General features: G+C 35.3%; 3 protein-coding genes and 1 non-coding gene across 4 annotated transcripts; 1 reads left to right on the top strand and 3 right to left on the bottom strand.

Annotated features, from left to right (window-relative positions):
* Positions 1 to 30,226: 30,226 nt before the first annotated feature.
* Positions 30,227 to 30,333, top strand: LOC141694692 (small nucleolar RNA R71). The gene has a single exon (XR_012563978.1). It is a non-coding gene; the product is annotated as a small nucleolar RNA R71 (small nucleolar RNA).
* Positions 30,334 to 40,377: 10,044 nt separating this feature from the next.
* LOC141689401 (uncharacterized) lies at positions 40,378 to 42,824 on the bottom strand. Its single transcript, XM_074493679.1, has 3 exons — positions 42,361 to 42,824; positions 41,432 to 41,683; positions 40,378 to 40,891 (listed from the first exon to the last, which is right to left on the bottom strand). Exons 1-3 carry the CDS (start codon positions 42,718 to 42,720, stop codon positions 40,616 to 40,618), a joined length of 888 nt encoding a protein of 295 aa, XP_074349780.1. The 5' UTR covers positions 42,721 to 42,824; the 3' UTR covers positions 40,378 to 40,615.
* Positions 42,825 to 45,056: 2,232 nt separating this feature from the next.
* Positions 45,057 to 47,903, bottom strand: LOC141692864 (transcription factor SPEECHLESS-like). Its single transcript, XM_074497809.1, has 3 exons — positions 47,301 to 47,903; positions 46,453 to 46,995; positions 45,057 to 45,453 (listed from the first exon to the last, which is right to left on the bottom strand). Exons 1-3 carry the CDS (start codon positions 47,778 to 47,780, stop codon positions 45,388 to 45,390), a joined length of 1,089 nt encoding a protein of 362 aa, XP_074353910.1. The 5' UTR covers positions 47,781 to 47,903; the 3' UTR covers positions 45,057 to 45,387.
* Positions 47,904 to 51,175: 3,272 nt separating this feature from the next.
* Positions 51,176 to 51,694, bottom strand: LOC141691960 (uncharacterized). Its single transcript, XM_074496708.1, has one exon. It carries the CDS (start codon positions 51,692 to 51,694, stop codon positions 51,176 to 51,178), a length of 519 nt encoding a protein of 172 aa, XP_074352809.1.
* Between the last annotated feature and the right edge of the window lie 20,395 nt (positions 51,695 to 72,089).

Here is a 72,089-nt window from a genome sequence, read left to right on the forward strand (position 1 = left end):
ACTACATTCCTGTCCTCTTTCATTCTATCTCCTATAAAACATAACACAGTATTTGCATAATCAAAATGAGACTGGTTTAAGAGTGCATACCCAATTTGTTGTGTCAGAATAGGAATGGCATCAAAATTTGAGCACTTGTTGGCAAACGTCTTTGTGATGCAATCGAAGAAGAAGCTCCATTCCCTTCAAATATATGGGCATTTTAGTTGACCCATCTTAGCCAAACTCTTTTCATACCCTAGATTAGCCATCATTTGTTGTAGCAAGGGCTCCTCCACAGCAGAACTGAATTGACCATTTTCAGGTAGGTGTAGAGCTTTTCGAACTGTTGTCGGAGTAACAATATACTCAACCTCCTTTGCTGTAAACACGATGCTTGGAGTCCCATGCTTACCGCCATCATCATAAAGTCCTGTACACCAGAACGTCAGAACTTCAGTTCCAGATAAACTGGATGGTTGCGTCAATGTGAACCCAATTTCACTATGAGATAAGAAATCCTGAATAAAATGAAGTTCCGAAGGAGCTTCACTCTTAGTGAGAATGGCAGCGTAGTTGTTGGGGACGAACTTTGCTCCATTAAAGATTATATCATTGGGTGCCATTGAAAAAGAAGTGAGAAATAAGAATGCCTGAAAGGTGTTTGGTAAAATGCCTGTGTAAAAACCGTCAGAGAATATGAGAAAATAAGAAAAAATGAGAGAGTATAGAAAGAAATGTAAGTAAAAGATTTTAAAATCTTTTATCTCTTTTACTTATACGCTCCACTTGACAGCAGTTATTGAGAAGTGGAACAGACTTTACACCTGTCAGCCATGCAGTAGTTAAGACAGTAGTTAATGGGCACGGGAAATAAGTAATGATTACTATGCACATGCAGTTTTTCAAAAAAAAAACTGTTCCCACTAAACAAGTAATTATTACTGTCTTTATTTCACTTATACCAATATTCTGATAAAATATAATTGTTCAAGTATTGACCAAAAATAAATCAAGTAAATAAATACTGCCACGTAAGCATCAGAACTTGATTATTATCAGAATTTAAAGGTCATCAGAATATGGCTCCTATACTCAAAAAGTGAATGTTTATTTCTGTAATTCTTCACACAAATACTGATATGGTTTCTGCAGAACTTAATCATCAGAACTTCCATCAGAACTTGTCCTCAGAATTTATGCAACTGACACTTTCATCTAAAACAACATTGATCACCACCGTAATTTTCATCATTCATATGGAGTGTAAGTGTGTGTTGTAAGCTAAATATCAGACAAAGAGAAAAGTCTGATTCACTTCAGTAATCTTAGAAATAAGGCATAACTAAGAACTTTGCTCAAAATCTGTCATTAGTCTGAAACCTACTATAAAATGAGTTCATGCATGAGTCCACCTCAACTGTTTTGTGCTCATTTTATACATCTTTTGAAATTCCTTTTTACAGTGGCTTCTCAGTGTAAGTGAGTCACGACTGCTTATCAGATTTTATGATGTTATCAGAGTATTTCTCCAGTAATCAGAGAGTGTGAAAAGTCACCAAGAAAATTTTATTTTGCTTTTCTAATGCATATTACTTAATACCAGCAATGCACTTGGGTCTTTCCTTCCACATACATTTTTCTCTAGATCTCAAATGAGTACCTGATATTTATTTCTTTACTTTTTCTTTTGATAAGTGAGGCTTATCAGCACTTAGTACATCCATAAGATTTACCAACATCAGAACTTAACAGATAAGAAGCACTATTCTAGTTTTTGACTTAGTAATAAGATACACAAAGTAAACCTAACCAAGCTCAATATCAGAATTTGCTTGTGTTAAAAGATCTCCACATAAACAATTACTTCAAACATGGGATCTTTAGTATATTAGAGACTACTAGGTCTGCATCTAGCACAGTTATCCTCATTGGATTGAATAGTCACAGAAACATTCATATCACTATCAGAGTTTAGAAATTCACATCAGACAACAATCAGCACTTAGGTAAATTTCAATTTAAGCACAAATTACATAAAGATAGTAATATCTGTTAATACTGATCATAAAGTCTGATGTATCAGAACATAAACTAAACAGATTTAGAGAAAGAACCTGAAACCATTCCAAGTTCATTTACCAATCTTGTAGAAGTAGCTTCACACAGTGGTTTTGTGAAGATACCTGCTAGTTGTTGATCTGTTGGAACAAAATGCAATTCCATTGTACCTTCCATCACATGTTCCCTTATAAAGTGGTACCTAATGCTGATTTGCTTTGTCATTGAGTGCTGAACTAGATTACATATCATAGCAATAGCACTTTGATTATCACAATTAATAGGGATTTTAGAAAATTCTAACCCATAATCCAGTAACTGATTCTTCATCCAAAGAATTTATGCACAACAGCTTCCTGCAGCAATGTACTATGCCTCTGCAGTTGATGTGGAAATTGACTTTTGTTTCTTGCTAAACCAAAAAACTAATCTGCCTCCAAGAAATTGGCAGCTTCCACTTGTGCTTTTCCTGTCAATTTTGCACCCTGCAAAATCTGCATCTGAGTAACCTATTAGCTTAAAGTCCGATTCTCTAGGATACCATAATCCTAGATCAGCTGTACCCTTAAGGTACTTGAAAATTCTTTTCACAGCTGTTAAGTGAGGTTCTCTTGGATCTGCTTGAAATCTTGCACAAAGACAGGTAGCATACATAATATCAGGTCTACTTGCAGTTAGATAGAGTAGAGAGCCAATCATACCTCTATAATCAGTAATATTTACTGATGTACCAGTATCCTTATCCAATTTTGTCGCAGTGGCCATAGGAGTGAATGCACTTGAACAGTCTTGCATGCCAAATTTCTTCAACAAATTTCTGGTGTACTTAGATTGACAAATAAAAGTTCCTTCTTTATTCTGCTTGACTTGAAGGCCCAGAAAATAGCTAAGTTCTCCCATCATACTCATTTGATATCTTGACTGTATTAGCTTGGCAAACCTTTTACAAAGTCTGTCATTTGTAGAACCAAAAATGATATCATCAACTTATATCTGCACCAAAAGTAAGTCCTTTCCATGGTTGAGATAGAATAAGGTTTTGTCAATAGTCCCTCTGTTAAATCCACTTTCCAAAAGAAACCGAGCTAATGTCTCATACCATGCTCTTGGAGCTTGCTTAAGGCCATAAAGTGCTTTATCAAGTCTGTAGACATGATTAGGAAATTTTGAATCTACAAAACTTGGAGGTTGTTCAACATATACTTCTTCTTCCATTTTCCATTAAGAAAAGCACTTTTTACATCCATTTGAAAGACTTTAACTTTTTGTGAGCAGCATAAGCCAGAAATATCCTTATGGCTTCCAATCTAGCAACTGGTGCAAATGTTTCATCATAATCAATTCCCTCCTATTGAGAATATCCTTTTGCAACCAGTCTTGCTTTATTTCTTGTAATTATGCCATCACTATCAGTTTTATTTCTGAACACCCACTTTGTACCAACAACAGATCTATTCTTTGGTCTTGGCACTAGGGTCCAGACTTTATTTCTTTCAAATTCATTTAACTCTTCCTGTATTGCTTGCACCCAATCAGCATCTTGAAGAGCTTCTTCCACTTTCTTTGGTTCAGTCTGAGAAAGAAAAGATTGATAGAGACATTCATTTGATGTTGTTCTAGTTCTAATACCTGCTTCAGGATCTCCAATAATCAAGTCAGGTGTATGTGCTTTAGTCCACTTCCTTGCAGATGGAAGGTGATCTCTAGAACTGGATGCTCCCCCATGATCCATGCCGTCTTCATCAAAATTTTATGATGCTCCCCCTGAAATTATGCTCTCTGAGTTGGATTCTTCAGAATTTGAGTTTCCAGAATTATCAGAACTTGGCCCCTCAGAATTTGATGAATCAGAATTTGAGTTTCCAGAATTATCAGAACTTGGCCCATCAGAACTTGATGAATCAGAACTTGAAGAGCCTGTTCTAGGTTCTGATGCTTCCTGAGATGTGGTTGGTTCTTCAATATGCTCCCTCTGCACAGGTGCATTTTACTTTGGCGTAGTCACCACAGTTTCAATAACATCAGAGTTTAACACATCAGAGTTTGCAGCATCAGGATTTAGACTATCAGAATTTACAGAATCAAAATTTAAAACTTCATTCTCAAATCTCAGCTGATCATGATCATTGAAATCTTCAAGTCCGGTAATCTTCTTATCATCAAAAGAGACATTGATAGATTCCATGACAACCCTTGTTCTTAAATTATAGACTCTGAAGGCTTTTGTGGAAAGTGGATATCAAACAAAAATTCCTTCATCAGCTTTTAGATCAAATTTGGATAGTTGTTCAGGATGAGTCTTAAGAACAAAACACTGGTATCCAAATACATGAAAGTACTTCAGATTTGGCTTCTTTTTCTTCACCATCTCATATGGTGTCTTTCCATGCTTGTTGATAAGTGTTGCATTCTGAGTAAAACAAGCAGTCTGCACAGCTTCAGCCCAAAAGTAGGTTGGTAACTTTGCTCCATCAAGCATAGTTCTTGCAACTTCAATAAGAGTTCTATTCTTTCTTTCAACAACTCCATTTTGCTGTGGAGTTCCAGGAGCAGAGAATTCCTGCTTTATTCCATGGTCTTTGCAGAACTCTTCCATAATCATATTCTTGAACTCAGTGTCATTATCACTTCTTATGATTTTCACAGAGTCTTTGACCAATTTATCCAGTTGTTTGACATGATCAATCAAGATAGATGCAGTTTCACTTTTTGTGTGCAAGAAATACACCCATGTGTATATTGTAAAATCATCTACTATGACCATAGCATATTTCTTCTTTGTAATAGACATGACATTTACTGGACCAAATAGATCAACATGTAGTAGGTGATAAGGCTCAAGAATTGAAGATTCAGTCTTGCTCTTGAATGAAGATTTTCTTTGTTTTTCCTTTTGACATGAATCACAAAGGCCATCAGGAGCAAATACTGATTTTGGCAGTCCTCTCACAAGATCTTTCTTGACTAGTTCATTTATATTATTAAAATTTAAATGAGAGAGTTTCTTGTGCCAATCTCAGCTTTCTTCAATTGATGCTCTACTTAACAGACAGATTGCAGAACCATCAAAAATTGTTAAAAGCTTGGCTTTATAAATGTTACCATGCCTGTATCCCTTCAGAACAACTTTGCATGTAGATTTGCTTACAACTTCATAGTGTTCTTCAAAGAAATCCACATGATAACCTCTGTCACAGATTTGACTAACACTCAGTAGATTGTGTTTAAGTCCTGAGACTAGAGCTACTTTTTTAATGATGACATTCCCAAGATTGATATTTTCATATCCTAGAGTTTTTCTCATGTTGCCATCTCCATAAGAAACTCCTGGGCCGACTTCCTCCACAAAGTCTGATATCAGGGTTTTATTTCCAGTCATATGTCCTGAACATCCACTGTCCAGAACTAGGATGTTTATCTTGTTGCCCTGCAATCACAAAAACCACTAATGATTAGTTTTAAGGACCCAGACTTGCTTGGATCATTTGGCCTTATTAAGTTTGTTAGCATTTGCAGTGGATTTAACTTCAGAGTTTATGCTAACATTTTTCATATCAGATTTTACAGTATCAGACTTTGCATCAGAACTTACACTAGAAGGAATAATGCTAACTTCCTTTAAAGAAGGTTTTATTTGATAATAATCATAGTACAAACTATGATATTCCTTACAAGTATAAATGGAATTCCATAAACTACCACAATGAAAATAAGGATTTTGTGGTTTAAACCTAACAGACTGACTCTTAAATCCTGATTTAGGAGGTAAAGAGTTTATATCCTAATTCTTCCTGCAAAAAGAAGCAAGATGGTTAGAGTTTCCACATTTATAGCATTTCTTTCTAGGAGCATTAGGGACAGGCTTATAATTATTGCTTTTATTCACACCTTCCTTTCCATTCCTATTTTTCCTAGGTGGCTTGACCTTGTTTACATTCTTAATCTCTTTCAGCTTATACTTAAGATGCTTCTTAGTCATTAAGCCTATGTTAACTTCAATTGGTTTATCCTGTTTTAATTTGTCAGAAGTTGACTCTGCCTTAACTTCTGTATCAATATCTTTCATCTTTTTAGAATCAGACTTTACAGTTTTAGCTACAAACTTAACAGGATTTACCTTTGGCTTAGTAGTCTGTTTAACAATAATTGGATTAATTTGTTCAGTTCCTATTTCACTTTTATCATCTTCATAGCCTAAGCCCTCTTTCCAGTTTCCACTACTTAGCAAATTCTGAGTTGTTCTACCAGAGTTAGTCCAAGTCCTGATAATCTCTCTTTCCTTTTCTAACTCAGTTTTTAGAGATTGATTCAATTTTAACACTTCATCTCTAACATAAAAATCATCATCTCTTTCTTTCTGAGTTTGATGGAACATAACTAACTCTTTTTCTAAATAATCATTCCTTTTCTTAAAAGCCAGATTTTCAGAAGTTAACCTGTCACATGTTAAGGTCTGATCTCTATAGCTAATGAATATGGTTTTAAGATAAGATCTCAACTCAGTAATATCATCAATATGAAAAGTATAAGTTGTTTGAGGTACCTTTAACTCAGTAGCTTCAGAACTGCTATCAGCATTTGCATCAAGGCATAGTTCACCTCATCTTCAGAATCTGAAGTGTATGTCCAGCTTTTCTTCTTTGTGACAAGTGCCTTGCCTTTGTCACCTTTTCCTTTCTTGCAATCAGGAGATATGTGGCCTTTCTCACTACAATAATAGCATTTAACATTTGAGTAATCTCCTCTGTCAGACTTTCCTGCTTTGCCTTCAGATTTTCAGAAATTCTTCTTATCAGAACTTCCACTTTTCCTGAAAAACTTCTTTCCCCTTCTGAATTTCCTGTAGGCTTTCTTTGTGATACCATTCACCATAAGAGCACACAATCTCATCATCTCTTCATCAGCATCCATCTCAGATAGATTTTCAATTTCTGAATCCTCATCATCATCATCAGAACTTGATGAATCTGAATCAGACTTTATGATGAGAGCCTTTCCTTTGCCTTTCTTTGAGGCAGACACTTTGGGGGATTTCTCCTCAGCCTTAAGAGCAACTGTTCTTGACTTTCTCCCATGTCTCTTGCTTCTTTGATCCATCTCAAGTTCATGAGTTTTGAGCAAACCATAAATTTCATCAAGAGTAGTTTCATCAAGAGCATAGTTGTCTCTTATAGTAGTTGCCTTCAAATCCCAACTTTCAGGAAGAGCTAAAAGGAATTTAAGATTAGAATCTTCAAGATCATATTCCTTATCCACCAGTTACAGATCATTCAAGAGTTTGACAAATCTGTCATATAAACCTGTTAATGACTCATCAGGTTTTGAGTCAAAGTGCTCATACTCTTGAGTGAGTATAGTCCTCATGTTCTTCTTAATTGCATCAGTTCCCTGGCATCTTGTCTCCAAGGCATCCCATATCTCCTTTGTAGTCTTGCAGTTAATTACCCTGTTTGACATGACATTATCAATGGCACTATGCAGCAAATGCCTTACCTTTGCATCCTTGGCAATAGATGAGATATCTTCAGCTGTATATTCACTTTTCTCCTTTGGTACAGTCTTTGCTGGCTGATCTGCAACTACAACAGAGAGCTTGGTTGGCTTATGTGGTCCTTCATTAATTCTGTCAAGGTATTCTAGATCTGTAACTTCCAGAAACATAGTCATCCTCACTTTCCATATGGGATACTCAGAAGGTCTCAGTATGGGAACCCTAATAGTCTCATATCGACTATGGATTTGAGTATTTGGAGTTTTTTCAGTTTTGGTGGGCTTGGTTGGAGTTTGTTCTTCTTTAGACATGATTGTTTTGGATCTTTACTGTATATGTGTTAACAGATCGGCTTTGATACCACTTGTTAGGTCACACACACTGTAGAAGGGGGTTGAATACAGTGTATACTACAATCAAATCGAATTCAGAACACAAGTATGAAACACAGAATAATCTTATTAATAAAACAATATTGCAATGGAACTGTTCTCTCTCAGTGATGAACAAATATCACGAGAGCTGCTAGGGTTACAATGAATAATATTCTCGATTATGATAACGCTTCTAGTGTAAACCCTATGCTGTGTTTATATACCACACAGTTACAAGATAATCTTCTAATTGATATCGAATATAATTCTGTATCCTAAAATATATCAATTATTTATCTTTTCCTCCAAGTCTTATATTCTTCATAGAATTCTTCTCCATGCATATCTCTTCTTGTGTTAGTCTTAATCTTCTTTCCTTTCAATCAGCCACCTTCCGTATCTGAAAATCTTCTTAAGTCCTGATATTATCTCCTAATGAATATCTTCTGATATCTTAAGTTCTGATATCTTAAGTTCTGACTTCAGTATTAGTACTGATTTCCAGTTAAGTCCTGATTTGTCCTGTTAGTCAAGATCTGAAAACTAAACACAAATCATTATTAAACATGACATCACAAAAATATCTAACACAAATAAATACCCAGTTTATCCAAAAAGTGGACTGAATTAATTCTAACTTTTATTTGAATAAATTCAAAATAGAATTAGAATGAATTTTCCAAAAGTATTTTACCAAAATAATTTATTAAATTAAATTATTTCAGTTCTGAGTTATTGAAAAAAAATACACTTGTAGAGAACTCTGTGAATTAACACTACTAGAGAACTCTACAAAGACTTATCGATAAGTCATATTACGCCTATCGAGAAGCCACTCAAGAAGTCAGTAATTGACTTATCGAGGACTCACTCGAGAAGTCCTAAAATGACTTGTCGAGACGTCAATTTGACTTATCGAGAACTCAGTTCTCTATATACTTTTGGTTTTTGTAATTCTGCCTTATGTTAATTGTACATATTAAGAATGTAAATTAACAACTGAGCAGTTTACTTAGAATTTGAAAAATTCCAAGTTGAATTTGAATTTGAAGAACAAATATGCAGAGATTCTGAATTATTTATAATTCATATTTCAGTTAATTTCCAATTTAATCAAATTAATTTTGATTTACTGGAGATTAATTTGCTGCAAAACAATAGCTGAGTTCTTGCCTTAGGATGAAGAGATAAGCATTCCAATTTCACCTACAAGTCTAGTGAAAGTTGCTTCATCCAAAGGTTTAGTAAAAATTTCAGCTAATTGTTTATCTGTTGGTACAATATTCAGCTTCAACTGTAGAAGTTGATACAGATTATTGTTTCTTGCTATACCAGAATACAATTCTTTGTCCAAGAAATTGACATCTTCCACTAGTACTCTTTCTGTCAACCTTGCATCTAGCAAAATCTGCATCTATGTAACCAACAGCTTCAAAACCAGTTCCCTTATGTTGCCATAATCCCAAGTTTGGAGCTTCCTTTAAGTATCTGAAAATCTTCTTTCTCCCCCTGAGTTTGTGAAGTTAAATTCAGGTGTATGAGATGAGCTTCCATTTTCATGATTTTCATGTTGAGTAGTTTCTTCATTTTTCTTTTTAGACAGACTACACAAACTTCAACTTGAGCAAACTCCAGCTTAGGCATGTCTCTTATTGACTCCTTTTTGACAAGGTGTTAATTTCCTTGAAATTCAAGTGAGATAGATTTTTATGCCATAGCTTGTTTACTTCTTCGCATGCCTTATTGTAGAAGCAACAAACACCATCCTTATTTGTTGAGTAAGAATTTGCAACAAACAAGCTTCCTTTCCTTGCTCCTTTCAGAGCAACTTCACCAGTTTTCTTGCTGATAACAGTGTATTCTTCTTTGTTGAGTAAGACTTAAGGCCTTTGTCTGCAAATTTGCTAACTTTGAGAAGATTTACTTCAAGACCAGCTACCAGTGCTACATCATCAAGGATAATATTTTCAGAAACAATTTTGCCATATCCCATTGTGAATCCTTTGATGTTGTCTCCAAAGGTCACCAAAAGGCCAGCTTTCTCCTCAAACTGTGATAGCAGGGCCTTATTACCTGTCATATGCCTGGAACATCTACTGTCTATGATCCAGATGACTCTCTACACTATGCCCTACACACAATGAGTCTTAAGTGTGTTTGGAAAGCCGAGCAGTGTTGGGTAGTTTCTTCTTAGTAACTTGTTCAGCAGAAGTAGAATGAGTTGTTTTAGAAGAGATAGAATTCAGTGACTTTTGTGCACGTTTTCCTTCTAATGTGAACTCATTTCTTGTTTCTTTAAGGTCTACTCTCAGTTTGTGGCAACTCTTCATTACTTTCAAGTTGCAAGGAATGCAATCAAACTTGTCACATAATGAATATGGATCATTTGAATTTACTTCATTGTATTTGCAAGTTCCTTCAGTTGGCTTGCTAACAACCTTTTACAAAGGTGAGTTAGATGATTTGCAGAGCCAATTTTTCACACTTCTTTCTAGGAGCATTTACAACATAAGCAAAATTATTGCTTTTGTTTATCACTATTTTCCCATTTCTATTTTTCCTTTTCTTTCTTGCATCTTCAGTTTTGGTTTCTTTAACATGAGTCTTGGGACTTTATTTATTCATGAGCTTCTCTTCAATATTGGAAGACTGAACTGATTCTTCAGTTTTCTTCTCTTTATCTTCATCATCAATTTTTTGCTTGATAATCAATTCTTCTTCACTGAAATTGACCTCACATGCTTTGAATATAGTTGCATTAACCTCTTTCAAAAAGGTTGGAGCATTCTCAATTTTCTTTGCTTTCCATTTGTCACCTACAGTCTTCTTTTTGTCATTCATGGCATCATAGTCAAGGCCAATAGAAATGTTTGCACATGGCTTATTCTTCTCATGATACTGTCCGACCAGTTCAGATGCATTTCTGAAGGATTTCATCTTCACTTCATTCTTTTCCAGCTTCTCCATTAGCACTGCTTCAATTTCATTTACACACTTGAGCTTGTTCTTTAGATAAGCATTTGTTTGTTTTAAAGCTTCAAGCTCCACCAACAATAATTCAGTTTCTTGCTTCTCACTTTCAAGCTTCTCATTTATCTTTGTTAATCTGCTAACTTCTTCATTAGCAGCAACCATGCTTGTGTGAATGTGAAATATTTTTATGCTCATCTTTTCAACAATTTCCTTGTATTGATTCATATTTAAATCAGTAGTGGTAAGAGTTGGTGTCTGTGATGTAGATGAGGATGATTCACCTTGCTCCAGGGCCATGAGTTCATAATTACCAAATTCTTCATATTCATCATTCTCAGAGTCATCCTAACTTTTACCCTCTGCAATATAAGCTTTACTTTGTTGTTTCCTTAGAAGAGCTTCATATTTTGCTTCAAGTTTAAGATAAGCCTTGTCTTTCTTTGCTTTCTTGGGTTTCCTGCATTCTGTAACAAAGTGGCCTTGTTCATCACAATTGAAGCATCTTATATTAGATCTATCAACATATCCAGTTTTGTAGTCATTCTTGCTATCAGAATTGTACTTCCCTTTTTCCTTCCAGTTGTTGTCTTTGTTGAAGGACTGTCCTATATTCTTGAAGTATCTTGGCTTCTTTACTATAATATTAAAGAATTTCCTATCTAAATAGGCCATTGGCTGATCTAGCTCACCCAGTTCTTCAAGAGTATAAAACTCATCCTTTTCCAATTCCAGAATGACTTGCTCCTGTGAATTATTTGTTCTTTGCTCACTTGTTGAGGCAACTGGAGTTTGAGATCTTGGTTCATCATTAGATGTTTGGATTTTATTTACAATTAAAGCACTTGAGCCATCCACAATATGTCCTTGACCAGATCTCAATGATTGCCTTTGAATCATCTCTAGTTCATATGTTTTGAGAATTCCATATAGAACTTTCAAAGTTATTCTGCTCAAGTCTCTCCCTTCCCTGATTGCTGAGATTTTATGTTCCAAATGATCAGGGAGAATAAGCAAGAACTTCAAGTTCACTTCTTCAGCTTCATAATATTTGTCATGAAGCTGCAAATCATTTATCAGCTTGTTAAACCTTTCAAATACATCAGTAATACTTTCCTTTGGCTTTGCCATAAAACCCTCATACTCTGAAATCAGTATTCTTCTTTGGTTTGACCTAACTTCTTCAGTTCCTTCACAGAGTATCTCAATCTTTTCCCATATCTGCTTGGCAGTGTCACAGTTGACAATGTTGTTGTATATCACATTGTCAAGTGACTCAATCAATATTAATTACAAGCTACTATCTAGGGAGACTTTCTCCTTTTCAGGGTCAGAATACTCAGAAGGATCTTTGTTAGGGCGAAAACACGCGCTAATATTCACGCAAGTATACGCGTTCGCAAGTAGTATAAGATATAAATCAGATTCGTTCCCACAGAGACTGGTTTAGGTTAAGTTCAATTTATGCACCTATGCAACAATGTATGATTATCGCTCAATGCTAAGACAAATAACAAATTGGGTTTTTATTAAACTAAGAGATTATACTAAATAACATTAACTAAGAGAATTGAGGTTGAATTAATATATATGACAAACATGGGAATCTAACTTCATTAAATACTTCATTCAATAGCCTTATTGTTCTTAACCTTAGCATGTGACGGTGATGACACTAATCAGATAACACGAAACTGATAAACGCCAACTTTCGTTGCACGAGTACCATTCTACCAGAAATCCACAAAAGAGATAGAAGCTGAATATGCACCAATTATATTGAGACCCTATATGTATATAGAATTTAACAACATGACGGTTTAAGCACAAGTTATCCATAATGATTACATAGGGCAAGTAAAACGGTTAGAGTTACCTACTAATCATGCATACACATACATGAACCTATGTTAGCATGGCAAGTTCTAAACCTCTATATTCACTGTCACTTCAATAGAGATTAACACGCTATCTTATATGTTAGCTATGCACATAAGACGAATAAGCACAACCAATACTAGGATATCAATCAATCACCACACACCAAGATATCAAAACAAATTAATTATTGAAATCCATAAGTAAATCCGCTAGAATCCCATGATAACGATTAGCCCATAATTGAACTCATCGTCACCATGGGTTCCAATGAAAGCATGGTATAAAACAAGGTTTTAATAAACTGAATAATAATTAAAGTACGAATAAACAAGATCTAGGTTCAACAAGAACGAAAACGAGCATCCACAGTTACAACTAATTCAAAAAATCACAAGTTGAAAACAAGATCTTCTTTTTCAGAGTTGTTCTGTGCTTCTAAGTCTTCTCCTTGGTATCCCAATCTTCCCGGAAGATGAAAACCCTTTTTTTAAGTATATATACGCCCCTAGTGGACCTGGACCCTTAAAATCGTCAAATTCCACTCAAAAAAGGCTTTTTCAGCGAAATCAGCGACCAGTCGCGCCTTGGGCGGCCGCTCAGCCCTCTGGGCGGGCGCTCAGCTCTCCTGGGCGGCCGCTCAGCTCTTCTAGGCGGGCGCTCAGCTCCTGTCTGGAAAAATTTCTGATGAATCTTGTTTTGGCCATAACTTGAGTTCTACTCGTCAGAATTAGGCGATTCAACTGCCCACGCGAAGCTAACGAGATTCTCTACAACTTGACAATGGCATTGGCTTCCAAATCTGATCACTTTTTATCATATTTCCTTTAAAAGCTCATTTCTTCATTTAACTGATACCTGAAATGCACTAACATAAAAACACATAAAAAATACCAACAACTTGAGTCCAAAACACCAATTTAAGCTTGTAATAAAGCATTCCAAGTGGATATAAAATCCACTTATCACACCCCCAAACTTGAATCGATGCTTGTCCTCAAGCATAAACAAACTCAACACTATAAAACAAACATAATGCATGAATGCAACTAAATGATAATGCAATCGATCCCCTCAGAATAACCATAACCAAATGAATAAGCCAATGCCTCTAAGAATGCAATGACTTTAAATAGAGCTCGAATAAATCCCACAAACCAACTCACAAACCAGAAACGTGCGTGTGTGGATGCTTAACAAATATACTCTCGATACTAGATCAATAACCATAACTTATTTATCATCGAAACAATCAAAAGTTTATAAACAGAATAGACAATAAACGCATTATGACTCACAACACCTCCTTTCTACTAGAGTTATACAAGGATTCACACTATTATTGAACACATAGCAAAGATGCTTATTTGACCGTGCAATGAATGAGGTCCCAAAAGACTTATGCAATAATACCCATATAGCGAGCGTTAGGTTAGCAGATCCCAGACTATAAAAGCCTTAGGTCACTAGGCACAAAGTCCCCTAGAACTTAATGACTCGAGTATTAAAGAGCACACTCTTGATCGATTATGCATAAACACATACTATTTTTCTTTCTTTTTTTCTCTATTTTCTTTTTTTTTTCTTTTTTTTCCAACAATTTCTAAATGAGTGCGTTTCGCTCCATCTCATTCAACCCTAGACTACTCATAAAAATATGAGCCGGCTACTAGCCATTTGACGCCTAGCCTTACAACAACTAGCAATGAAATCCAAGTTTTTCTTCAGATAAAAAAATCAGTGTTTTTACGTCATTACGAGAATATCACAAATTCTAAATATAACCAAGTGATTAAATCTCAACAACAAACAAGTATGATCATGATCTAGATCAAAAGCAACTCTATAAGTGTTGTGAATATGTTGTGCACTTGATGATTACCTAAACAAAATATCTAAGTAGATTTTACTTGGTGAAATAATGTAGCACTCGACGGATAAGAATTATAGTCCCGACGGATAACTCAGTTTGAGTACCGACGGATGAGTAAGTTATTATCCATCGAGTGAGTAGCTTATATAATGATAAGTTTGTAGCACAGTGTTGTATGCACCTTTGTATAGAATCTGTAGTAGCATATAAGTCATGTTGACTTTGACTAGATATGCAGAATAGGTTGATTAACTGTACATAAGCAATGGCTTGTAATTCTGTATAAGTGAAATGAAGTCAAGTGCCAAAATAGCTATCAACGGATGCTTAACAAAGCTTCGACGGATGATCAAATGACTTTCAACGGATGTTCAAAATAGCAGTCGACGGATGATCAAGTAAGTCATCGATGGATGATCTGAAAGTCGACGGATGATAATATCAAGATTCAAACATCAGTTGAACAGTGAAAGCTGACACACAGCCGTCGAGATTGGATACAAACACTGTGGAAGCCTATTAACTGGGTAATAGAGGACGAAAAGCAGCAAAGATCAAGACTGTTAGATTTTATATTTATTCAGTTCTTTTGACTTTGTAATCTTGGTAATATATATAAACCAAGAGAGTAGCAAATATAAAACAACTAAGAGAGAAAACTAAGTGAGCTTAGAAACAAACACAGAGAAATCTTTGTAAGTACTATCTTTAGCATTTCCTGTGTTCTTAGTTGTTCTATCTTGTAAAAGCAGCTGTGAGCATTTCTGCACACAGAGTTCTCTCGATATATTAATATATATCTCTGGTGGAATTGTTTAAATCCACCAGAAAGTTTTTAAAGACTCTTGTTTTTAATTACTCTTGTTTTGATTCATTAGAGTTTATATTCCGCGTTGTGCTAATCAAAACAGATATATCTATAATCGAGTTGAACATTTTTATTTCAAGAAAAAGTTAAAGAATTCCATTCAACCCCCCCTTCTGTAATTCTTGCTATATTGTTAAGGGACTAACAATTGGTATCAGAGCAAGCTCTTAATCTACAAAGAGTTTAAAGATCAAAACAATTCAGCAAGATGAACAAGAAAGATGTTGGAATCAAGATTCCTTTTCTGGATAAAGATAATTACCATCATTGGAAGGTAAAGATGCATCTTCATATGTTTTCTCAAGATGAGGCCTATGTGGACTGCATAGAAAGAGGCCCTCATGTTCCAATGAGAGCTGCAACAGGAAATGAACCATCAGTTCCAAAGCCAAGGCATGAATGGTCTGATCCTGATCTTGAACAAGTCAGGAAAGATAAAAAGGCCATGAACATTCTGTTCAATGGTGTTGATGCAGATATGTTTGATAACATCATCAACTGCAAGACTGCCAAGGAAGTTTGGGACACAATACAGATAATCTGTGATGGTACTGAGCAAGTAAGAGAAAATAAAATGCAGCTTCTGATTCAGCAATATGAGCATTTTCACAATGAAGAAAGTGAGTCACTCGCTGACATTTTTAGTAGATTCCAAAAGCTACTAAATGCTCTTAAATTGCATGGGAGAGTCTATCAGACTAAAGACTCCAATCTGAAATTTCTCAGATCTCTTCCAAAGGAATGGAAACCAATGACAGTCTCATTGAGAAACTCACAAGATTATAAGGAGTTTACTTTGGAGAGACTGTATGGCATTCTGAAGACCTATGAGCTTGAAATAGAGCAGGATGAAAGAATGGAGAGAGGAAAGAAGAAAGGAGGATCCATTGCACTAGTTGCTGAACTGGAAAAGGAGAAGGAAGTGAAGATGGAAGCTGTGGAATCAACTTCAAAGGCCTGTGAAAGCAAGGGTAAAGGGCTAGCTGCAGAAAGTGAAGATTCTTTGAGTCAAGATGACATGGAGGACATTGATGAGCACCTAGCATTCCTTTCAAGAAGATTTGCCAAGCTCAAGTTCAAGAAGAACTTTGGAGCTGCCAAGCCAAATAGAAACATGGTGGATAAGTCAAAATTCAAGTGTTTCAAATGTGGCTTGGCAGGGCATTTTGCAATTGAGTGTAGAAAGTCAGATTCTAGTAAGAAGAGATTTAAGTCTGTGGATTATAAGCAAAAATACTTTGATCTACTCAAACAGAAGGAAAGGGCTTTTATTACACAAGAGAATGACTGGGTAGCTGATGGTTTGGATGAAGATGAGGAGATCAGCTATGTCAATCTAGCCCTTATGGCCAAGTCTGATGAAACAGAGACAAGTTCCTCAAGCAATCAGGTAATTACTACAAACCTTGCACATTTATCTAAAGCTGAGTGTAATGATGCAATAAATGACATGTCTACAGAATTGTATCATTTGCGTGTTACACTTAAGTCCCTCACTAAAGAAAATGCTAAAATCAAAGAAAACAACTTGTTTTTGAGTGAGAGGAATAATGTGCTTGAGTCTCAGTTTGTTGAGTTTGAGAAACTAAAAATTGAGTGTAGAATTGCTAAGGAGGAATTAACTGAGTCCTTGAAAAAGGAAGAAATTTTAAAGAAGCAGCTTGATCGTGAACAGGAGGTGATTAAAGCATGGAAAACATCCAGAGATGTTCATGCTCAAATCACCAAGGTTCAAGGAATTGAGTCCTTTTGTGATGAAGCCTGGAAAAAGAATAAGGAGAAACTAGAACCTATTTTGGTAGATGGATTGCTGACATATGTAGACTCGATGGATGATGAGGACTATCCGTCGGATAACAAAATGTGTTATCCGTCGAATGATAAAAATCCTCATCCGTCGGCTGTGAACAAACCCATTAGTAAAGCCAAATTAACCAAGCTAAATGAAAAGTATGGGTCTGTTTCCAAGAATTTTGTTTCAGGGGAGTCAAGGCAAGCCAAGAAAGGGAAGAAGGCTAATGTTGGTCACATGACTGTCAAACAGTTGAGTGACAGACTTGAGAAGATAGAGATAAAAACAGAAACTAAAAGGAAAAACAATAGGAATGGTAAAGTAGGGATTAACAAACATAACAACTACACACCTGACAAATATGCTCCTAGAAAAATCTGTGTCAAATGTGGTAGTGTAAATCATTTGTCTGTTAATTGCAAATCTGCCATGCCTACTCCCATATCTGTTCTGCCTCAATTCTCTAACATGAATGCCATGCCTCCTATGCCTGTTAATGCTATGCCTACACAGAACATGAATGCACAGTTTGCTAATATGCCATTTGCACCTAATCCATATTATGCTGCATACAATATGCCTCAAATGCCATTTAGCATGCCTTACTGGAATAACATGTTTGCACCAAACATGCCATTTCCTGTTAGCCATAACATGCATAATAATTCTGTAGCATCCGGTGGTTTCAAAGACCCAACCCAAATGACTAAGGAAGAATCTGAAATTCCTAAGTCAAATGAGTTAAAACCTAAGAAACAGAAGAAGAAAGCTAACAAGGCAGGACCCAAGGAAACTTGGGTACCAAAATCAACTTGATTTGATTTTGATGTGTGCAGGGAAACAGAAGGAATCTTTGGTACTTGGATAGTGGTTGTTCAAGACACATGACTGGTGATTCTACCCTGCTCACAGAGTTTGAAGAGAGAGCTGGCCCAAGTATCACTTTTGGAGATGACAGCAAAGGTTATACTGTGGGATATGGCTTGATTTCAAAGGAAAATATCATCATTGAAGAGGTTGCCTTAGTGGATGGTCTCAAACACAATCTGTTGAGTATCAGCCAACTTTGTGATAAAGGCAACTCAGTAACCTTCAACAAAGAAACCTGTGTTGTGATTAATAATCAAAACAACAAAGTGGTTCTCACTGGTGTGAGAAGAGGAAATGTGTATCTAGCTGACTTCAACTCAAATAAAGCAGAATCTGTAACTTGTCTTCTCAGTAAAGCAAGTCAAGATGAAAGTTGGCTATGGCACAAGAAGCTATCCCATTTGAACTTCAAGACCATGAATGAGCTGGTAAAGAAAGAGCTCGTTAGAGGCATTCCTCTGGTGGAGTTTACAAAGGATGGACTGTGTGATGACTGCCAAAAAGGGAAGCAAATTAAAGCATCATTCAGGAAGAAACTTGATTCAGCAATTGAAGAACCTCTGCAACTGCTTCACATGGATTTGTTTGGACCAGTCAATGTTTTGTCAATCTCAAAGAAAAGATTTTGCCTAGTAATTGTAGATGATTTCTCAAAGTTCTCTTGGACCTATTTCCTAAAGTCCAAAGATGAAGCTAGTGAAATCATCATCAATCACATAAGGCAAGTTAACAATCATCCTGATTTCAAAGTTAGAAGAATCAGGAGTGACAATGGAACTGAGTTCAAGAACTATGTCATGAGAGCATTCTGTGAGGAAAATGGGATCCTACATGAGTTTTCAGCAGCAAGGACTCCACAACAGAATGGAGTAGTGGAAAGAAAGAATAGATCTCTTATTGAAGCTGCAAGGACAATGCTTGAAGAATCAAAATTACCAACATATTTCTGGGCTGAAGCTGTCAACACTGCATGCTACACTCAGAACATCTCTCTGATTAATCAAGCAAAATGCAAGACACCTTATCAATTGTTCAAGAACAAGAAGCCAACTCTGAACTTTCTTCATGTCTTTGGCTGTAAATGCTATATTCTGAGAAATCAAACTGATCAAAATGGGAAGTTTGATGCTAAAGCAGATGAAGGAATTTTTGTTGGATATGCTGTTGGTAAAGCATATAGAATCTACAATCTAAGAACCAACATTGTTGTTGAATCTATACATGTTGTGTTTGATGATAAAAAGATTGAAGGACTAAAAGATGGAGATTACCATGAGAGCCTCAAATTCGACAATGTTGAGATGGTCAATGAAGAAAGTGATGATGAAAGTGATCAAGAAACAGTGTCTAAGGATAATGCAGACAAATTTACTACAAATGAAGCACAAAACTCAACATCCGTCGAGTTACATAATGCTTCATCCGTCGGAAGGCAATCTGTATTATCCGTCGGAAGACAACCTGCCTCATCCGTCGGTACTCAAAATTCACCATCCGTCGGGTTATCAAAAGGAGCAGGAAGTCAAGGCAGATCACCCATGGAAAGCACCCCAATTTCAAATCAAAGATCCACAAACTCAGGGGGAGTTTCTAGCAATCAAAACTCAATCACACATCAAGACAACATTGAGGTCTCTTCATCTAGGGCTAATCTACCTCAACCAAGAAAATGGACAAAAGATCACCCCTTTGAACTGATTATTGGTGATGTTTCTTCCAGAGTTCAAACTAGGAGAGCAACTCAAGAAGAATGTCTATACAGCAGCTTCCTGTCTAAGGAAGAACCAAAGAAGGTAGAAGAAGCCTTATTAGATCCTGATTGGATTTTAGCTATGCAGGAGGAGCTAAACCAATTTGAAAGGAATAAAGTATGGAAGCTGGTACCCAAGCCTAAAGGAAAGAATCCAATAGACACCAAATGGGTATTCAGAAACAAGATGGATGAAAATGGCATAGTAGTAAGGAACAAAGCAAGATTGGTTGCTAAAGGCTATTATCAGCAAGAAGGGATAGATTTTGATGAAACATTTGCTCCTGTTGCAAGACTTGAAGCCATCAGAATCTTCTTAGCCTATGCAGCCCATGCCAATTTCAAGGTCTATCAAATGGATGTCAAAAGTGCCTTTCTGAATGGAGATTTGGAGGAAGAAGTGTATGTAAGTCAACCTCCTGGCTTTGAAGATCCAAATTTCCCAGAGTATGTCTACTATCTATTGAAAGCACTTTATGGACTGAAGCAAGCACCTAGAGCCTGGTATGACACTTTATCAAAGTTCCTTTTGGAAAATCACTTCACAAGAGGTACTGTAGATAAAACTTTATTTTTCAGAAAAATGAATGGCTCTAGCATACTTGTTCAAATTTATGTAGATGATATTATTTTTGGCTCTACAGATGAAAAACTTTGTAAAAAGTTTGCCAAACTGATGCAAAGCAAGTATGAAATGAGTATGATGGGAGAACTAACTTACTTTCTTGGTTTACAAGTTAAGAAAGTTAGTGATGGAATATTCATTAGTCAAACGAAATATATTTTTGATCTTTTAAAGAAGTTTGATCTGATGGATTGCACATCTGCAAAAACTCTCATGGCTACTGCAACTAAGCTTGAACTAAACACTACTGAAAAGTCCGTGGATATTTCAAGTTATAGAGGCATGGTTGGCTCACTTCTGTACTTAACAGCCAGTAGGCCAGATATAATGTTTGCTACATGTTTGTGTGCTAGATTTCAGGCTGATCCTAGAGAGTCTCATTTGATAGCTATTAAAAGAATTTTCAGATATCTCAAAGGAACACCAAACCTTGGCATTTGGTATCCTAGAGATTCTGGTTTTGATCTAACTGGTTATTCAGATGCAGATTATGCAGGTTGCAGAATTGATAGAAAAAGCACAACAGGAACCTGTCAATTTCTAGGAGACAAGCTTGTGTCCTGGTTCAGTAAAAAGCAAAATTCAGTTTCTACTTCTACAGCTGAAGCTGAATATATTGCTGCTGGCAGTTGCTGTGCACAGATCTTATGGATGAAAAATCAATTGCTAGACTATGGTTTGCAAGTTGAAAGGATTCCTATTTTCTGTGACAACACAAGTGCAATTGCCATCACTGAAAATCCAGTGCAACATTCAAGGACAAAGCATATAGACATCAAGTACCATTTCATAAGGGAACATGTAATGAATGGTACTGTAGAGTTACATTTTGTTCCAAGTGAGAAGCAACTTGCAGATATTTTTACCAAGCCACTGGATGAATCCACCTTTTCTAGGTTGGTAAGTGAGTTAGGTATGCTTAATTACTCTTGAATTTATCTGAATTATTCTTGCAAGTTGAAAAGGAGCCAGAAATTTAGTTGATTTTTAGTCTTAAATGAAATTTTGGCTAAGTCAAAATTTGTCTCTCGACGGATGACCATTATTCATCGGGTTGAGTCATCCGTCGATATACAAATTGTAAATAAAAATCAATTACTTTTCTGGAATATTTTAAAGCTCGACGGATAACATTTTATCCTCATCCGTCGAAGTGTCTAAATCTTAACCGTTAATTCCCTGAACATTATCCATCGAGTATACTTACAGTTTGTAAGCATTACACGACGGATAATGGGTGGAATTTTTAAAGTTTATTTTAAAACGGTAATTTTAGGCAGTTTCTATTGGGTAATTTATTTCTCTTTATTATTTTTATCCGTTGAGTTTGAGCAAAGTATAAAAGCCTATTTCATTCTAATCATTTTCTTTTATCATTCTCAAATTCAACTGTCTTATTTCATTCTCTCTCAAGCAAAAATCCTCTTTCTCTTCAAGCTTTTCTTCCCTAACAATGGCACCCGTAGTAAAGATCATGTCACAGACTGGGTTCATCTATGAGAAGAACAACTTCACTGCCTTGGTCAATAAGGGGATTCAGCAATCTGAAGACTATCATAAGATGATGGACTTCGTGAAGAACTGCAAGTTAAGTTTTGCTATGCTGGAATCACCCACAATTTATTGTGAAGTTGTTGAGGAGATGTGGACAACAGCAATCTACAACTCTACTGACAAAACCATCACTCTGACCATCAAAGGTAATGTTTTTTGTATCAATAGTGATGTCATAAAAGCATGTTTCAAGATTCCTGATGACAATGTTACTGCACCACACACTGACACTGATATTGTCAATATGCTAAATTCCATTCATTATGCACTTCCTACTGCAAAACTAAGTGAAATTTGAAGACTAGGTCTTAGGAAGGAATGGAGTTACTTGTGTGATGTAATAACTAAGGTCTTTTCTGGAAGAATCAGTAATTTTGATTCTGTGAACATTTCCATGCTTAACATGCTATACATGCTAGTTACAGACAAATATTACAACTTAAGTGATCTGGTTGTGTATGAGTTAGGTTTTAAACTAGGTGACTTAGCCAAAAGAGGAAAGAATATTTACTATGCTAGATTTTTTATGCTTTTGGCTAACCATCTTTGTGAAGAGATTGTACTTGAGAACCCAACCAACAAATTAGCGTGTTGGGTTCAAGAGAGAAGAATCATTGCAGATCTGAACAGAGCCAACCATCACAAGGATGTGCCAATGTTCTATTTTCCTGTAATGTTGGCACCTCATGTAAGTGAGGTAAGTTCATCTACACTCTCAACTATTCCAAACCCTTCTATTTCTTTGACTTCAGGCATAGATATGGCAACTGTGACAATGACCAAACAGTTGCCTACCAAAGCTGCCAAAACAACTGCAATTCTTAAATCCAAATCAAAGAAAACCCCCTCTGGTATCTCTCAAAAGGTACCAGTTGAAAATTCTACCAAACACAAAGAGGGGAGTGTGAAGGAGGGTAACATAGGTGAGGGAAGGGGTGAACATCAAAGAAACCCCAAGGACAAGGTTGGAGAGATAAGTGAATCCCAGCCTAGCCACACTGCAGTTTCCCAACAAACTGCAGTGCTTAAAAAGGACAGAAGCTCACTTCTAGCTGCATCCTCCCAAAAGGATGTGGCTATTGAACAAAGCTCTCATCCAAGAGCACAGGCCAAGAGGGTTAGGGACACAAGCCTACACCAAACTTACACTAGAAAGAAGAAATCCAAAACAACTGGGGATGCACAGGACACACACTTAGTGCAAACTGGTGCTAAAGACACAGTCCTTACACCTTCTCAAATTCAGATTGATGTGGCTCCAATAAATGTGGAGTCACAGCCAAAATCTCTCTTGATAGAAGCCACTGAAACACAATGCTCACCAACCAACTCACTGGAAGTGGACATGATAAACACTTCAATTCCTGATTCCCCTTCTTTAACTCTGTTGGGGAAGCCAAAATCTAGTGCAAGTGAGCATCATCTTTTAGATGATTTGTTGGCTCACTTGCCAATTCTTTCTGATTCTATTGTGACATCTGTGCCTCAAATAACTTCAATCAACACAGAGTCAACAATAGTTTCTCTTCCCACCTCATTCATTTCTACTCTCTCGATGGATATTGCTCATCCGTCGAGTAGTGATTGTATCCCGACGGATAAGCTTAACAGCAGTTATCCGTCGAATAGCTTTACCACTCACCCGACGGATATCATTTATCCGTCGAGTGTCTCTGCACAACTTCAAACTTCAATAATTTCAAGTGCAGAAGATTTGGTGGTAATACAATCACTCTTAGGACTGAGAGAGGAGAGTGTATTGAGTGAGAGGCTGGGTTGCTCCCAGGCAAAAGGAGAGGAAAAGAGTGAATCTCAGCAATCCATTCATTCAGGATTGGCAAAAGTGAGTGAGAGGAGTCCCACCTTAGTAGGTGAAGGTGAGGGTGTGAGAGTGGGGAGCCAGGGTAAGACCCTGATGCAACAAAAGAGAGAACATGAGAGAAAAGAAGGTACTGGAGCAATAATGATGGAGCCAGTCATTGCTAGTGAGTCAATGATTGTGGATGATGCTGAAAAGGAAAGACAATTTCAGCAACATTACAAAGCTGTAATTGATAACATTTCCTTGGATGCTGACACTTTTACTCACCCTGTTTCAGCCTATCAACTGTTGGCTGCTCAGGGCAATGTGGAGGCAGAGCAGACTTTACACTTAGTGCACACCACAGAATCTCTTCAAAGAGATAAAGCTACTGTCAACAGGATGCCTCCTCAAGCTGGAGAGCCATCTGAAGAATTTGGAGTAAATTCTGATGATGATGACTCTAGTTCTTTGAATGGAAGCATGAACTTAGGGGGATCTGAAGGCCAAAGTTCTGCTTTAAGTTTACCTGAATGGGCATGGGCAAAGGACTTTACACCAGGACAATTTGAGGTGTCTTTGGTAAGACAAGTAACAGCTATTCAGCAAGCCCTTCAGGAATTTTCTGATGCTGGTACCAAGGCTGTTCTTAAAGCTCATCTAGACTCATTGCACTTAATGAAGATCCAACACTCCAGACAGAATATCAGTGTGGATGAATTGAAAAAAGAGATAGCTGACTTAAAGACATACAACTCTGAGAAACTGGATTCACTAATGCCATATGGTACCATGCCTGATTTATTACAAAGGTTGAGAAGAGAATCAGATTCTGAAAAGAAGATAGCCAAGCTGGAGACCAGAGTTCAAGTTATTGAGAATTCAGTGGCCCTACTTCTTCAAAATCAACAGACTCAGACAAATCTTCTCATGCAACTGGCTAAAGCACAGGGCCTAACTCCTTCACTTGATGATAACAAAAAGGGGGAGAGAGAATCAAGTAAGGGGAAGAAAGGACTAACTAAGGAGGAGAACATTGTAGTTCAAATCAGCAAAGTAATTGTACCTTCAATTACTATCTCCAAGCCACCAGTTGCAGATGGTATAGATCTTATAAATGCAGCAGCAGCAGCAAGTTTAAAATATGCTGATAAGGAAGAGTTGACTCTGATCAACTGGAAAAAGATTGATGAGGAAATACAGAGAAAGTTTCAATTAGTCAAGGAACCAGATCAGTCAGCAATCCATCACTCTCATGTCAAGCCAATCAATATGAATGATATGAGCATGAACTATCTGGAGAAAGGACAATCTTCCTGCATCAAGACTACAAAGGCTGAGATGATTCTTAAACCAAGGGCAAACTATCCAAAGTCATCTTTGAAGAACCCTATGGATACTGTGTATGAGACACCCAAGCCTGATGAAAAGAAGCTTCTGTCAAGATCTATTCTTCTCTACAAAGATCCAGCTGATTCAGCATCAAGAGAGAGAATTGCAAAGATATTCAGAAATGGGAAGGAAATTTGTGTGGTAGCTGGACATCCACAATTTGCTCAAGCAAAGGAAGAAGAAAAAGCCAGATTGAAGCAGGAAAAGAGGCAAGCTGCTCTAGATGCAAAGAAGTCTAAACAAAAGAAAGAACAGGTTGCTATCTTGACCAAGCTACAGGCTGTGAACTCTTCTCAACAAATTCCCTCTCAACCAACTCAAGCTACTGGATCAAAGAAGAAGATTGAAGAACAGAAGAAATCTCCAAGAAAGAAAGAATTGGCTAAAAGAACAAAAAGAAAGTTGGATATTGTTAACAAGGAACTGGAAGATCAATTTCCAATGGAATCCACTAAAGCTGAAACTCAAGCATCAAAGCCCTCTGTGGTATTTGAAGACATAAGGGTGGTAGACCCCTACAGGAACATACATGGAGAGCCTATTGTGCCAAAGGATGAGCCAATAGAGTGGGATAAATTACCAATTCCTGACTTCAACTTGCCAATTCTCACCAAGCCAAGAAGGACAAAATCAAGGGCAGTCAAGAAAGTGAAGCTGTCACCTCTCAAATCCAAGGCAGTAGTCAAAGCTCAACCCAAGATCAACAAGGGAGACTACTTGTACTTGTGTGACATCAAGGAATTTTCAGACCTAAACCTTTATCTAGAGGAGCTGGATGAGGTAAGGGCAATTGATGCATACAGAAACCTACCTGAAAGGTTGGTATTCAAGTACAAAGGAGGAAGGGAGATTCAGTGGCCTCTTCACAGGATACTTCAAGAAAGCCAAGCTGTGTTGATCAAAGTCTGTTCATCCTTCAAGAAAAACTTTGGGTTTAATGTAACTGCAAGAAGATTAGTATTGAAGAAGATTGAAGAGCTAAGGAGTGTTAGAGCCAAAGATGCACTACCCAAAACTTTTATCATCCCATACACAGGGAGAAGAGTGCATCTAAGGCCCTACTGGCTGATGGAATTCATGGATGACAAGGGTGTGAGAAGATTCTTCAGACTAGAAGACCAATTGAGTATCTCTAGCAATGAGACTCTTTTGGAAATGCAAGAAATGTTAGATCTCTCAGAATCTGATGAATTAGAATTCCACAGACAGCTCCAGAATCAAATTGAAGAAAACAACAGAAAGCTTGGAAGAAGATCCAGACCTTCAAGAAACTAGAAAAATCTGCTCAGGCTAGAGGAGCATCTTGAATTGACTGTGAGCCAAACCTTGTATACCTTGTTTAAATTGAAGCACTTTCAGTTTTATCTACTTATCTTTAAAGATATATGTTTAGGATGTTTTGTTATCATCAAGTGTCTCTTAATTTATGGCTACAATTCCAGTAGACATAAATTGGGGGAGATTGTTGTGAATATGTTGTGCACTTGATGATTACCTAAACAAAACATCTAAGTAGATTTTACTTGGTGAAATAATGTAGCACTCAACGGATAAGAATTATAGTCCCGACGGATAACTCAGTTTGAGTACCGACGGATGAGTAAGTTATTATCCATCGAGTGAGTAGCTTATATAATGATAAGTTTGTAGCACAGTGTTGTATGTACCTTTGTATAGAATCTGTAGTAGCATATAAGTCATGTTGACTTTGACTAGATATGCAGAATAGGTTGATTAACTGTACATAAGCAATGTCTTGTAATTCTGTATAAGTGAAATGAAGTCAAGTGCCAAAATAGCTATCAACGGATGCTTAACAAAGCTTCGACGGATGATCAAATGACTTTCAACGGATGTTCAAAATAGCAGTCGACGGATGATCAAGTAAGTCATCGACGGATGATCTGAAAGTCGACGGATGATAATATCAAGATTCAAACATCAGTTGAACAGTGAAAGCTGACACACAGCCGTCGAGATTGGATACAAACACTGTGGAAGCCTATTAACTGGGTAATAGAGGACGAAAAGCAGCAAAGATCAAGACTGTTAGATTTTATATTTATTCAGTTCTTTTGACTTTGTAATCTTGGTAATATATATAAACCAAGAGAGTAGCAAATATAAAACAACTAAGAGAGAAAACTAAGTGAGCTTAGAAACAAACACAGAGAAATCTTTGTAAGTACTATCTTTAGCATTTCCTGTGTTCTTAGTTGTTCTATCTTGTAAAAGCAGTTGTGAGCATTTCTGCACACAGAGTTCTCTCGATATATTAATATATATCTCTGGTGGAATTGTTTAAATCCACCAGAAAGTTTTTAAAGACTCTTGTTTTTAATTACTCTTGTTTTGATTCATTAAAGTTTATATTCCGCGTTGTGCTAATCAAAACAGATATATCTATAATCGAGTTGAACATTTTTATTTCAAGAAAAAGTTAAAGAATTCCATTCAACCCCCCCCCCTTCTGTAATTCTTGCTATATTGTTAAGGGACTAACAATAAGACTTTGTGAAAATATTTGTTTCTGGCATGCAAATCAATTCATTAAGACTTAAACATCCCTCTATTCATCATCACCACACTGAAATCAACATCAACTTATCAAATATCATAGTTCATCTTAAAGGATCATGCTAAATATGCATGCAAATATATGAAATCACATAAAAATAAACAAATATGTCCTAAATGAACAATTATGGAAAAATATGAATGAACTACAACTAAACATGCAATATGAATCTATATGGACACACACTATTAATCCTTACATTATCACCCCCAAACTTAAAATTTTCAATGTCCTCATTGAAGGTAATAATAAGGATTTCAGGTATACCTAGTCGTCGGAAAAATCACCCTCTACGGGTGGAGGATCAGGTGGCCAATCAACCTCGCCACTAGTGTCTCGGAAAATAGTACCGAAAGCGTGTGTCAAATCTTCAGCAAAATGATGGTGAATGTCGTGCATGGCCTCCATACGCCTAGTCACTCGCCTGTACTGCTCATCACCAACACCGGTCCTATCAACTACCTATGGCGCATGAGAAGAACCCTCTGTAGGCATGGCAGAAACCGGCCGGTCACCCTCTACATCGTCAAAAGTATATCCAAACCCCTTGTCAGGGGGTGCACCTAAGAATGAATAACTCAAGTGATCTGGCATTCGGTTGAGCTCAAGTGTGGGAGCTTCTTGAATAAATGGTTCAAAACGCTCCTCAGAAAATTTTAACTCTGCTAACCCAAGAGAATCGAATGGCATATCTAACTTCCTCTTCCACTGAGGTGCATTCAAAACCTGCAATTTCTCTACTTTAAAGCGCTCCTCTTTAGCTGTGGGTAACTTTATTTCCTTGAACACATTAAAAGTGACCGTTTGATCGTAAACCTTCATCGAAAGCTCTCCTTTTTGCACATCGATCATAGTTCGGCCTGTAGCCAAGAATGGTCTTCCCAAGATGATGGGAATCTTCTTATCTTCCTCGAAATCAAGAATTACAAAGTCAGCAGGAAAGATGAGTTTATCCACCTTGACCAAGACATCCTCCACTATACCTCGTGGATAAGCGATGGAATGGTCAGCTAGTTGCAATGACATGTATGTTGGTTTCAGATCAGACAGACCAAGCTTCTTGAAGATAGATAAGGGTATCAGATTGATGCTAGCTCCTAAATCACATAAACACTTGTCGAATGACAAGTTTCCGATGGTGCAAGGAATAGTGAAGCTTCTAGGATCTTTAAGCTTCGGAGGCAACTTCTGTTGCAGCACAGCACTGCATTCCTTCGTGAGAGCAACGGTCTCTAAGTCATCGAGCTTCACTTTTCGAGAGAGAATACATTTCATAAACCTCACATAGCTAAGCATCTGTTCAAGAGCTTCAGTGAAAGGTATGTTGATATGAAGTTTCTTGAACACCTCCAAAAACTTCTCAAACTGCTTATCCAGCTTTTTCTTCTACAGCCTCTTTGGAAAAGGAGGTGGAGGATAGATCTGTTTCTCCCCTGTATTACCCTCAGGAGGAGTGTATTCCATAGTAGTCTTCCTTGGTTCCACCTCTACTTCCTCCTGCACTTCTTCTTCACACCAACTGCATTTTCTGAAACTTGAGACTTTTCAGGCTCTTCGTCTTGCTGAATTTGGGGGCTTGCAACCTTTCCAGACCTCAAGGTGATGGCGTTCACCTGTTCTTCAACTTCCCTCTTGCCTGTATTGGCTTCTGTAGCACTAGAAAACGTTCTTGGTGGTCGATTCAATAAGGCATTAGCAATTTGCCCTATTTGGTTCTCCAGAGTCTTGATAGAAACAGCCTGGCTTTGGCATATTAGCCGCAACTCCTCCAATTCAGATTTTTCATTCGAAGATAGACCTGCATCATGATTTTGTTGTTGATTTTGGAGTTGTTGTTTTGGTGCAATTTGTTGCTGAAAACCAGGAGGGTTGAATTGTTTTGCTCCAAGCTACTGGAACGATTGTTGCATCACATTCTGATTGTTGCTCCAGCTGAAGTTAGAATGATTTCAGTTGTCAGGATGATAAGTGGCAGGAACTAGCTACTGCGATCTCTGAAAGTTGCTCACAAACTGAGCTGAGTCACTAAATATAGCGCATTGCTCTGTCGCATGCAGACCTGCACACAACTCACAAACACTGGTTATCTGCTTAACACCATAGTTAGCCAGAGAATCGATCTTCATAGACAACGCCTTTAGTTGAGCAGTGATAGCCATAGTTGTATCCACTTCAAGAACTCCTGCTACCTTGCCCTGTGGAAACATCTGGGCTGGATACTGATATTCATTAGCAGCCATCAGTTCAATTAAATCATAAACTTCCTCATAGCTCTTTGCCCATAATGCTCCACCTGCTGCTGCATCGAGCATGGGTCTGGACTGTGCTCCCAACCCAATGTAAAAACAATTGATGATCATCCAATCAGGCATTCCATGATGAGGACACTTCCTAAGCATCTCCTTGTAGCGCTCCCAAGCTTCATATAAAGATTCTCCTGATTGCTGCGCAAATTGATTAAGAGCATTCCTGATTGCAGCTGTCTTCGCCATAGGGAAGAATTTAGTAAGAAACTTTTGAGCAAGATCTTCCCAAGTAGTAATCGAACCAGCTAGTAGAGAGTGTAACCAGCTCTTAGCCTTGTCCCTCAGAGAGAATGGGAATAGTCCCAGCTTCACAGCATCTTCAGAAATACCGTTGAACTTGAAGGTGTCGCATATCTCAATGAAATCCCTAATGTGCATATTTGGATCTTCAGTTGGAGAACCCCCAAACTGGATTGAATTTTGCACCCATTGAATTATGCCAGTATTGATCTCAAAGGTATTAGCTGTGATAGCTGTCCGGACAATGCTAGATTGAATGTCATTGATCTTGGGTTGAGAAAAATCCATCAAGGCTCTCGATTGTGCTGTTGGATCTCCCATTGTAATGAGTACCTGAAACACAAACAAATAAACCGTGAAAGTAAAAGAATCCGAGTCAGTGAACTTTAATGACCACTGATGACGAGCACATAAACTAAAAATTAACATCGAGTCCCCGGCAGCGGCGCCAAAAACTTGTTAGGGCGAAAATACGCGCTAATATTCACGCAAGTATACGCGTTCACAAGTAGTATAAGATATAAATCAGATTCGTTCCCACAGAGACTGGTTTAGGTTAAGTTCAATTTATGCACTTATGCAACAATGTATGATTATCGCTCAATACTAAGATAAATAATAAATTGGGTTTTTATTAAACTAAGAGATTATACTAAATAACATTAACTAAGAGAATTGAGGTTGAATTAATATATATGACAAACATGGATTCAAACTTCATTAAATACTTCATTCAATAGCCTTATTGTTCTTAACCTTAGCATGTGATGGTGATGACACTAATCAGATAACACGAAACTGATAAACGCCAACTTTCGTTGCACGAGTACCATTCTACTAGACATCCACAAAAGAGATAGAAGCTGAATAGGCACCAATTATATTGAGACCCTATATGTCTATAGAATTTGACAACATACCGGTTTAAGCACAAGTTATACATAATGATTACATAGGGCAAGTAAAACGGTTAGAGTTACCTACTAATCATGCATACAGATACATGAACCTATGCTAGCATGGCAAGTTCTAAACCTCTATATTCACTGTCGCTTCAATAGAGATTAACACGCTATCTTATATGTTAGCTACACACATAAGACGAATAAGCACAACCAATACTAGGATATTAATCAATCACCACACACCAAGATATCAAAACAAATTAATTATTGAAATCCATAAGTAAATCCGCTAGGATCCCATGATAACGATTAGCCCATAATTGAACTCATCGTCACCATGGGTTCCAATGAAAGCATGGTATAAAACAAGGCCTTAATAAACTGAATAATAATTAAAGTACGAATAAACGAGATATAGGTTCAATAAGAACGAAAACGAGCATTCAAAGTTACAACTAATTCAAAGAATCACAAGTTAAAAACAAGATCTTCTTTTTTGGAGTTGTTCTATGCTTCAAGGTCTTCTCATTGATATCCCAATCTTCCCGGATGATGAAAACCCTTTTTTTAAGTATATATACGCCCCTAGTGGACCTGGACCCTTAAAATCGTCAAATTCCACTCAAAAAAGACTTTTTCAGCGAAATCAGCGACCAGCCGCGCCTTGGGCGGCCGCTCAGCTCTCCTGGGCGGCCGCTCAGCTCTCCTGGGCGGGCGCTCAGCTCCTCTGGGCGGCCGCTCAGCTCTCCTGGGCGGGCGCTCAGCTCCTGTCTGGAAAATTTTTTGATGAATCTTGTTTTGGCCATAACTTGAGTTCTACTCGTCCGAATTAGGCGATTCAACTGCCCACGCGAAGTTAAGGAGATTCTCTACAACTTGACAATGGCCTTGGATTCCAAATCTGATCACTTTTTATCATATTTCCTTTAAAAGCTCATTTCTTCATTTAACTGATACCCGAAATGCAATAACATAAAAATACATCAAAATACCAACAACTTGAGTCCAAAACACCAATTTAAGCTTGTAATAAAGCATTCCAAGTGGATATAAAATCCACTTATCAATCTTTTGGAGCAAAATGAACTGGGATAACCATATCTCCATCTATAGATTCCTCAACTCTAACCATAGGAATGAAGGGACCATTCTTGAGGATCTGAATGTAGAGTGGATTGGCCATCTTGATGAACAACATTATTTTCTTTTTCCAAAGAGTGTAGTTAGCTTTGTCAAAGGTAGGAAGTTTGATGCTACTGATTTTCTGTGTATTCATTATTCCAACATCTTAAATCTGTTTACTATCAGATTTTGCTCTGATACCACTTGTTAGGAAATGAATAACACATAGAGTGGGGGTGAATGTGTTTTACTATTTTTGAGCTTTTCTTGAATGTTTATGGTTGAATAAAGTAAATTAATTCTTGTAGTAAAATGTGTTCATGCAGAATTTAAACTTGCAGAAAAATAAAGAACGGCTCTTTGTTGATAAAGAGCTTAGCTTCCCCTTAAGAGTGTTACAAGAAATTTGATCTAAATTGTTACAATTGACTAAGGACCAGTGTTAACTTTATAACTCAGTTAACTGCTGGTTTATATAGTGTGTAATAAGACATGTTATTTGCTTTTCCAAACTGTCACTTGTCACTTCTATTTATAAAAAACCAGATCTTCCATTTCTGGCTTTGCATATCTTTAGCATCCCGTGTTCACTTTAATCTTCCTTTGTCAGTTAATCTTTACCATTGATCTTGCACATTCTTCAAACTGCTTTTTGTAGACTTGTCAATCCAGCTGTTGGATTATTTGTTGATTGTTTATCTTGGATATTGAACTGATCTGCAACCTTGTACTTTGAGATTGTACATCGAGATCTCCAGTTTAGGTCTATAGAACACTTGACATCTCGATAAGTATATTGGCTTATCGAGATCTCTAGTACTCTATATTTAGTTTGGCTTGTAGAGGTCTTCAGTTATCTATAAGAGAATTTTGGCTTGTCGAGATCTCTAGTCTCCACATATTCACTTTGACTTATCGATAACTATTAGTTCTCTAGTGGCTTCTTGGCTTGTCGATTTCTCAGAGTTCTCTAGTCAAATTAACTTGTCAAAATCTCAGAGTCCTCTAGTAAATTTTAACTTGTCGATATCTCTGAGTTCTCCGGTGAATTTTGACTTATCGATATCTCTGAGTTATCTAGTGGAACTTGACTTATCGATAACTCAGAGTTCTCTAATGAATGTAGACTTGTCGATAACTCTGAGTTCTCTAGTGAAGAAATGACTTGTCGATATCTCCAATCTTAAGTTCTTCACTTTGTCTTGTCGATATCTTTCTGAGTTCTCTAGTAGCTTTCCTGACTTCTCGATAATTCATTCTGGAGTTGTCGGATGACTTCTCTATAACATTAAATCTGTGACTTGTAGAGATCTTGACTTGGAGTATTTTTCTCCAAACAGATTTATTCAACTCCAAGCTTCTTCAAAATTCTTCTGAGGCATGATCTTCTTGATCTTCTTCCAGATAGAATCCTTAGACTTGATACTATTTTAGGAAAAAGACTCAAGTCTGCTCCTTTACATTTTTACAGACTTCAAGTGTTACGAGTACAAAATACAGATTAAGATAACAATGCAACTTACTTAGGGTTGACAAAATGTCTTAGTCTTGTTAAAGTACATGCATGTTTTTTATAACAACGTGTCAAAATCCAAAATCAACACTTAATTTCTGAACAACATATCAATCATTATTCATTATATCAACAATATACCATTTTCCACAACATTTTACAGGAAAGATAAAAAAATTTCCCAATCATTTATCAATTCAATTCACAAACCTAAAAAAATCACTTCCACGAACAATCGCACAATTCACAATAAAATCATAAAAATCTAATCAAAACACATCAAAAACGGCCAAAATTTACCGTACCAGTTCCTAACAAATTTATCGTACCGTACCAAAATTTCGCCTCCTACGCAAGTGCCTAACAGATATAAAATCCATTCTGTTTCATTTTACCATACACATTTATAAAAAAAATAATTAATCACACAAAACATTAATACAGAGAGATCACGATTCAACGAGAATCAACTTAAAATGGTATGTAACTAATTTGGCAGCTGGATCCGGTAATCGAGACACCTAATCAGTCAAAATACCTAATTAGTACCCTAATTACTCAAACATCCAACTCAAATACCCTAATTAAGCAATACAAATTAATTACTAATTGAAGCAGGGAGATGAAGATGTTAAGAAGTTCAAAGCCCTAAATATTATCTCCAAATCAAACAAAAAACTAAAATTGAGAAATCTAACCAGAATGAATAAGAGTTTGTAATCATTGTTGTAGTCAGTACAAGAGAGAGATGCAGAGAGAGAGAGGGGGGGGAGAGAAAGTACCTTTCGGGAACAAGTGAAGCCGAGAGAGGGGGCTGAGAGTGAGGGTTTGAAAGAGAAGGTTGAGATTGTGAGAGATTTGTCGAAGTCTGAGAATGTATTTTCATTTGGGTGGAAAATACCGCCCAAATATTTCACTAAGTAAATCGCGCAAATTTTTTAATTTTTTTTAATTTTAGTTATTCTTTTTAATAATTTAATTGTTATTGATTAAATAAAAAATAAAAAATAAAGTCTTTGAATTTATGTATAAGAAATTCTAGATTTAAATTATATTATATGTTACATTGATCATCACTAGTATATCAGAATATAATTTAATACTAATTTATGATAATATTTCTATTTTAATATTTTTAAAAATTAAAAAGTATCTAATGTAACACCAGTTGTTGGTGTTACATGTTGTGCAACACCGGAAATTCTCTGCAACACTAGCTTTATAATTATTGTAACACTGCAAGAGAGATGTTACAATAGCCAAAAATCTATTAACTAATGTAACGCTGCTTGTAACACTTGCATTATAGTAGCCCACTTATGACGTAGTGGATCTACATGTTTCAACCTTGGTTGAGGGATCTACAAGGTGGTTGTAAATGGAGATGCGTCATATTACTGAAATTTTCTGGTGCCACTAGCTTCACATTATTCGACCTTAGGGATATTTAGGCAAGGCAACTAAAAATCGAATATCAACTCTTTTAAATGCTGATTTCATTGATGAGATTTTAAAATGATAATGTTTATTGAGTCGGAATGAAATGAATGCGTTGGTTCAATTGAAATAGATACTATTTTTTCTACAGGTATGTAAATGTTAGAATTATCCTAATTTTACTTAAGAGAGAGCGTAGAATTCTCTAAGCTTGATATGATCAAAAGATATTTTTGGAATTATAGTTGATTTTGTTTGTTTTAATGGAAATCTGGTGTTGATATTTCAATACTTCTATGTATCTTCTATTCTTAGAAATAGATGTAATATATCAACAAAGTTTTTATCATCTCTCGAAAATATTTTTATAACAGATTTTTGGGCTAGTGTATTACTCCCTCTATTTCAAATTACATGTCCACTTTAAAAAATCACACATATTAAGAAAAGTGAAAGTTGGTAAGAAAAAAGTATATTAATTGCATTAAATGAATGTAATATGTGATATATGGTTAATCTTAGAACTATAAATTTGAGATGTGTGGACTAGAGTTGATTTTAGAACCATAAACTCACATTGAAAGTTGAAGTGGACAACTTATTTGAATCAAATTTTTTTCTTCAAAGTGAACTTGTAATTTGAAATTGAGGGAGTATTACAATATATTGTATATGTTTCCATTTTAATAGATTTTCAATGTCATGGATTATTTCTTTTGGTTGGATGAGATAAAAACATAAATATTATAGTTTATAACATAGTTAATTACCTTGTTCAATCTGATGAACTTAAGAATTTTTAATAGCAAGTTTAAAAAAAATGACTTTGTGAGGAAAACATAGTCATACTCCTCATAAAATATAAAATGATGATTTTGTGAGAAAAAAATTCCTTAAGATACGATCTACTTATGTTGCTTCCAAGGAAGAAATTAAATATAGTTGTATGAAAAACACAATTAAAATTCAATGTGTAATGTGTTGCCTTTGTTTTCAAAACTAATGTTATATAAATTTATAGTATTACCTTTGTGGCTGTTAGGTATGAAGTGTTTTCGTATTTTCATTTGATTAATTGAATGTTCGTGGCTCTTGGAACTTAACAGCTAGATGAATTTGCAGTGATAAAAGTCTAAATGTAAAGATACAAGAATTTTATCAAAAACTCACTTGATTTGTATTATATCAAATTTGTTTGTGTTATAAATCTGTGTTCTTGAAAATAAGAACTCAGCTACTTCTCTTAAGAGAATACGAGATTTTCTAAATCTGCTTGTTACTTCTAAACAAAGGACCCTTAGACATGTTTTATAGATCAACATGCACGGTTTACAAAACTTGCACTAAATTAGACTAACACAATTTCTAAAACTCATTTGTTTGTTTATATTTCTAGTACAACATATATGTATAGAATCTACTAGGTGTGTGACCCTCCTTTGTCCAGTTCATGTTGGCCCTTGATCTTATATTCTTACAGTTGCATTTGTAGTATTTCAAATTCAGTGATAGAATTGTTTGTAGGGGTGGATAATTGTATTGGCATACTCGTATATATTGACTAGAGTCGAGGAATGAAGATGGAAAAAATAGTATCTTATTCACAATGCAATTCGGAAGAACTCCACAACAACATACTATATTAATATAATAAAATATATATGTTTGTAATTGTTACAATTATATCTTCATTCTTTAACTCTAGTCACTATATATGGGCATGCCAATATAATTCTTCACCCACCGCCATTTAATCACAAATAAAGTGTAAGTTACACTTATAATTATAATTAATCACTCAATTAAATCTGAATTTGTAACTCCCGTATAATTAATGAATTTCATTCCTTAATATTTTTGACAAATTAAGTGAAAAATACCACAACAACAACACTCGCAACAACACAAAAACTCTAATTTACTTTCATTAAGATTTATATTTTCTGATTATATTCTGTCAGACTTTACTTTTTCCCCGTACACTAATGATCATATAGACAGTCCTCTACTCAAGGATCCTACTATTAATGCGACAATGTATAACTCTTCTGTTTCTGTAAAAAAAGACTATTATGTGTCTCTTAATATTAATGTAGAAAGAGTGTACTGAGTCTGTGAGTCAAAATAATGAGAAAAATGAATTGTTAATAAATGACACTCTCGAGTACGTGGCAAAAGGAGAGATAAACTGAGTAAGGAGGTAGTTGTAATATGTGTACATGATCAGTAATGAGATTAATATCTTTTGCAAGTGCTCAGAATATTTCTTTGACATGCTAATGGTGTAAAGTTGGTTGGAGCTTGAACAAGTATGGATTTATGGTGTATGTGTGTGCATCACAGAGTAAAGAAGATGATATTGAGAGCAAACATTGAGCATTGTTATAAATTCATTATGTGTCTTACACTAGTCCCTCAGTCCTTTATATAGAGTTGAAAATACAATGATCTGCAAGCAGACAAAATCAACACAATGTTAAAATGACAACCAACAGTAACAATATGAAAAATGACAGGCTGGGCTGCTGAGCTGGATTTTGTATGTGGTCCTCATTAGTCCCCCTCAAGCTGGAGAGGATGATGAAGTCGAAGCTCCTAGCTTGTGAATGGGGTATTGATGCTGCTGAACATGAAGCACTTTGATGAGCAGGTATGCTACTTGTTCTGGAGAGGGGACATGAGAAGTTTGTAGTTGGCCATTGGTGATTTAATCACGCACAAAATGACATTCAGTTTCGACGTGTTTGGAGCGCTCATGTTGGACGGGGTATGCAGCAATTGCTAGTGCATCCTTGTCGTCGCATTTGAGTTGTGTTGTTGGCATATTTTTTAATCCTAAAACTTTGAGTAAGGCTGATAACCACGTGACTTCGTAGGTGGTAATGGCCATAGCACGATATTCCGCTTCGGTTGAGGAGCGAGCCACCACACTCTATTTCTTCGATTTCCAGGGAATGGGAGAGCTGCCCAAGAAGATACAGTATCATGTGGTGGATTTTTGAGTAGCAAGACAGCTGGTTCAATCGTAGTAAGCCATGAGTTGAGCATTAATAGATTATGCAAGAAAAATGACCTGAGAGTGATCTTGCAAGGTAACATAAGAGATGTTTGGCAGCTTGTAGATGAACATTTATAGGGGCATTCTGACTAAGAGTATAGACTGGAAAGGCAATATCTAGGCGTGTCACTGTTAGGTAGATCAAAATATTGGTAGACTATTGGATTGGGCAGAGGATCGTCAATTGTTGAAGTGATCTTTATACGGGAGTCCATAGGTAGAGAGACATGTTTACAAAGAATACCATGTTCTGTGAAAAGATCAAGTGTATACCTTTTTATGATACAAATAACCCAGGTGCAGACCTATTCACCTCAAGGCCCAAGAAATAGTTCACTGGACCTAGATCTTTCATATGAAATTGTGCAGACAGCATGTTCTTGAGATTATTATATCATCCATATTCGAACCACAAATCAATAGATCGTCCACATACATAATTATGGCAAAAAAAAGAGTTGCACTTTTGCTTTTAAAAAAAGGCTATATTCTGATTTTGATTATGTAAATTCGAGGCTGAGCAATGTGAGAGAGTTTTGAAACCACAGACGCGGGGCATGTTTGAAGCCATGGAGTGCTTAATTAGTTTGCAGACCAGATTGGATGGTGAAGTACCCGTGTCATTGATCTGTCTCCAATAAATAACCATCACCTGCCCCACCGCCGTTGCCACTGCGGCCGGTGGTGGCCTCTACCACCCCAAATTCTTCAGTCAACATAAACATCACAAACCCCCAAATTTCCGATAAAATATATTGTATGTATAGTTTATATGTATTGCTACTGTTGTTAATTAGGGTTTAGTTACGTATACACTAGTACGTTTGAATTTATGATAATTGAAGACTGAGATTATGAATGGGGCATGGGTTTGGGCTTGGGGGAGGGGAGGGGGTTGGGGTTGGGGATTGGATGATTGTATTGTATTTTTTTTCCTACTCGCATGACTATTTTTACTTTTATACCCCTTCAATTTACGTTTTTTAATTGAGTTAACGATGTAAATATAACAGTCATGACGGGAGACATGTTTTTGAAAGGCGAAAAGGAAATCTAGCCACCATTTTGTGAATTTGGAAATTCGGCCAATTTTTCGCAAATACGTGTATACCATAGCCACACCCCAGTATTTACTCTTATCTGAATTGACATCTTAATCTTAATAGTACTTGTGACCGATATTTATTATTTTAAATTTAAGACGATTAAAAGGATCCGACCCAACCCCCTATTCAATTTGCAAGGTTACATTTTTTTTATTAAATGGTTAAAAAATATAAACCCGGATTAATTGAGTTGGGTCGATTTATTACCTGTAAACTGACCGACCCAACCCGTGTTCACCAAGCAGCAAGTTCGAACGGTTATCATTTTGGCAAAAGGTGCGACCGTCTCTGTCTGCATCCCAAGATAACTAGCCGAGATTTGTCTCTCTATGCTTCCATCCGAGTTGTATTTGGTTTTGAATAACCAATTACAACTAATTGCTATTTTACGGGGAAGTTCAGTTACAATCCACGTTTGATTACGTTTTAGTGCCTCTAAACGATTAAATGATGAACTGGCATTAGTCTGGACTACATTGGTTACTAATTAAGAGCCAGAGGAGGAATCCGAATCGGCAATATAGTCCTGCTGTCAGGCTGGAGTGCGATGTGTTCGAGTGGACCTACGTACATGAAGAATTGCTGCATCTCTAATTCCATATTCATTAGAGCTGTTTCTCATGATGCCAATACTAATGTTGTGCATGCAAATTTTGATCATGAGACGAGCCCTTAGTCAAATTCCGATGGCACAAACTCTGATCACTCTATTCCGTGCACAGTGAGGTACGTTGCAAAATGTGTTTGTTTTGTGGAAAAATATATTCTAAAACCAAATTATTTCCCACCAACAAACAAAGAACTTCCTTAAATTTCCAAACGTACAAGCATTCTACCATGTACACTCACATCTCACGGCAAAGAAGCAGAGAACATCTTTTGTATTCCATATAAAAAGTAGTTACGGAAGAAGTTGATGAAATGAAAGAACTCCACTCTACCCGGTATGTGGATCAGATGAGTTACAGAGCCTTTAAAGATCTGAGCATCTTAGAAGCTAGGGTGAGATTACAGAATTGTTTTACAACGGGAGTCATTAATGTAAATAATTAAAATAAGCAATTGCTCATGCCTAGCCAACAAGAACATCTCTATAAGGAGTTGGATTCGGAGTTGTGGTATGTTGAACTTCTACATTGTTTCTTTTTCTCCTCCCCTGCTCTTCTAGGATTAGGGGTACCCGAGCTTCCCTTTCATCAGCTAACCGCTCTTGTGCTCCACGTCTTAGTTTCTCAAGCCTTAGGCCGTCTACTACTTGTTGCATCTTGAACACTTTGATCACATTCGCTAATCCACCAACGAAGAACAGAAAGCTTCCAAATATAGCTAACCAGATCAATGTGCCACTCTGCATCCAGAAAAACAATCAGTACATCATGTACAAGTAAAACACCTCAGCATATTTGGCGTAGACAACAGACTAATTTCATGTCGGTAATCTTTGACAATCACCTTTTTTAAAACAGTAGAACAAATGAAGTTCCTTTTTGCGACTCCCTCTATGAATCCATCATAAATACATAGTTGTAACAATTTTATAAACTTTTTAAAGACAACCTCAGGTCACTAGAAGGTTACTAGTTAGTTTGGCAAATTACGAGTTGCATTGTCAAAATTACTAAACCGGAAACTCTTTTATTACAGGCGTCATACCATGCCTCCAAAAAGGAATTAATGGAAGACCGGCACAAGATGGTGGACGGACTATGAAAGTGATATATGGTTCTTAATTTGCACTGACCAAGTGAATATTGATGGTAGAGATGGGAGACATATGCCTGAATTTTAAGAACAGGGTCAACAACTAGCTTCCATATAACTAAATCTAGTGATTGAGCTACCTATATCAGAGTAGATAATATTCTTACTAAAAAATATATAGGCATACCAATAAATCTAGTCCATGATGAAACATTCCTACCTGCTCTTGGCAATTAAGGATTGAACCTACCAAGAACAGAAGGCTTCCCAAAAGGAATGGAATGTGAACGCTCTCTTGCAAGACTTGAACATGCGCATCGGCTCTCTCATAGACCTGGCAGGAGTTATGTATGGATCCTATCAACCATAAAGCAGCGCCTGCGATTAGCATATTCACTGCATGTTTCTCCAATTTATAGTAACCATATCCCATTTCTTCCTGCGTGTATATAAGTTTTCGTATAATCAAAGACAAATACAACAATACAAGGTTACAAGTCTCCCCTAATTAAAGAGCCCCTCCTCTTTACAAACAGATTTAAATAGCACGCCCAATCAACCATAAGAACGACTTGATATTATTACTAGTTATCACTCTGCTGAAAATAACCCAATAGTACAAACTGTATATCACTAGATAAATTCATATTATTTTCCTGTACAAAAACAACAAATTTTGATGCAGATCCGGGCTTGTGACAAGCGAAAATTGTGCATTCACAATTATGCTGACAATTAAAGACATATTGCATCGGGCCAGGGGCGGATGCAAAAATAATTTTCCTGGGACAACGAGTATATTTTGGGAACACACCTTTATATTTTTCAATTTCAATTGTTGGAGGTCAATTCCATATATTTTCAAAAAAATTAATGACGAAAAACCCTACTGGATCCCCTTATTGGGCTAGATAGTCATAGCCCCATAGAACTATAGTGCTCAATCCTAATTGTTTTAGCTACTAAAACTTGCAACAAGATATATCTCATTTAGTTAGCAGACCTAAATTACAGCACAATCAAATTTCATTTGAAATAACTACAATCATTTGACTAAAACAAAATGTGAAATAATATAAAACTATATATAATAGAGAACACAATATGTAAACCAACCTGAATGAAGATAAAGAGTATAGCCAAGAAAGAAAGAAGCGTCCCAATGGACTGGACCAAAGGCACAGCAAACTCAACAAGGCCCAGCTGCAAGTCATGTTCCATTAACGCAAAAAGCCTATAATCAATTCCAGCAAGATGGGCCACCAAATCATGAACATTCACAAGAATTACCAGCCCAAGGCCAATCAGTATCACAACCAAACCCGATTTGGGCTCCATAGAAAACTGTGCAACAAAGCCACCTACTAACATTACAGTTGCAAATACATAGAGCCCAGCGTTCATGTACTCGGATCTGTTTCGGGTATGTAGTGGCCCGTACATTCGGCTCTCACGTGCTGACGCTAACTTCACCATTTTAGATATGTACAAAGATGTGTGTGTTTAGTATAAGTATGTATGGTTTTGTTTGTAAATTGTAATAGTGTGGGGAGTGAGATGAGTAAGGAGAGTGATGATATAGAAAGAGAACTGGTCAGATTAGTTTAATGCATAACTGAGATACGTGTCTTCGTGCATGCAGTTCTGCGAGTTTTCTGACACGTGTTACGGACACTCTCGCTATTGGGTTTGGACATGAAATGAGGATGAGATCCTACATGTGGGCTTCCAAAACTCTTTAGGGCCCCAACAAGGCCCGTGCATCAGATGGACCTGTGATCTGTGGTATGGTAATTGATTTCCTAGCATAACAATTTCACCTCGTGATTTTAACGGACCTAATCTAAGAAAGAAAAGAAAAGAAAGTTATTTATTTCTATTTTTCTGTTAATCATTTCAAAAATAGGAGGAAATTTTTGGAAACAAAAAAAAATAGGAGGAAAAATCATTTCTGTTAATCTTTTCTTTCTAAACATAGACTGAATACTATGTAAATAAGTTTTTTTTGGTGCATGTGTAAATAAGTTGGAATGAACCCGCAAAGGTTGGCTTAATTGATTTAAGAACGAATAACTATTCTCTTGATCACAGGTTCGAATCCATGTGAGAAGAATTTATAATTATGCATATGGCGTTTATCTTGGCGGTTTACCTTAATTCACATATTTGTAGCTGCATGTCACGGCTGCGGATTATCTAAGATAAAAAAATCGAAATGAGAAAATTTGCCCCGCTGCAAGATGTCATTGGCTGACATAATTTTATTACTCATGTTCCTTCCTAATTATTATATTTGACTTTTTGTACATTTGACTTTTTATGCAGTTAATTGATCAAAGTTTGACGTATATTTATTAATATTTTATAATTAATTTAAATAAAAAATATATCATTGAAAAAAATATTTAATCTATTTTAATATATAATTTTTAATTTTTTAAAATAAAATAAAAATAATTAATTTTTAATAAAAAATTAGTAGATTTGACGATATAAATAAAAATGTAACAATTAAACGTTTTCTATTACAGTACATCTAACCAGCTTTTCTAGAACAAGGTTTAGTACGACACTAATGTGATTGTTTAAATCGTTCCAATTGATGATTACGTTCAAGCAACAAGACAAGCCTCAATTAAGACTATTTCTTGCATTTATTAGTTACATTAATATAGGTTATGATTAAGTGGTCCAACTGTGCTGCTTGGTTGTGGCAATCAATCTAGTCTGTGCAATTGGCAGAGTATAGTGTATTAAAGATTCAATTATTTAACTTTCCTAAATTTAGGGACCAATTTCACTAATTACTCATCCTTGTATTCATTTTGTCCAAACCCAAACAATTCGAATAATATCCAAAAGGTGTAATCGGTCCACTGGTTGCTTTAAGTATCAGAGGTAATTAATATCTTGTTCCCATCTCTCAACTTGTTGCATTTGTTGAAGATTCAAGCACATGAAATCAAACTTGTTGTACTATGCTTCCTTCATTTCGTTTATGCATCCTCGTACTATGATGACATATCTTTTTATCCTAAGAAGTTAAAAACTTCATCAAGTATGATTCAATAAATTGTAATTTTAGCTATATTTTTTAGAATTGATATATGTATAACTTTAATAAATCAGAAAAATGTTGCTATATGTTTGATATATGTAAAAAACAAAAGATTTTTAAGAAGAATATAAGTAATCATCTAAAATTGCTTCTATATATTACTAACACACATAATTGTAGTACTACAGGATTAGACTTTAGAGTAGGCAATCAAGAATGTTATAGCCTATAGTCATCAAGAATGTCTGCAGCTAGCTAGCTTAAAGTAATACTTTTGATATGATTGTTACTCCATATATTTGGGCTCTAGCTACACTTCTAAACAAGTAGACGTTCTTTAAATTTTAGTCATAGCTATAGACTATAGTTAGCTAGAGAGCATGCACATACAGTGATACAAATCCCCTAACGCTATGAAATCTGCGTAGCTAGAGAATTTTTGTTATAGAGATTTGATGCCATCACCAGCTAATCACGTCCTTTGCCTACTGGTAGATAATAGGTTTCTTATTCATGCATGCGTGCAGTTATTGTAATTGTAATTTATATGTAGTATGAAAAATGATTAATATGAAATAGATACTGGTCCATTTTCTTATGAAATGATTAATTGTAAGTTAAACAGGACAGATGAATTGATTATATTTATAAGATATCACGTTCGACATCATTGATGTTTTATACAACTCTCCATATGTATGTTAAAACACTATATAAGGCAATTAAATTCTAGTTCTAAGCACCTTGATTTAGAGCTGGGAAATGAAAATAATCCATTAATATAGCAACAGTTAAGGCTAATACAACATCTGATTAATTAAACTACGTACTACATTAATGAGAAACTACAGGGATGGTACAAAAGTAGGAGTCCTTGTTATATAAAAAAGCAAAAGAAATTGCAGTAAATTAAAGATAATACTTCCAAGTTCCACCACATGCATTGATCAGTTGTATTATTATTGCTGCTGCAGCCTCATTTTCAGCTCTGACAAAGAGCGGAAGGAAGGTGGTTAGATTCGAGACATGCATGTAATCCGTCAATTTCCTTCTCATTTGCTATTGATGATGCTGATCTAATTTGCTTAGCAAAACGTTTGTTGGACGTGGAGCGCCAGGTCCTCCGCGCTAAGTGTACATTCGATTCCAATCTGTCAACATAAGTACCCAACAATTTCAATTATAAATAAGTATGACGAGGAATTGTGTTCAATTTTTAGAATGATCAGTAGGGGATACAGGAATTTAGGGGAGGAAATAAAGTCCACCGTTCTGAATCCGCCATGAGGATGAGCAGAATCATAACAATCGTTTTACTTTTAACTTTTAAGTAAGTGAGGAATAATTTAAATTTAAAAATCAGCATAACAATAGTTTGACTCTTTTTAGGAGGGATAAACAATTTTCTAACAGTAATTTCCATAAAAGTCAAATTATAAAAATATATAGGTATATTATAAATATTTTTGGAAATATGTAAAAATATAATCCAGAGACCAAAGTACAGGACAGTAATCTAGAGGTTCTGTCAACTGGAAATGGCAAGACAGTATTAAAATAGCATGCATATATACAGGAGTATAGTAGTACATGGTAAAACAAGTAAATTTTCCCTAGTTTTCAGTGAAGACTGCTAATTGTAGTAAACATAAATTTCCGGTTATGAGTTCACTAGCAGTACAACTGTGTCTTTTACTCTCTTTTAACAGTAGTAACACCAGAAAAATGATTACATTTATGTTAAATGATGGAATTTTGCTCTCAAAATTGAATTCATTTTTGCTGCTGTTGTAAATATACCAATCTACCATTCTGCAATTTTCTAACCTAACGGTACTTTCTGTCTAATTTACTTTAAGATAGAGAGACAAAGAAACACTTCCCCACCCCACTCACTTGTGTTTCCTTTTTGCCAAATATAAGGGGGCTAATATTGTTTCAGCTAGCAAGAATATTTGTTTCTCGGAGCTTCTTTCTTAATAAAAAAAAATCTAAAATGAAAACTAATAGCTAAATCGTCATTCGATTCTCGTTCATCTAGAGATTTCTGAGAACATATACTCACTTTGTAAGGTATATTAGTCTAATTATTCAAAAAAAAAAAGATGTTAAAGCATAATTAGATTTAAATTAAGATCCTTTTTAAATACCTTGATGGTGAAAGAATTGATCATGGTTTCATCAGTAGAACTGAGACTCACCTTGAGGATCTCAAGTGAGAGATCTTCAAGGGCTGTAATGATTTTGAGGGTTTGGCCGGGTATTCTAGCAGATACAGTCTTTAGAAGCACATTAGGCCCTGAAAATTTCACTTCTACATCCGCAACAGCAGAGTTTGAATTTGCAACTAGCTCGTTAGCAGCAGCAACAGCATTGTGGTGATTGATTGAAGGCGAAGAAATAGGAGACATTATGGTTGGAGATAAGTTATAAGCAACTGAGTGGAGCAAATTAGCATGGTGCTTGTAAGGGCTAGTTGGTGTTCTTGGGCTTATGGGTAGGCTTGGTATTAGTCTAGGACTTGGTGGTGGTTTTCTTGGGCTGATTGGTAGGTTTCTGGGACTTGAAACAAGCCTTGGACTTAGAACTTCACTGTAGACCTTTCTTTGCTTCTTTGCCTCGAGGGATTGTAGAACTTGCTGCAACTCGGTAATGTAGTCAACTACTCCTCCTACTATGGATGCTTGATCACCCTGTTAATGTTCAATATTATTAAGTAAACAAATTCACACATTTCCTTTTAAAAAAATAGATTAAGCTGAACATTAATCCTTCAAAATTATTTCAGGTATTTAAAGTTGACCTAATGCATGAGTATATCCAATGCGTGGATCGTTAATTATGCAATCAAAATACAAGCTCTTATTTTTAAGAAAAAATTTAAAGATAATGAAAGTTATCAAGTTAAGAATTATAAAAACATGAAGTTTTTGATTTTGTTTAAAAAAAATTGAGAAGCTCTGAGAATCAAGCTGGAAAAAAAGTTCAGATTACTTACTCTTTTGACATAGAAGCAAGGCATAAGCGAACGGAGTACAGATAGATTGTCATTCATTTGCTTCCTGCGGTTGCGTTCCACAGTAATGTGGGATACTTTCTGCAGCCCATCGATATTCAGATCTTCATCTCCGGTTGCAGCTACCTTCTGTTTCTTGGACTTGTGCGAACTAACTGCCTCTATCTCAGTTTCTAATTGATCTTCAGAAGGAATAGCATCGAAAGAAAATGCTGAATTTTTCGTACCAATATTAGTCTCCGGCTGATGACTACCACTTTCTTGCAGGCACACAGTACTAGACTCATGAGCCAGCTGAGGTAATGAATTGAAATTGGACGTTGACACTCCATCTAGAGCCTCAAGAATGCTAAAAATATCCTCCGGTGAGGCGACGGAGAAGTTGGACTCCAAGAATTGATTATCAGAGTCTTGGTAGAATTCAGGTAACAAAGTGTGCATGTTGTTTTCATGAACGTTCATTGTTTCTTTAACAAAAGGTAAACTAGAAGCAGAAAAAATGAAATGTGAAATATATATGTATTATTGGTTGTCAAGATCAATAAAAGAGAAGGCTTAAAAACAAGAGAGCTTTTGGCTGGTGAGGTGGTGTGATCCTAATGAAAGAGACTAAACTATCACCATCAAATATATTTATATATTAGTTGACATGCCATTACATGTAAAAATTCACATGCAATATACTGCTGCATAAGAGTAACCGCGTTGCAAGCTGGGAAAGGTAAATATACTAATGAGAGGGTGTGTGTGTGAGAGAGAGAGTGTTTCACCTACAATGCTGATAAGTTATGGGTTTGAATTAAATACTCAAGGAAAATAATCTAAATCAAAGTTAATTAATTAATCGTGTGGTATAACATGAGCTACCTCCGCAAAAGAAAAGAGTTTGCATACAAATTTGCATGCTTTGAAATTTGGACTTAAACCAATTTATTATATGTAAGCATGATTTGCGGGGAGAAGGACAAAGATATGCACTCCTGAGTCCTGAGTCCTGCCCAGTGTTCTGTTTTTGATAACATGCGGATACCTCGATATTTTAAAAAATAGTGGTTCACATTAACTAATTTTTTCTATAGTGTTTCCATTCGTATATCATAAGTGCGGAAATTTATTATTTCATTATTATTAAAAAATTAATTAAAATAAATTAAATTTTAAATTTTTTGTGTTTATCATGAACAAATGTACCCATAAACGCATAATAAAAAATTATGCTAGATTTTTATTTTCAGCAGTGAGGGAAACGTTTGCTAATTTAATTACTTTGTCAACTTCAGGTAATTGCATGCATTTCCCGACCACAGCTAGGAAAATTGTGAACTGGCATTAAAAGAATTTAAATTTCAAGGCCTACCATCTTTTTTGATTTTTGCATATATCATATCTTAACCATGTATTCTCAACCAAACAATTTTTCATACTCGCATGAAATTTGAACGGAAAGGGGGTATAAATGTCTGAACAAACTTACTTCCCACTTATAATCAAACAAACACTTAATTATTGTATCGTATACTTCCTTAATCTCATTTATTTTTTACATCAATCAAAATCGATTTTTTCAATTTATTATATCTATTTTTTAATTTACATTAATACTTTTAAATATTACCATATGTGTAGTTTTTTTCAAAATAAATTATATCGGATTTATTTATTTTTATATTTAATATATTATCCTTATTTCATTTGTTCTTATTTTCAAGATGATCATGGGAGATGTATCCATTGTGTATCTTTTTCAGACTTTATATCACAATCATATAGCGATAGACCTTGGAGTACAAAACAGTTTTTTTTAACAAATATGGTTTATAACTTTATAAATGAGTATTTATTCTAATAAATTTTCGTGGTGAGTAAGGGTCGAACCTAAAGAAATAACGGATGATAAACTCTTAATCAATTGATCTGTCCAACCTGCATGCTCGAATACAAGACAATTTAGTTTTAAATTTTAATTGATAGGAGAAATTCTTTTACAATTATCGAAAAACATTGGTTCTTATTAAAGGCACTGTTATTCCTCCCTAATTTCTTTTCCCATAAAATTTTATTCTTGCAAGATTTAACGAGACATTTTTAATAGGATTTCAAACATTAAGATTTTATTGTCTAAATGTATAGAGGCAACTTGCGTGCATTTCGATTACATGGTGAACTTTGTGAACGCAAGATATATTTTTATGATATTTTGAAATTTTATTAATAAAAATTGTTTCAATCTAACAAAAAGTTGATTTACCTTACACATTGAAAGTGGCGCCAAAAATTTTAAAACAATGTGATTGCGCTATGCGTATATAATAAGTATAAATTTTTATAATTTTTACCAATTTTGATTGATCTCTAGTATGCATGTGTATTTATAACAAATATATCAGTTAAAATATTTTAAATTTATAAATTTTGATACTTATTATGTAATCATGCATACACTACTGCCCTTTGAAATAAATAGGACCAAGGGAGGGAGAAATGTTTAACTACACGACGGGGTATCTTATTTTATTTTTTGACGGAAATTACACGAACAATTCACTGTCTGTAATTTATTGCAAGTAAAGTTCATGTTTAATTACTTAATTGTTACTCCTGTACTAAGTTTGTAATGGTCTGTTGTTACTTGCAAACACTGGTAATTATAATTTGTATACATGGTTTAAGGTGAACAAATCAGAATATATGTACATAAAAATCCTAGTTTTATTGAGTTTTTATATATATTCTAAATTATATGCTTTGAATATAACAAATGTTATATGTTTCAAAATCAGTTTGAAAATAATCAATTATAAGGCAAAAAAAGAACAAAGGACAAAAAGAATAAAATGCAAACATGCCAACAAATTAATTGTAAATTATTAATTGAATAGTAACCTACACACATCATAGTTACAATGGGAATAAACTTTTAGGAAGCTGAAACAATAATAAAGCTTCATGGACCAAAGCCGCCGGGGTTGCGATATTGTTATGAATGCCTATATATATCTACATAGAATTCTACATAGCTGCCTGCATTATTTTATTTATGAGATAAAGTGGCAACTTTGACATTTTAGAATATAGAGCATCGGTTTTTCTGCTGTGTACATGGATATATATTAAACACAAATTTTTATAAATTTAACTTGTTTTAGTTAATTAATACTTTTTTAATGATGAAAAAGCCTACATTTATAACAAATATATCAATCAAAACACTACAATTTTTATAAATTTTAGTGTTCAGCATGTGTCATGAGCACAGTAGATAAATAATTAAATTATAAAAGAATAAATCATTTAATTATCTGGCCCTGGCTCGCATATCAATCTCTTCTGGAATCCCATTTACTCCGTAGACCTGTTATCAATAAACCGTATTCTAAGTCCCATCAATCTTTTTCTTTAACAACTCCCAGTTCTGAATTCTAACTTTACCGGTAACTGCAATATATATAATGATCGATTGCTGACACTCAATCTTTCTGGGGATATGTATATAATGGTTGCACATATCTTGAGATATCACAACGTACAGGTATCAGTTTTTTGTTCTACTGAGAGGAAAACAAACTATAAATTGAAAAGAAAGACAACTGCGAATCTATACTTGGATAACCTTAATTTAGGGTTACGATTATACTCCCACCGCCCCCTAGCAAGTATATATAGGGAGACGGGAGCTATGGAGCCGGCAAGCATTTTAATACTTCTTTACAATATATTTATATAAATTGTTTTAATTTATTTTTGCTTCTGAATAAAAATTTGATATTTGAAATTTGATGCAAAAAAATAAAATTTTTAAAAATAAATTATGTAAGTGTATTTTTTATTCACCTTTTTTCAAAAGAAGAAGCATTTTATTAAACTTTCAAATCGTCATACAAGACAGAACTAAAGAGTTGATGGACATCCCCACCACTCCAATTACGATCAGCTATAGAACTCGAATGTCTCACTAATTCATGAGCCACCTTGTTCGCAGATCGCTTAACAAAATTTAACACCACATTGTGTTGTTTAAGTTGAGACAGCATGGCCTTACAATCATCAACCATTCGGCCAAAGTAAGATAAAGTGATATTCGAACATCTAATTGCCTGGATAGCAACCAAGCAATCTGACTCCACCACCACGTTTCCCACCTTCTTCTCCTTCACCCAGCTCAACGCTTCCCTGATTCTCATGGCTTCTGCTATTTCTGGATCCACCTGGCCTTGCTTGCACTTTGTTTGAGCCTCAACCACATTCCCCTGACTATCTCGAACTAGAAAGGCAAAGCTGTATTTGTTAGAGTCTGTGAAACATGCAGCATCAACATTGATTTTTAATTCTCCTACGTTTGGTTTAGTCCAACGCTCGTTGCCATCCGCTTGAGTCATGAACCCAAGAGAAATATCAAATGACTTGTCTTGAGCGTATCTCCACTGATTAAAAATATGCCTTGCTGATTCTACAATTTGAACAAACTCCTCACCTTTTTTATTCCAGACTATTGCATTTCTGGTACGCTAGATTGACCAGCATATTGATCCTATCCATCATTAAAAATTCTTATCAAAGATCATCATCATTTTTTTTTCTTGAAATCGGAATCGGTAAATATGAATGATAATCCGATTGATCCTTCTCAAGATCCTACATCTCCCTACTATTTACATCCATCTGATAATCCTGGTATGAAGCTTGTATCAATGAAATTTGATGGAAATAGTTATGCTGATTGGAAACGCTCGATGTTAATTAGTCTCTCTGCGAAAAATAAAACTGGTTTTGTTGATGGATCTATCACAAAACCAAACACAACTGATGCTACAACAAAGGCTTGGGATAGATGCAATTCTATGATGATTTATTGGTTACTAGGTGTCCTAGATCAGAATATTGCTAGGAGTGTGTTGTATTTTAAGTCGGCTAGAGAAATTTGGCTAAATCTTGAAGAAAGGTATGGGCAAGCTTCAGGAACAATGTTATTTGCTTTGCAACAATCACTTGTCGATCTCAGGCAAGGTGCAGATACTATTGCAAATTACTACACTAAGATAAAGATGCTTTGGGATCAATTGGACTCTGTGGATCCCTTACAAGTTTGTGGATGTACAAATTGTACTTGTGAAATCTCTCAGAAGTTGATGAAATCTCAAGAATATAGAAGATTGGTTGAATTCTTGATGAAGTTGAGTGAAGGCTTTGAAATGATAAGAGGAAATATTCTGGTCATGAGTCCTCTCCCACCTATTTCTCAGGCATATAGGTTGTTGTTGCAAGAGGAGAACCATAAAAAGATTTTTCAGAATGTTTCAACTCCACAAGCATCTAATGAAGAAATGATGGCTTTTGGTGCCAGAAGAAATTTCCAGGACAGATTTAGGCCTCAGAATTCACAGAATAAACAAAGTTTTGGTGACCCAAAAAGACAAAACAACTATTTTTGTGATCACTGTAAGATGTCTGGTCATACTATACAGAGATGCTATAAAATTCATGGTTATCCTGCAAATTCAAGGACATAGAGGAAGCAAGGTCATACTGCACAGTTTGGTGGAGAAGAAACAACAAACACTACTAATGATGGCGTTGTCTATTTCACTGTTGCGCAGTACCAGCTGATTGGAAAGGAAAGTATTACTAATGATTCTAACAACACTGGATCTACAGATATGGCAGGTAAATTCTGTAATATGGCAGGACAGTTTTGCTTCACATCATCTTCAGGTACTAATTGGATTGTGGATAGTGGTGCAACTGACCACATGTGTTGTGACATATCTCTCTTCACATCACATGATATGGTACATACACCAAGTAGTTACATAACGATACCCAATGGAAAACAAGTTCAAATTGCTCACACAGGAACAATCAATCTTAGTAACGATATCGTTTTGAAGAATGTTCTGTATGTTCCGAATTTTAAGTTTAATCTGGTGTCTATTCCTAAAGTATGCAAGGATATGGCATGTAGTGTGACGTTTAATGATAATGGTTGTTTTTTACAGGGCCCTTCAATGAGGCCACAGCATCTTGGTAGCTTTAAGAATGGATTGTACTATCTTGAAGATGATCAGCATCACAGGAGGGGTGATAATACTTCAACAGCAGTTACAGAAGAGTATACAGCAGCAACAAACATGGTTTGCAACACATCTGTCGCCATTGTAAATAGGACCAAACTTTGGCACTTAAGATTTGGCCACTTGCCAGTTTCCATGCTTAGCCATGTTACATCTGTTTTTGGTCAAGAAAACTGCAATTTAGATAGCATATGTCAGATATGTCCTATCTCAAGACAGACAAGAAGTCCATTTCATTCTAGTACTAATAAGACCTCAAAAGCTTTTCAGCTTATTCATATAGATACTTGGGGTCCTAATCAAGTCATTGCTCATAATGGTTGTAAATACTTTATGACTATAGTGGATGATTTTACCCGAATGACTTGGATTTTTTTGATGGTATCTAAATCTGATGTAGTGCAGATATTCAAAAATTTCATTGCATATGTTACAAAACAATTTCATGCAGAAGTTCAATCTGTTAGAACCGACAATGCAATGGAACTGTGTGAAGGAGAGTTAAAGATTTTTTATCAGAAACAAGGGATTTTGCATCAGAAAACCTGTGTCTATACTCCACAACGAAATGGTGTTGTGGAGAGAAAACACAGGCACCTCCTGGAAATTGCCAGGGCTCTATTCTTTCAGTCAAGACTCCCACCTCAATTTTGGGGGGAATGTGTCCTTTGCGCAACTCATTTGATCAACAGAATGCCATTGCAAGTCCTTCATAACATCAGTCCTTTCGAAATGCTTCATCAATCAGCACCAGATGTAAATTATCTCAGAGTTTTTGGGTGTTTGTGCTATGTATCAACTTCTAATCAACATAGAGGTAAATTTGATAAAAGAGCCCAGCCTCATGTCTTTGTTGGATATTCTATAGGACAGAAGGGTTACAAGGTACTCAATCCCACTACTCTTTCTATACATATCTCTAGAGATGTTACTTTCCATGAAGCTTGTATCAATGAAATTTGATGGAAATAGTTATGCTGATTGGAAATGCTCGATGTTAATTAGTCTCTCTGCGAAAAATAAAACTGGTTTTGTTGATGGATCTATCACAAAACCAAACACAACTGATGCTACAACAAAGGCTTGGGATAGATGCAATTCTATGATGATTTATTGGTTACTAGGTGTCCTAGATCAGAATATTGCTAGGAGTGTGTTGTATTTTAAGTCGGCTAGAGAAATTTGGCTAAATCTTGAAGAAAGGTATGGGCAAGCTTCAGGAACAATGTTATTTGCTTTGCAACAATCACTTGTCGATCTCAGGCAAGGTGCAGATACTATTGCAAATTACTACACTAAGATAAAGATGCTTTGGGATCAATTGGACTCTGTGGATCCCTTACAAGTTTGTGGATGTACAAATTGTACTTGTGAAATCTCTCAGAAGTTGATGAAATCTCAAGAGTATAGAAGATTGGTTGAATTCTTGATGAAGTTGAGTGAAGGCTTTGAAATGATAAGAGGAAATATTCTGGTCATGAGTCCTCTCCCACCTATTTCTCAGGCATATAGGTTGTTGTAGCAAGAGGAGAACCATAAAAAGATTTTTCAGAATGTTTCAACTCCACAAGCATCTAATGAAGAAATGATGGCTTTTGGTGCCAGAAGAAATTTCCAGGACAGATTTAGGCCTCAGAATTCACAGAATAAACAAAGTTTTGGTGACCCAAAAAGACAAAATAACTATTTTTATGATCACTGTAAGATGTCTGGTCATACTATACAGAGATGCTATAAAATTCATGGTTATCCTGCAAATTCAAGGACATAGAGGAAGCAAGGTCATACTGCACAGTTTGGTGGAGAAGAAACAACAAACACTACTAATGATGGCGTTGTCTATTTCACTGATGCGCAGTACCAGCTGATTGGAAAGGAAAGTATTACTAATGATTCTAACAACACTGGATCTACAGATATGGCAGGTAAATTCTGTAATATGGCAGGACAGTTTTGCTTCACATCATCTTCAGGTACTAATTGGATTGTGGATAGTGGTGCAACTGACCACATGTGTTGTGACATATCTCTCTTCACATCACATGATATGGTACATACACCAAGTAGTTACATAACGATATCCAATGGAAAACAAGTTCAAATTGCTCACACAGGAACAATCAATCTTAGTAACGATATCGTTTTGAAGAATGTTCTGTATGTTCCGAATTTTAAGTTTAATCTGGTGTCTATTCCTAAAGTATGCAAGGATATGGCATGTAGTGTGACGTTTAATGATAATGGTTGTTTTTTACAGGGCCCTTCAATGAGGCCACAGCATCTTGGTAGCTTTAAGAATGGATTGTACTATCTTGAAGATGATCAGCATCACAGGAGGGGTGATAATACTTCAACAGCAGTTACAGAAGAGTATACAGCAGCAACAAACATGGTTTGCAACACATCTGTCGCCATTGTAAATAGGACCAAACTTTGGCACTTAAGATTTGGCCACTTGCCAGTTTCCATGCTTAGCCATGTTACATCTGTTTTTGGTCAAGAAAACTGCAATTTAGATAGCATATGTCAGATATGTCCTATCTCAAGACAGACAAGAAGTCTATTTCATTCTAGTACTAATAAGACCTCAAAAGCTTTTCAGCTTATTCATATAGATACTTGGGGTCCTAATCAAGTCATTGCTCATAATGGTTGTAAATACTTTATGACTATAGTGGATGATTTTACCCGAATGACTTGGATTTTTTTGATGGTATCTAAATCTGATGTAGTGCAGATATTCAAAAATTTCATTGCATATGTTACAAAACAATTTCATGCAGAAGTTCAATCTGTTAGAACCGACAATGCAATGGAACTGTGTGAAGGAGAGTTAAAGATTTTTTATCAGAAACAAGGGATTTTGCATCAGAAAACCTGTGTCTATACTCCACAACAAAATGGTGTTGTGGAGAGAAAACACAGGCACCTCCTGGAAATTGCCAGGGCTCTATTCTTTCAGTCAAGACTCCCACCTCAATTTTGGGGGGAATGTGTCCTTTGCGCAACTCATTTGATCAACAGAATGCCATTGCAAGTCCTTCATAACATCAGTCCTTTCAAAATGCTTCATCAATCAGCACCAGATGTAAATTATCTCAGAGTTTTTGGGTGTTTGTGCTATGTATCAACTTCTAATCAACATAGAGGTAAATTTGATAAAAGAGCCCAACCTCATGTCTTTGTTGGATATTCTATAGGACAGAAGGGTTACAAGGTACTTGTAAAATTCGTAATTTTATTTTTAATTTATTTATTAGAAATTAGATATTAATTTGTCTAGATAAATATTTTAAAATTAGAATATTCTGAAAACATTTTTGTGCAAGGTAGTTGATTTGTGAAAAGATTTGTTATTTGTGGAAATAAGTGTAAGAATAATTTAGAAAATCGAAATTTTTTTAGTTTAGGTAATTGTGTGTATCAAATATTTTATTTATGGAATTTACTTGGAGAGGTTGTAAATCTTTAGGAGGAAATATTATTATTTCCTAGTTGAGATATAGGGTTTTGTATCGTTATAAATACACCATATTCGTATTCCTTGTTTTTATCATTAAAATTCGTAGGACTTTCTCAGCAAAAATCAGCTGTCTTGTAAAATTCGTAGAAAATTCATCGTAAGTCAGAATTCAGTGATTCTGGACTTTTCAGAAAGGTCTTTTCGTTATCTTCAGATTTCGTGTTTCGTGTTTTTCAAGAAAATATCGTTTAGAGGGTCAAAAAGAGTAAATTCAGATCTGGTCAGGCTTTGAGGTAAGTACTTTTGACTTACTTTTATTTTTCGGAAAATATATTTCAGTTCTGTTTTTAATTTCGTATAAGATATAAGAATTTTGATTTCGAAATTATAAGATATAAGTATTTGTGAATTTTAGAACCCAGTCTCTACGTTTTCGAACCCGTTCGTAATTTACGCTATAGTTCCGGAACTAGCCTTAGATACCCTTAGTAGGCGCACAAGTGTGCAACTTTAGATACCTATTAAGGGCGCGTAATTATTGAACTTTAGATGCCGACCACTGGCAAAGTGTGGTATAAAGAATAAGAATAAGAATTAGATGCCGGCTACTGGCAAAGTGTGGCCGTAGATCAAGACTGTGGTATTTATAAGAATTATCGTTTCGTTCTGTTTTATTCTGTTCAGATCTGTTATAAAATCTGTACTGTTATAAATTCTGCTCTGTTCTGTTTTAAATTCTGAATTTTAAAATATAAAACTTTGGGTTGGATTTATTTTAGAAAATGTTTTACAAAATTATTATTGTTTTAAGAAAAATCGTTTTATCAAAACACCCATTGTTTTTCTGTTTAAAAGTTAGTCAATTTGTACTTGCTGAGCTGTGTAGCTCACCCCTTTTAACATTTCAGGTTCGGAATTTGGAGCATATTAAAATTAAGGAATGAGAACTATGAGGAGATCTGTGCTGCTTCGTTTTGTGCTATTTGAATTAGAATAAAGATTTTGTTTTTAGAGAATAAATTTAATTATCTGTTAGACAATTATTATCGGATTTGTGGAGCTGCGTCTCTATTTTTATGATTTTGATTATTGAGTTTGACCGCTGCTTTGAATTTCGTGATCTATTAGAATTATCGAGTAATAATATATTTTATTTTTAGTTTTCGATTTAGAACTAATAGTCCGGAAGTGCGGGTCGTTACAGTTGGTATCAGAGCAGGCTGTCCTTCGGAGTGTATTAGGTATGGGACTAGTACATTCCCTAGGATGCGATCCTTTAGACTATCGTATAGGTCTTAGAAAATTATTTTGGATTTAGGGCATTTATTTGTGTGATTATTTGATATGTTTGACTTTTGTGTTTTTTTTGATTATTGACTATAAGTTTAGAATTTGTTTTGTGTGTTCTAGTAAAGATGGATGGAGAAAATCAGAACAACAATGAAAATCAGGGCAATAATGATGAAGGAGGAAACGTCTTTGACCAGCTGGCTGAAACTCTAGCTGTACTTGTGAATCAGCAACCGAAGCCCAACATCGTCTCTCAATTCAAGCGTTTGAACCCGCCAACTTTTGATGGAGCTACAGACCCGGCTATCGTTGAGATGTGGATCCAAGAGATGGAAAAAGCTTTCGGACTTCTGGGGAGCAATGAGGGACAGAAGGTGACCTTAGCTGTGTACCAATTGCAAGGAAGCGCTTACGACTGGTGGCTTATGGAAAAGAGAAAGAATGAGACGACAAATCTTGAAGAAAATCATGAACCGTACACTTGGGCAAAGTTCAAGAAGGCTTTAGAGGACAAGTACTTTCCGAGAACAGTTCGTCTGCAGAAAGAGAGGGACTTCATTCGACTTCAACAAGGTGGAAGAACCGTCATTGAATACGAAGCAGAATTTGCAAAGCTTGCGAAGTACGCGTCGACCCTAGTAGCAGATGAGAGCAGTCGAGCACGAAGATTAGAGGAGGGACTTCGAAGTGACATCAGGAATTCAGTGGCGTCGTTTGAACTTCAGACGTACGAGGCTGTCCTCAACAAGGCGTTAGTGATCGAAAGGGGCTTGGCAGAATCTGAAAAGGCGTCTGGCAGTTGGAATAAGAGGCGGTTCACTCAAACTAGTGGGCAATCTTTTCAAGGGGGACCACTCAAGAAGCCACACGTGTACGATAACATCGGGGGTCAAGGTGATCGAGAGACGTGTACCAGGTGCGGCAAGAATCATCCGGACAAAGTCTGTCGTTGGAATACAGGTGCTTGTTTTCATTGCGGAGAAGTAGGACATAAGATTTCGAATTGTCCGCACAATCCGCCACCGCCACCAAGGAAGGAAGCAGATAACAAGATGGGCAAAGGACGTGTGTTTCAGCTGACAGGAAATGACAACTATCGCAATTAAGGTATGATTTCTTTTCTTTAGTGACTTATTTAATTTATTTATGTTATGTGAATTTGGGGACCAAATTCTTTTAAGGAGGGAAGAATGTAAAATTCGTAATTTTATTTTTAATTTATTTATTAGAAATTAGATATTAATTTGTCTAGATAAATATTTTAAAATTAGAATATTCTGAAAACATTTTTGTGCAAGGTAGTTGATTTGTGAAAAGATTTGTTATTTGTGGAAATAAGTGTAAGAATAATTTAGAAAATCGAAATTTTTTTAGTTTAGGTAATTGTGTGTATCAAATATTTTATTTATGGAATTTACTTGGAGAGGTTGTAAATCTTTAGGAGGAAATATTATTATTTCCTAGTTGAGATATAGGGTTTTGTATCGTTATAAATACACCATATTCGTATTCCTTGTTTTTATCATTAAAATTCGTAGGACTTTCTCAGCAAAAATCAGCTGTCTTGTAAAATTCGTAGAAAATTCATCGTAAGTCAGAATTCAGTGATTCTGGACTTTTCAGAAAGGTCTTTTCGTTATCTTCAGATTTCGTGTTTCGTGTTTTTCAAGAAAATATCGTTTAGAGGGTCAAAAAGAGTAAATTCAGATCTGGTCAGGCTTTGAGGTAAGTACTTTTGACTTACTTTTATTTTTCGGAAAATATATTTCAGTTCTGTTTTTAATTTCGTATAAGATATAAGAATTTTGATTTCGAAATTATAAGATATAAGTATTTGTGAATTTTAGAACCCAGTCTCTACGTTTTCGAACCCGTTCGTAATTTACGCTATAGTTCCGGAACTAGCCTTAGATACCCTTAGTAGGCGCACAAGTGTGCAACTTTAGATACCTATTAAGGGCGCGTAATTATTGAACTTTAGATGCCGACCACTGGCAAAGTGTGGTATAAAGAATAAGAATAAGAATTAGATGTCGGCTACTGGCAAAGTGTGGCCGTAGATCAAGACTGTGGTATTTATAAGAATTATCGTTTCGTTCTGTTTTATTCTGTTCAGATCTGTTATAAAATCTGTACTGTTATAAATTCTGCTCTGTTCTGTTTTAAATTCTGAATTTTAAAATATAAAACTTTGGGTTGGATTTATTTTAGAAAATGTTTTACAAAATTATTATTGTTTTAAGAAAAATCGTTTTATCAAAACACCCATTGTTTTTCTGTTTAAAAGTTAGTCAATTTGTACTTGCTGAGCTGTGTAGCTCACCCCTTTTAACATTTCAGGTTCGGAATTTGGAGCATATTAAAATTAAGGAATGAGAACTATGAGGAGATCTGTGCTGCTTCGTTTTGTGCTATTTGAATTAGAATAAAGATTTTGTTTTTAGAGAATAAATTTAATTATCTGTTAGACAATTATTATCGGATTTGTGGAGCTGCGTCTCTATTTTTATGATTTTGATTATTGAGTTTGACCGCTGCTTTGAATTTCGTGATCTATTAGAATTATCGAGTAATAATATATTTTATTTTTAGTTTTCGATTTAGAACTAATAGTCCGGAAGTGCGGGTCGTTACAGTACTCAATCCCACTACTCTTTCTATACATATCTCTAGAGATGTTACTTTCCATGAACAATATTTTCCATATCATTTATCTGCTACAACATCTCAATCACCACCTACAATTTTCTTACCTATTTCTACTGACTATGTACCCTTCTATAATGAATCTTTACCTTATATATTTGATATGCATAGCTCAAATATAGAACCTCACAACCACACATCATCTAATTCTTCTGGTCATTCTATATCACCCCCTCCACCAACCAGAAAAAGTACTAGAGTCACTAAACCACCTACTATATACAATGACTTTGTATGTGGTACAACTCAAATAACAACTCCAACCACAAGTCATTGGTGTAATATAGTAGAATTTAGTCAACTATCTGCTACAGTCCACTGTTTTATTGCAAAGGCAGATGTACTAGTTGAGCCCAGAATCTATACCGAAGTATCTCAAGATCCAAGATGGGTTGTAGCAATGGATAAAGAACTCGAAGCTTTGCATGCTAATCATACTTGGAATTTGGTTCAATTACCTCCTGGCAAGAAGGCCATAGGCTGCAAATGGGTTTATAAAATAAAAATGAAGGCAGATGGTACTATAGAAAGATTCAAGGCCAGATTAGTGGCAAAATGATTCAATCGGAAATGGGGTATTGATTTCATAGAAACATTCTCACCAGTTGTAAAAATGAATATCATTAGATGCCTAATTGCTATGGTTGCTCATAGGAAATGGTCCTTATCACAACTAGATGTCAACAATGCTTTCTTATATGGAGATTTGTGTGAGGATGTCTATATGACAATCCCTGAAGGTGTTCCAAATCCCGATAAATTAGTCTGTCAACTCGTCAAATCCCTTTATGGCTTGAAACAAGCTTCTCGAGAATGGTTTGCCAAGTTGATGGGGGCGCTGAGACATAAGGGATTTGTACAATCCAAAAATGATTATTCATTATTCATAAAGCACACCAAAAATGGAAAAATGATAATACTTGCGGTGTACGTGGACGATATTATTCTGACAGGAGATGATGATAAAGGAATTCAGGATATCAAGATGCATCTAAACGATATATTTAGCATAAAGGATCTAGGATCTCTAAGTTATTTTCTTGGCATTGAAGTGGGGTATGTGAATGATGGAATCACATTAGCTCAACGAAAGTTCACAAAAGACTTATTGTCTGAAGCTGGGATTGAAATTTGCAAATCTGTAGCAACTCCTCTTCCTATTAATCTCAAGTTGGATGCTGATGAGGGAGAAGTATTTGAAGATCCAACCTTCTATAGGTGCTTAGTAGGAAAGTTGAACTTCTTGACTCATACAAGACCAGATTTAGCTTTCACAGTCCAGCACCTCAGTCAATTTCTTCAAAAGCCTAGAGAACCTCATTACAAAGCTTTAATACATGTGCTGAGATATGTAGCATCGACCGTAGGACAAGGAATTTTGCTTAGAGCAAATGATCAGCTCACGTTACAGGCATATTCAGATTCTGACTGGGGGACATGCTTGAATACTAAGAGATCAATTACTGGATATGTGTTGTTGCTTGGCAATTCACCTATCAGCTGGAAGTCTAAAAAGCAGAGCACGGTATCTAAAAGCTCATCTGAAGCTGAGTATAGAGCAATGTCCAATGCGGCAGCAGAAGTCACATGGACAGTGAGACTACTGGAGGAGTTAGGAGTCAGAAATTTGAAACCAGTCACACTGCATTGTGACAATCAAAGTGCTATACACATAGCTAAAAATCCGGTTCAACATGAGAGAACTAAGCACATTGAAATTGATGTGCATTTTACTAGAGACAAAGTGATGGAAGGTCTTTTGCAAATCTCATACTTGCCAACAGAGTTGCAGATTGCTGATACGCTTACAAAAATTCTACCATCAACTAAGTTCCAGGAACTATTATCCAAACTAGGCATGACAGATGGAGAGCCTAGTTTGAGGGAGGCTGATAAGAGTAATGAAGATACATGGCAGCTATGATGCAACTCACAAGTAGAGAATAAAAACTCAATAATTAGTTACAAGTAACAGACTATGCCAGCTCAGCTAAGAGAGCCACTACTACATATAGAAAAGAAACATCTAGAGAATTAGTTAGTTAGACAGATGAATGAATCAAATCTTTCTCTAATCTCTCTCCTCACCACAAGCATCTCTCTCAATTCTCTATCTCTTTGATTTACTGTTTGATGGTAGAGAATTAGTTCATAACTTGTACATACAGTTTATAGTCTGTAGTTTCTTGTAATCATTGAGTTGAGTAATGGATGTTCTTATAATTGAAAGTCTGATCCAGTACAGTTCTTGATATAATAAGTTCATTTCGTTAATTGTGACAACAATTGAATGAGATAAAAAAGTATGTTTTTTAGCATACATAAATAATTACTATCTACATGTTCGTTTTCTCCCCGATGTTATATTTCTTTGAAGATGAATTCAAACTATCAAAACTAGTAGAAATTAAATTTTAGTTGGACCATTCAAAGACTCAGAAAGTAATTAAGATAAAATTAAGTATGTTATTTTCCTTTATATCTGAGGTGTTAATTATTGAAAATATCAATATAGTAAAGACTCGAACTCGAGTCGTCCAAGCTAAAAGAAAGTGGATAGTAGTAATAAATTATATAAAACGGAGGGAGATGGAGAATTAAAGGCCGGTAACGAGTGAAAGATGCAACTTGTCTGAGAAGAGGGAGAGAGAAGAGAATCGGATATATAAATAGTAGTAGATCAAGTAGTGCATGCTGTGATAGCATGAGAGTGGTAGCTAATAGTAACAGTGATAATAAACTTAAAAATTGAAATGGAGGCCTTCAAATTGAATACGCAGACACGGCATCTCCGTGTCTCCCCTCACTCCCCCGTATTTATTGTTCCGTTCCGCAGTTTCAACTTTCAAATCCAATTTGCATTTTGCATTTTGCATGTCCATAGACCATAACATAACATCTATCTGTAGAAAGGTGCCATGTACTCGCATCTATCTTTCCGGGTTTTAAATTTTACTGCTTGTTATTTCATTTTAGAACTGGGAAAGAGTTTGCATACCTTCATTATATACATTGCGCATTTGTAAATTCATAGGATACATTGTTTTAAAACTAATGCTACATAATCCAAAACTTGTATCAAAATAGTTACAAAATTACATGACATGATACGTGTTTAAATATAATTTGTGTGTACGCACACGGATCCCATATTATTACTATAAAAATTACCATTTATAAAATATTTGGAAATATTTGAAATATCTAGCAGTTTCCTTGTTATTAAATAGCGGGGCCGAGGCTCTAAACTTACAAAGAAAAACATCTCAAAACCGCTATTACGTTAATTCAATCTGATCAGGAGGGGTCCGATTTTGTTGTATACTCTAAATGGCACACAAAGCAATGATTAGGTCATCATTAAAATCCCATCAATTAATAACCCATCAGGGTAAATAATTTACTCTGATTCCGGGTTTGTTAAATACTCTAGATTAATGTAAGAAAATAATGTTACAGCCTCTGGTCCATAATATAGGTAATATAAGTCGAATTTTTACACAAATTTCAGTATGCTTTGAATGTATAGTTAAGATAATTATTTTAAATTTTTATTTTTCTAAATTAAAAAATTTTTGTTAAATTTTAATTCAGAAATTTGTTTTTGAAAAATATTAACTCTAGCTATATTTTCAAAACTCCTAAAAATACGTGAAAAAAATCAAACACCTTCACTACAAGAAACAGGTCTCACATATTGTAATATTCTAAATAATATTACAATATCTAAGAATAATATTATTAAAAAATAATATTATATATTTCAAAATAAAAATATCTAAGAATAAAGAAATTTCTTAATATTATAAAAATAACAATAAATATTATAAACCGCTATAATATAAATAACTATCGTAGTTTACTACACTGTATTTCACACCCATATTCTAAAATAACACTCTTTTTCTTTATTTTTTACTCTAATGAGATGCTTTTTCATTATTCACAGATCTAATGTAACAAATATTATATTATTTATTAATCAATAATCAATATATAATATTTTTTTCTTTTTAATAATATCAAATTTTGAGAAAATTACAAAAATATACAAAACGATACGAGAGGCGCCACCATACCACAATTGTGTTCTCCTTTATATTAGTATAATATATTGATATAATGATTTTAAAAAATATTGAGAAATTGTATTATTTAGGAAAAAATAATATACTATTGAAAAAATCTAACATTTAATAAATTTTAGGAAAATACAATATAGTCAGTTGATTTTAAGAAAATGGGAGAAATTGTACTAAAATGAAATTTTGGAGAATATATATCAAGATTATAAGTTAATTTATATAGAAATAAGTTTAAGGGAATGTTATCATGGTAATATTTATTAATTAAAAAAGTTAAGAAAATTAGAAAAATAGAATGAGACGATTTGAAAGGCGGCACCTAAACACCTTAAATTTCCTTTACATAATTGTATTGATTTTTAATAGTTAGTTTTTTTACAACATTCGTTGCAGTTGCTATTTGATTTGCTATAAAAAAGTTTGTCATATTTTCATACAAAATTTGCTATTTTTAAAAGTTGATATTAACTAAATTTAAAAATGATACATTAATATTATTTATAATAAAAAATTAATTTTTTAATATTCATCGTCAGTGACGGCATTCAGTCGCTGATACTTTTCGGTCGCTAAAAAGTGCGCCAAAATCCCATCTAAAAAAAAATTCAAATTTGGGGGAATTTCTGCTACAGCAATCAGTCGCTGATACTTATCGGTCGCTGATACTTCTAGTCGCTAAATTTGAGACTAGGTTGCCTAAGTACATGTGGGGAGAGGCTCTGAATACGGCTTGCCATATTCTGAATAGAGTCCCTCTGAAACATATGGACAAGACACCATATGAATTATGGAGAAAGCGTAGGACAAGTTTGAGTTATCTTCGTGTGTGGGGGTGCCTTGCTAAGGTGCTTTTCCCTGAACACAAGAGAAAGAAACTGGGTCCGAAAACTGTTGATTATATCTTTCTGGGCTATCTTGAAACCACAATTGCTATGAGATTTTAGTATTAAAATCTGACATAGATGGTATTGTGGCGAATACGATAGTTGAGTTTCGTGATGCAACTTTCTTTGAGGAAGTATTCCCAATGAAGACTGGTATATCTTTGGGTAATTCTAAAGATGATCCCACTCACACATCAAGTTCTATTCCTGATCATGTGGAAAAGATGACAAATGTGGGGGTGGATCCTGGTAATAGCTCTACTCCTAACGAAGTAGAGGAACCTAGAAGGAGTAAGCGTGCAAAGGTAGTCAAGGACTTTAGAAGTGACTTTATCACTTACAATGTCGAGGATGAGCCTTTAACTTTCCGTCAAGCCAAGGATTCTTCGGAGTCAAGGTATTGGAAAGGCGCTGGAAAGAGTGAAATTGACTCAATTGTTTCAAACGGAACATGGGAGTTAGTTGATCTTCCTCCAGGGTGTTCTACTATTGGATGTAAATGGATCTTCAAGAGGAAGCTAAACCCTGATGGCTCAATAAATAAGTACAAGGCTAGGCTAGTTGCTAAGGGATTTAGGCAAAGGGAAGGCATTGATTATTTTGATACATATTCTCCAGTTGCCTGAATGACAACAATCAGAATGCTTATTGCATTGGCTTCTGTACATGGTCTTATCATCCATCAAATGGATGTAAAGACAGCTTTTCTTCATGGTGACCTTGAAGAAGAGATTTATATGGATCAGCCTGAGGGATTTGTTGCTTCTGGTAATGAGAGGAAAGTATGTAGACTAGTCAAGTCCATCTATGGCCTTAAACAAGCACCTATAGACTGGCATAAAAAGTTTGATGAAACTGTTTTAGACTTCGAATTTTTTAGTTAATGAAAGTGACAAGTGTATCTACTATAAGGTTAGAGGTAATGATTGTGTGATTGTGTGCTTGTATGTAGATGATATCTTGTTGTTTGAAACTAATATTGAGATTATTAACGAGACAAAGAATTTCTTGAAGATGCACTTTGAGATGAAGGATATGGGTGAAGCTAGTGTGATTCTTGGGATCAAGTTGACTTAGTCAACTGATGGAATAACTTTGTCACAGTCTCATTATATAGAGAAATCTATACTTGAGAAGTATGGTTATTCAAATTGTAGAATCGCTAGTACACCATATGATTCAAAAGTTGACTTAGTCAAGAATAGTTCAGGAGTTCCTGTGTCTTAGTTAAGGTATTCTTAGATTATTGGGAGTTTGCAATATCTTGCTAATGTGACTAGGCCATATATTTCTTATTCTGTGTCTAAGTTGGCTAGATATACAAGCTGTCCAAACAAGACTCATTGGGAGACACTGGATAGAGTTCTTAGATATCTGAAGGGAACTATTTCCCTTGGCTTGCATTACCGGAGATTTCCGGGGGTACTCGAGGGGTACAGTGATGCAAGTTGGATAGCTAAGAAAATCTGGTTCCAATGGAGTGACTGGATATGTGTTTACCCTTGCGGGTGGAGCAGTGTCCTGAAAGTCTTCTAGACAGACTTTGATTACTCGGTCTACTTTTAAGGCTGAGTTGTGTGCACTTGATGCCACGGGGACGGAGGCTGAATGGTTACATGGACTCATGAGTATGTTACCCGTAGTAAGCAAGCCGCTTCCTGCCATTTCTGTTCATTGTGATAGCCGTACAACTATCGACAAAGTCAGAAGTGTAAAGTATAATGCTAAAACAAAGAGACACATCCAAGTTAGACTAAAGTCTATAAGGGGTCTTGTGTCTGATAGGATTATTGTTATAGAGTTTATAGGAACTCAGGATAATATAGCTGATCCGCTGACTAAAGGGATTGAGCATGCTATAGTCCTTAAGTCGAGGTTGGGGAAGGGACTGGTAACCCATCATAATTCATCAACAGCGGGAACCCAAACACCTGAGAGGAGATCCCTCGAAGTGTATTTAATGTGGTAATAACAAGTTGTAAGGATGAATTGGTAGTACCTCTACCATATATATTTAGATACTTATGTATCTGAGTCTATTCCCTATAAACCTTAAGAGGTACTTGAACTGCTAGTTAGCAAGAGTTATTTGAACTCTGAATGGGGTCAAGTCATTTGACGAGATGATAGCAGTACATCTCTGGAGATGCCCAGCTAAGCGAATGTAATTGTGTGGTAGCAATTAGAGGAAAGGGTTATTCCTCGAAACATTCGACGAACAGGATCGAGACATGACCATTAACGTCTCAAAGCCGTAGATTGGCACCATAGCCTTTGACTTGTCGTCGTCTATGGAGTGTGGTTACACCCAACGGATAAAGATTCAAAGTGAAACATTTCATCTGTATCCGGTAGCCATCGAAGTAGAGGACTTAGGAGGGTTCAAACCCGGGAGGGTACCGACTCTGAAAAGCAAGTCATGATAAAATCTGGTATGCAATTTAATTATGGATTTGTGGGGGATTGTTAGAAAATGGAAAGTTTGAGGCATATTTTATATATGTTCTTTATATGATTTCCGGAAACTAACACTTGAGAGGTTGTTCCTTGATATGAGGACTTAAACTTTCATATTTGTATCTAAGATATTTTATTAGTGGAATCCATGAATATATTGAGACAAAGTTGCTTGTTTGAAATGAGTTATGGGGATTTTGTTCCACATTGGTATTGTAAAAGAAAGATATTGAGTTTATATAGCATCTTGTGTTAGTGTTGTTTAAAACTACTAGCATAAGTGGAATGCTTGTGTGGCCTAGTGCTAGTGGGAACTCTTATATTTTTCTTTTCTATTACAAGTTTAATTATTTATATTGATTATTTAATTATTAATATAAAATATATTGAGTAAAGATTATTTTAATCATACTCTGAATATATTTTGTAATATTAATATTAATTAATCAGGATATAATATAAATAATAAGCAAAACCCATTTTGTTTACTTTTTCTGTTTTGTTACTTGGTGTACCACATCGAGTAAAATGGAAGAAGAGCAACTTGAGATGCCTATATATTGAGAGATATACTTGAGATTAAAATATATACAAGTCTCGGTGCCTAACTCGCAAACATATATGAGTTGCATAGGTTTTTTGGGCAAACTGGGGTGCGAGTCGCCGTTGATCATTGTTGGTTCTGTGGCCAGATTGATCTGTTGCTGTTTTATCCTGGAAGCGATATTGCTGCATTCCATCACAGCTTAAGTGAGGGGCAATAATCTCTTCAAAAACAGTCAAGTTCTCTTGAAGGGTTTGGCGACCCAGCTGTTGTGTTCTTCTTCTTATCAGAATTTGAAAAGCGATAAGAGATAAATTTTCTTTACTTTCTTTGTCAATTACAGTCTTTATAGTTTGTTATTGCCTTCGTGTTTTATTTCGTTAGTTGGTTATTTGTCATATAACTGCCCATTATTACTCTGTAATTAGAATTATACCCAACAGAAATTAAGTCATAAGTTATCCATGTAGTTATCCATGTTTAGGAAGTTGTTTCTCTCTATCTGGTCATCAGCAGAAAAAATCTGCTTCATGTGGTCAGCCACTGTAGGATAGCACTTCACTCATTCGATATTATAAAAGCCAGCAGAAGGTAGATGAATTTGAAGTTCTTAACATTACTTGTTTTACACAGTAGATAGACATTAGTTTGGACTATATATCCAATGGGGTACTTCCGAAAAGAATCCAAAATAATATTTTCCCTCACCTGACTGTCACCTTTCACATTTACCGGCCTCAACAACCTCCTCGCTTTATGTACAGTTTAACATAACATATATTTTATACATGTATTTAAAATTCTTTGTTTGATATACACACATCAAACAGGGTTTCCAAAAGATCAAAAATAGTTTGAAGGTGATGCATGCACAGACATTCCACCGTATATTACATGCATGGACATGTACATTATGAATAAGTGTCTGTACTATAATATTAATCTTAGGCTTTCATTGATTTATTAATAAATTATATATGTTGGGTTATGTAATGCATGGATGTGTACATTATGAATCAGTGTATGTACTATAATATCACTTCCCCCTCTTTTAAAATATATATTTTTTTAAGTTTTACACTTTCACTTCCCCTAATATTTACATTTTAATAATAATAAATTAATAATATATTTATGTCTAACTTCCTATAATAATTCAGAGTTCTCACCTTAATATCAGTGACCCGGCTTTCTTAAAATTTTCGTAGAAAATTAGAGTACATTATTGAATTTTGTTCCCCGAAAGAAAACAAATCACTTTATATATACTTGTATTTGAACAAAACCCTAATTTGAAAAAAAAAAACAGTTGCCGACCAATAGAGTTTGCAGAAAACAGTACAAGTGCATTTATCCTCCACCTTGTACGGTGGTAGCTAGAAAATGTGTTCATGTATATATGCTGCTAACTCATATATATTCAGCTAACTTTCCGCCTAAATATGAGGGAGGGCTCCTGCCCATCCACTGCATAACCCAACATATATAATTTTAGTGGGTCTTGTTCACGGTGTGCTATGAAAACACATTATTTTACTTGAATCTTTATTTCGATAACTCAAATTGAATTTTTTTTTCTTTATCAATCCGTTATAACTTTGTGTGGATCAAAATTCTAGCTTTCACAAAAATTTAATTTAAACCTTTAAAATATAGATGACGTCTCTAAATTATAGTATGGTATATCTAAATCAGTTTGTTATATTAGGCAACCCAATATATATATATGTTCATATAAATTGAAAATTTTATTTCACAAACTTTTTTTCCTTACTTTATTTTTAATTAGTTATTATATTTAATATTTATTTAAGTTAACTGGAAAATAATATGATGTGAGTCCACTAAAAAATAGGATATACATACGTGGTACTAATTATAGTTCTTTAACTTTTTAAAAAAAAAAATAATTTTCTGAATAAAAGTTTAAATATTCTATTTTATTTAGAAAAAAGAAATTTTTTTTAAAAAAAATATAGAATTATATCATCTATTTATCTTAAAATGCGTGCTGGACACTCTAACAAAAACAATAATAATTGGGAAGGAACTAGGGAAGGGAGTATATAGTAATAAAAATGCAAGATTTTGCATTAGATTCTATATGTCATGTCTTTATCTAAAACAGTAATGGTGCTGCACCATTGTCCCAGCAAAATAAATTTTCTGTGCTTAAATAATAAATACGACTACATGATACATCAGTATTGTAAACATGATCTGCTGCCTATACATCTAACTAATGGAGTATCTTTATTTCCAGAATCATCAACTGAAATTAATGTCCCCCTCTTGGTTTTTATCACATTCCATCACCAAGTCCTGCATGAGAGTTTTAAATTTCTGGGCCCCAATTTACATACAAATTTGTCTCTCTGTATAATTCATGCAGTGTGTAAACTATCGAGTACTAGAGTATTATATGCATAAAATTGAGTATAAAATAACTCGAGCACTAGAGTATTATATGTATAAAATTGAGTATAAAATAACATGGTAAATTTTCACTAGTTATTATCTTCCCACTAAGTTAATATTATTATGTAGTTAGCACCAAATTTTGGAAAATCATTGCCCATGGCTAGTACTGGAGGGAAAAATGTCATTCTTGCAAAGTAATAATCGTTTCACATTCGGGCCAAGTGTGAATTACAGATCGATGTAGTGTAAGCTTTTTTTTTATTATTATTATTATTTTCTTGCCAACGTACAAATCTGTTAACTACTACTACCACAATATATATATATGATGTTATAATCGCACTAAAGTCCCTGCTCGATTTTTTCATAAATACATGTATGTATGTGTATTAAAGGAGCAGGACCATCTCAGTTTTGTTTTTTCATAATTTAATGTATATGTTCTTAATTTATGACTCAGGCAGAAAATATAATATAATAAGTAAATATTTCAAATTTAAGTTTACATCTGAGATGTCTCCCTTTTTGTCCTCTTTTAGCTTCTTCCATAATATTTTTTACCTCCCAATTTCTCTCTTGTTGTGTACATGCAGTAACATAAACATATTATAGATTATAATTAATTAATCCCGGAGGTCATGAAGGATACAAAATTCACCTATGGAGAGTTTTCATGTTTTAATTATCATTTGTGAAAAATATACCTTTTTCCTTATCTTGTTTTCTATTATTAATATATGGAGAGTTTTCTTGTTTTCTATTATTAATAAAAACATGTAAATATAAATTACTTTCTGCAGGTAAAACAATTAGGAATGGGGAAATGATGAGATCCAAGAAATGATGGCAAAAT

Source organism: Apium graveolens, chromosome 10 (assembly GCF_009905375.1).
Source record: "Apium graveolens cultivar Ventura chromosome 10, ASM990537v1, whole genome shotgun sequence".
Taxonomy (NCBI): domain Eukaryota; kingdom Viridiplantae; phylum Streptophyta; class Magnoliopsida; order Apiales; family Apiaceae; genus Apium; species Apium graveolens.

What these genes read in the sequence shown, in the direction of transcription:
- LOC141689401 (XM_074493679.1), bottom strand. Translation starts at nt 42,720, where the DNA reads ATGGTGAAGTTAGCGTCAGCACGTGAGAGCCGAATGTACGGGCCACTA. An exon ending in TACTCTTTATCTTCATTCAG is followed by an intron (nt 41,684 to 42,360) that starts GTTGGTTTACAT and finishes ATATACACGCAG; the next exon opens with GAAGAAATGGGATATGGTTA. An exon ending in ATCATGGACTAGATTTATTG is followed by an intron (nt 40,892 to 41,431) that starts GTATGCCTATAT and finishes TTCTGGATGCAG; the next exon opens with AGTGGCACATTGATCTGGTT.
- LOC141692864 (XM_074497809.1), bottom strand. Translation starts at nt 47,780, where the DNA reads ATGAACGTTCATGAAAACAACATGCACACTTTGTTACCTGAATTCTAC. An exon ending in CTTGCTTCTATGTCAAAAGA is followed by an intron (nt 46,996 to 47,300) that starts GTAAGTAATCTG and finishes GAACATTAACAG; the next exon opens with GGTGATCAAGCATCCATAGT. An exon ending in TCAATTCTTTCACCATCAAG is followed by an intron (nt 45,454 to 46,452) that starts GTATTTAAAAAG and finishes TTATGTTGACAG; the next exon opens with ATTGGAATCGAATGTACACT.
- LOC141691960 (XM_074496708.1), bottom strand. Translation starts at nt 51,694, where the DNA reads ATGACTCAAGCGGATGGCAACGAGCGTTGGACTAAACCAAACGTAGGA.